This window comes from Clytia hemisphaerica, unplaced genomic scaffold (assembly GCF_902728285.1).
Source record: "Clytia hemisphaerica strain Z4C2 unplaced genomic scaffold, Clytia hemisphaerica genome assembly, whole genome shotgun sequence".
Taxonomy (NCBI): Eukaryota; Metazoa; Cnidaria; class Hydrozoa; order Leptothecata; family Clytiidae; genus Clytia; species Clytia hemisphaerica.
Window position 1 is genome coordinate 116,555 of NW_027104215.1, and position 72,089 is coordinate 188,643.

Below are 72,089 nucleotides of genomic sequence, written 5' to 3' on the forward strand. Positions count from 1 at the left end.
CATATATCTTTATTTAGGCAAACAAAACAGTACAAAACAGTTATCGAACAGCACTTTTCATATTCTACACCCTTTATACGCTTCCGAAAAGGTAGGGTTGGTCTAAAAAGCAGGGTAGCCAATTGGGCTAGGTTATGGGGTACCTCTTTTTGCCTAAACTTTTGAAATCTGAAACCTGTTTTCATGTGGAAATAACTATACAACATCTTGTTAATGATTCCATGTAATAAAATTTAAGATTCCTTTCAAACTTCAGCCACAATAGCCTTTTTTCCAAAGGTACTGAACTTTGTTACTTCTCAAGAGACCTGGCGCCATTTTGTCTTCCTTCTTGGCTTCGTTTGAAAATTTACAGACCCGAATAAAAAATATATACAAAACAGTTTTTAATATTTTAGATTTAGATTTTATTTATGTTTTTAATTGTTATTTCCGTGAAGCTGTAATTCGATGATAATAGCTTTGGAATCGCCTTTGGGCCATATGATCTCTAATCTTGTCATATCTTAACAATCCTTTGTTATTGAATCTATTGTTTAATTTATATCATGTTTAGATGTTTCAAACAATTAATTCCTTTCAAATTTTTTTAATATGGCAGCTTATAATAGGTACAAAAAGTCTTTTGAAATAGCTCTATTATAATGAAGCTCTATTTCTTACTCCTCGTACATTAACACGTGGTAATTCATCATATTTTTGTTTATCTTTGTAATCATACATGATCAATCTAAGTATCAATCAGATTCGTGCTCCCTGGTCAGTAAAATGTGATTCTATGCATTCATTTTCGGTATTTCTATTCTGGTCTGTAAAATATTTAGGTATCCCACAACCTAGCCCAATTGGCTACCCCGATTGGCTACCCTGCTTTTTAGACCAACCCGAAAAGGTATGAATGAACACCTCTTGGCAAGTGCTATTGGTGTTTAAAAATTACGGAAAATTTGGACAGGCCTTAAAATGCCTGAGTTTGAAGTATATGAGGTGTAGAAACGAATGTTGAAACGAGTGGTGAAACGGGTGGAAACGAATGAAAAACAACTGGATACACATGAAAACGAGTGGAAACGAGTGCTAGGGGGTAAAGATAATTTGGCATTCACGTTCTATTCAGGTTCTAATGGTGATTGGTGCCATATACTTGATGGACCTTTACGTTTTGGCGAAGATATATTGTATTAAGAAGTATAAAAATGATGTTTGGATAAACAAATTTTCGTTACTTTTTGCTCACCGAAAACCAATATTGCTCTCCCACTAAAAATCGTTAAAACCAATTTTATTCAGTCCCCTTAAAACAAAATTGAAAATTCCATCTTTTTTACCACCTTTTTTGTACACGAACAGGTCGAAATTTGAACAAAATATACTTGACACGTTTTCGCGAATTTTCGGCCTTTCGCAAAATCGTTTTGCATTGCTCTTTTACGAAATTAAATTACGCGAACAAATAATGAACATCAAAGAATTTAAAGATACAATTTTATATAAAGTGAAAAGCAATATAACAGCACACTCATGGGATTTTGATTTTATTAAAAAGAGTATTGTTGCATTAAACAGACTGTACCTTTATAATCATAAAGGTTGGCGAGTCCAGTCAAAACACAGATTTGATCTGCAGCGTCACGCTTCACCTTGCCTCAATAGTTAACTCAAATTGAAACAAACCATTGCCAAACAAACTCTGGTAGTTTTTTATTATTTCAGAGAAGTAAATGCTATATTATGGCACACAAATTGTTGTGTGTTTTTTCCCAAACGAATTCCAATTAGAGAAAAGCTTTATTTCGATTGGGATAAAAAATGTGATCTAAAATATTAAAAAAACTTACCGCTTACAAGACTTCATCTTTCCTGACAAACACCGTAAACAAGCCAAGATTGGTGGCTCTCGCTGCAAGTAAACAAACATGTAGTTAGTGTTATAGTTTGGAATGCAAAAAGCTAAAATCTTCCTTTTACAAACTCTCCTGGTGTTAATTTTCATTGTGGTGCGAAAATTATACCAGATCGATTGGAGGGCTTTTCCGAGGGCTTTATACAATGTAATGGTCCAGATACACAAAAGGACGCCCAGAAAAGGAAGGTTTATGTACACCCTTTGATAAAAATAAAAGGAAGGTTTTAAAAATTGGAAGCAAGCAACACAGTACAGACAGGTCTTATTAGGAAAAAACCTCCCCTTATATTAAAAAGACTTTTCAGTGATCATTCCATCCTAAGGAAATATCAAGAATATATGCTTTGCAGCAACAACCATGTTTCTTTGTCATAAAAAATCCAACCATAAAAAACATATAACATCAAAACACAAAAGTATCTGAAATACTGGATTTGGTTTCAAATGAAAAATAAGCTGCTTACTTACTACCAAAAAGAAAATCGCTTCCATTCTGTTATCAAAGCAGCGTTCTGTTTTTAACAATGTTTTAAGAGGCATTTGAAAAAAATTTATTAGTTTAATATGAACCCCTAGCACTCGTTTCCACTCGTTTTCATGTGTTTCCAGTTGTTTTTCATTCGTTTCCACCCGTTTCGCCACTCGTTTCCACTCGTTTCACCACTCGTTTCCACCCGTTTGCATTCGTTTCCACTAGTTTCCCACCCGTTTCGGGGTTTAGTATCTACGTTGAATTTGTCCACTTTCCATGCTCCAACCTGAAGAAAAAGATTAAAAATAACTTGGTTAGGTATTTGGAATTAGGGATAAGGGATTCGCAATTAGGGATTAGGGATTCAAACTTGGATTGAATTTTTCAAAAAATCTAATTAACTTGCGACTTTCAAATAAAAGGAATATGGTAGATAACATTCCCAAGTTTCATTTCCACCAAAAATGGTCGCTCTCCATCGCAGTGTTCGAGCTGTAAAAATCGCAGACTGACCAATTAGGGATTCGTGAAATCGTCACCGAGTGAACAACTCGGCTTTGTGAGGAGGAGAGCAGACTTCTGATGAACTTTTAAATATTAGAATACGTTTAGGACTATTATAAAGTCTCATTACCACCAAAAATAGGCGCTCTCCATCGCAGTGTTCCAGCTGTAAAAATCGCAGACTGACCAATTAGGGATTCGTGAAATCGTCACCGAGTGAACAACTCGGCTTTGTGAGGAGGAGAGCAGACTTCTGATGAACTTTTAAATATTAGAATACGTTTAGGACTATTATAAAGTCTCATTACCACCAAAAATAGGCGCTCTCCATCGCAGTGTTCCAGCTGTAAAAATCGCAGACTGACATATTAGGGATTTGCGAAATCGTCACCGAGTGAACAACTCGGACTTATGTGGAGGGAGAGCAGACTTCTGTTGAACTTTTAAATATTGGAATACGTTTAGGACTATTATAAGGTCTCATTTCCATCAAAAATGGTCACTCTCCATCGCAGTGTTCGAGCAGTAAAAATCGCAGACTGACAAATTAGGGATTCGCGAAATCGTCACCGAGTGAACAACTCGGCCTTGTGTGGAAGAGAGCAGACTTATGTTGAACTTTTAAATATTGAAATACGTTTAGGACTATTACTAGACGGTTCCCGTCGTCGCAAACGCCGGTTAACGGTTTTGCTTGCACAACAAAAGCCTTTAAAATACGATAATGTGGGTTAATTCCTGACATCGTTTTGGCTTAAAATGCCGAATACAATAAAAAAAAAATCATACGTCTAAACTTTTTACATTAGTCAACATTTTGTGTCTGTAAGCCTTGATTATATGTCTTTTTAAGGTAACGGAAGTTTGTGTTCAATGAAATGCCATAGTGACCCTGTCAAAATTATGGAGGGTACCCGTCGTTGCAGACGCCCAAATGTGTCTGAGGTGGTGAGAGGGTTGCTTCTAGGAAAGAAAAAGCCTTAGTTGTGAAGGAGAGGCTCGCGCTTTGCGGTTGAGCACTGAAGGTTTTCCCGTTTGTTGGCTTCACATGAGGACAGCTTAAGACCGGCGCATATGCAATGCAACCAACATTGAAACCTTTTTAAATAATGTTAGACGAAGTTTAATCATCAAACAACAATGTTGGATTTTGTTTCGTGTGTTGATATAAAATAATTCGAAATCGTGCAACAAAAATGCCACACCTTTTTATTTGAAACTTTGTGACGTCGCAGTACTTTTTTATGAAATTGACGTCAGAACTTTTTTCGTTTACAAATAGCAGTGTAGAGTCTTCTCTAATCCGAGTTTTCTACGCTTGTCAAACTTAGCGCGAGACTTTTTGTATCGAAGGTGGATAGGTTTTCCAGCCGCGGCGTTCAAATTTTAGAAACCTTAACATATGTTACTGGGCTAGCGTTACAGACATTTTTCATAAACTCATTTAGTATAGGCCATTTCACAGTCGCAAAGCGTAATGGGTAATCAGGACCACTGCGCGCTAATAACGACTTACTATTGGTCCAAAGTTTTGAAAAAAATTGAAGATTTTTGCGTCTAGCCAACGGGAAGCCGTAATGGAGGCGCAATCAGTCCTGATTACCCATGATCCATTTCGACCGTGAAATGGCCTATAGAAGATAAGGTCTCACTTCCACCAAAAATAGTCGCTCTCCATCGCAGTGTTCGAGCTGTAAAATTCACAGACTGACCAATTAGGGATTCGTGAAATCGTCATCGAGTGAACAACTCGGTCTTGTGTGGAGGAGAGCAGACTTCTGTTGAACTTTTAAATATTGGAATACGTTTAGGACTATTATAAGGTCTCATTTCCACCAAAAATGGTCACTCTACATCACAGTGTTTGAGCTTTAAAAATCGCAGACTGACGTATTAGGGATTCGAGAAATCGTCACCGAGTGAACAACTCGGACTTGTGTGGAGGAGAGCAGACTTCTGTTGATCTATTAAATATTGGAATACGGTTAGGACTATTATAAGGTCTCATTTAAAACCAAAAATGGTTGTTTTCCATCGCAGTGTTCGAGCTGTAACAATCGCAGACTGACGTGGGGATCATTGACCGTGTCAGACCGTGGAGGTATAAAGAAAAACAGGAGTTGAATGTGTCGGTAATTGGTCGTTAAAGTCTTTTGATTTCTTTTATAAAATGTATCAAAAGAAATTCTAAGCTCGCCTGATGAAATAAGACTTTTTAGTAGAACTCAAGTTTGCTCTGAACATTCTAATTATCAGTATTGAAGATTCTAGGCTCTTAAAACAACAAACAATTTTATGTTCCATTTCTTTATCCGTTCAATTTTGTTTTGAAAAGATATTTTCTCAAGCCAGAAAATGAAAAGTTCTTTATAAGCACCCACGATTTCATACTCAATTTGTAGACATAAAGTCGGTGGAGAATTTTGGAGGAAAGTATCAAGCAATAGGTTCACCTTAAAGAAAACATTGATCAAAAAATCTTATCATTTGACGAGAGATTGCCAAGTTTACAGGCCTTTTTTAAGTCTAAATATTTTCTTATACTGATGTCAGAGACAATGAATCTTGTCTCATCTAATTTCTAACGCTTAAATGAGCCAATAAGATTTCATCAAATAATACAATAATGACCGGTTAGTGAGAAATATTGCCCAAGGTCAAGTAACGACTGAGCTTGCGAGGTTGTTGCGTTGACCGAGGGCAATATTTTCAGTACAGCCCAAAAAAACCAGTCATTGTTGTATTTATATTTGTATTTGTATTTGTTAACCGTTTCCTTCAGCTTCGATTGATTTTCGACGTTTTATTCAGGAATAATAGTGGAAAAAAGTGAAAAAAACAAGCGAAAAGAGATAAAAAATGGTTATAATTTCTGACGTCAGAAATAAAAAATTTTTTTTTTTGTTATGAACGTTTATTTTATAATTATATCATTATAAACACTAAAAAAAAAAAAAAAAAAAAAAAAAAAAAAAAAAAAAATAAAAAATAAAATAAAAAATGAGAGAAATGATGTCAACCTCAACGCATTGTTCATTTTCCTTTGAAAGTGACGTCACAATGAATTTTCCTAACGTAACTCTGGACAGTGTAGGCCCGTCGTCATGCAAAAAGAACCAATTGCATTGCGCCAAAAGCCGTGTAGCCCACTTTGAATGGATAATGCACGATATATGAGATTATGAGCATGCATACATCGTAACTTTTTTAATCGTAGGGCTAGCTTGGTTACAATAGCATACTTCTCCTGTTTCTTTATGGGTTAAGAGAGGTCCAATTCTACTCAACTCTCGCACTCAGCGATAAGAGTAAAAAATTAAGTACATTTCCTTTGAAAGCTTTCCTTTTCGTTCTCTAAGAGCTCTTATATGATTATCCTTTGTTTCAGGGGGTACCCGATTCCGCAATTTCGCCATTTTTTTTCCAATTTCCGTCAAAAAAAGGCACCAAAATTCCGCAACCGAAAATTCCTTTGAAATTCAAGACTTTTGTCAAAAATTCCGCGAAGTTTTACCGCAATAAAAAAGGCTAATTTTCCGTCTCCGTCAGAGAACCCAATTTTCGTAATTCCGTCTAAATTCGCCAAATTCCGCCACTCCGTCCGAAAAAAGGGCCGATTCCGCTCCTCCGCCATCCATGAAACCCCTCCCCCTTTGTCTAATTGTCTTGGGTTTCCTTAATGATTCTAGGTAAAGTTGATAACTTAGTCTCACTGGTGTTGTGTTTATAAGAAACTCAACATGCTGAATGGACCTACCTGATGATAGCTCAAATTAATATCGACCTGTGACTTGAATTCGTAGATACTTGGGTGAATAAATATTTTAGCGGGATTTCCCTATTGATGACGATATAAAGGTGATTTTCCTCAAGTCCAAATTTGCCCAAAAAATGTATTAATTATTTTTTCAAAAATCGGGCTCCATCAGAAATTAAATATTACCATTTTTTATATCACTCACTATGCAAAAAATTAGAAAAAAATACCAAGCCAATTTCGAGAAATGCTCATTTCCCCAAATAAGAAAATCCGATTTTTACGGCCAAAGAAAATGCCGCCCGACTTTCGAACTTTGGACCCTTACCGGGACTAAAAGGAGAAAACAAAGGCAAATTTTGGGAATTTTACGACCCTTAGCGGGACAAATTTGACCAACTTTGACCAAATTTCGATCTTTCAGGGGGTAAAAAGTTGAAATTTTCCTATTTTTCCGACTCTTAGTGGGACTGAAATTTGATTTTCTGATTTTTCCGACCCTAAGCAGAACTTTGGAAGTCTAAAAAAGGTACCCTTAAGGGCGGCACATACCGTACCCTCATAACGTCATTTTTGTAACTAAATTCTTAATTATTCTTAAGGGATTTGATTAAAAAGCAACTTATAAAGGCAATTCTTTGTTGAAAGTGTTAAGAACCTAAAACATAACTTTTATGTTCAAATACTAAAATCAATTTTCCGACCATGGTCAGAGCCCTTAAGTTTTGTACTTTCCCTAATTTCTAAAAAAAAACACAAAATCATTTCTATAAACAGGCAGTTCTGAAATCTACATCTTAAGACGCTTCTTTTGTGCAAACTTATATCCTTTTGGACATGCCATAAGTTAAACGAGAAGTTAGGTAGTTTTGTGGGTAAACACTTGACTTTCCGTACCTTTAGAAACAAACTCTTTCCAATCACATGCCGGTTACTCCGGGAAAAATTGCGAAATGTCTCCGGAAAAGTGACAACAACCTCTTTGCGGAAATGGGAATCCTATACAGAATGACGGTAGATCATTGAAATATTCCCACCCCATATGAACGGATTTTTGGAAAAAGCCCAATATATGAAACTGAAATCCACACACTCGGTGTTATCTTAAAGCGATTGTGTAAAACTGTATTATACATTTTTCAATAAGTTCTCATATGAACACAAAAAAAACTCAGATAAAATTTTGTACTTTCCCCCAAAAAATAAATTTTAAAGGAAAGTAAAATAAGAAAAAAAAATTTAAAAATTGTTTTCAATAAACAGATAAAAAAATCTATATCGGTAAATACAAATAAAATTCATATTCAGTCTTATAAGATGAGAAAAAAGGTAAGAAAACATGAAAGTTCTTGGTTTCCCAGTTGGTTTTCTATACTACCGCATTATTTGTGTTCACAGCTCGCTGGAACATAGACATATGAATAGTAAGTTATCGAAAACCGCGAAAAAGAATGGGTTCTAGCAGTTTCGTCTCGGAACATATTGTTCTCGATAAACAATAGGAAACCATAGCAACCAGAGCTTCATTGTGAGTCTTTCTTACTATTCATATGTCTATGGCTGGAATGACCTTATCATGTGTTACTTTTTGTTTACCTACGCAAAAAGGAATGCTAAGGAAGTCCCCAAAGCATAACAAAATGCCTGGTTGTCTTTCAATCAAATATTTTGGTAGAAACATAAATCAAGTTCTAGAGTAGTTTCTGAAGTAAAAAAAAAAAGGTGTGAAAATGTATAAGTACTAAAAAAATCAAAATATCCTCTTGAAAAAATTTACACAAAAAAAGCAAAAAAAAAGCAAAAAAAAATTCTTTCAAAAAATTTTAAAATTTTCTTTTTAAAATTTAACTTCGGACATGACCAAAAAATAGTGACCATGAAATGCATTAAAACTGACAAAATATCAGCATGAGTGGTGGTCGCCGTAAGCGTGCGCTAGCGACCAAATATGTCATGTACAAAAATTGGTTCACTTCAACTTAACTTCAAATTGAACCATTGGAAATGATTTAAGTATTTTAATTACGACCAATAACGGACTAGTAGTAGCTTTGTTTGAAAAGCATAATGGCGGCTTGTGCTTGTTTATGGAGACCGGCGTTAATGCATCTGGTCACTACCATGTTTCGAGTGTATGAGTTATGCATAAAATTTTACAGGTGGATAAAAGAAAAGAGTCAGTCCAAAGAAAATAAAATTCGAATTCGGTGATTTTATCAAGGTGGTCGTCTGTTCATCATAATAATGCATCTGTTGTAATGAAAAATAAACATTCCTCTTTCGGTGAGTCGTATAACCCTTTTTACGATGAAAAAAAATCCAGAATTACCGCTTTCACGATGTCTATCATACGAAAAGACATATTGCACTTTTCCAGAAAAAAAATTGAATATGGGGGATGGAGGATATAACATTTTTGGAAATTTACCCCCGGACATCGTGACTTTTGACCCCCCGGACAAGCATCAGTTGATTCAAAATTACCTCCAAACAGAGCAAGTTTACCCCCAGCTTGTCTTTGTAGATTTTTCACGGACACTATATCCTCCATACCCCATGTAAGAACATTTTCTGGAAGAGCCCATTGTTGAACTTTGACAGAAAGGTTCCAATTCACTTTTTTTCGAGACATCATTATTTACAACCTAGTTTTTTGTGTTTTTTGTGTGACCTCCGAGTGTTGTCTGTTACTGATAACCAGCTCTCTCCAGTCGAAAACTTTCTTCTGCGCCTTGGTCAACAAGTTGTGAATTATCACCTGATAGAATTTGTACATCCCCGAAATCAAGTGGGTCAAGATCAACACGTACTGAATTTAGATCTGCTTCACTTAATTCACTATTAGCATTATCCTGTTGTCTTATCTTTTGCAATTCCGAGTCTAATTGTCTATCACACATTTGTTTTGATTCATCTCCATGGTTACTTCTAGAATTAAATTGCGCAGGACCAGAGTTTATCCTGTATAAACTTTGCTTTTGGAAGGGGTAGTTAAAGTTATTACTGGTTTCATTTTCGTTGATATACGGATAAGGCGGTGGGTTTCCCATTCCATTATTTACATTTTCACCACCGTGTATTTGAAATTGTGACATTTGTTGTTGTAATTCAGCCTGTGGGGAATTTTGTTGCTGTTGTTGTTGTATTAAATCACTTGTTGCCAATGGTGACATGGGCGTGGAATTCCAATAAAAAGGCGGTGGCGTGACAGGAGATAACGGCGCAGATTGATTAGCGGTACTAGTGTTTATTGAAATGTTATCTTGTTTATCATGGTTTGCGAAATTCAAATTTAATTTTTGCTCACGATGCAAACTTTCCAAAACATCAGGGTTAGATCCAATCTGACGAGGATAGATTTGTTTACCGACTGGCCTTCTACCAGGATTTCTATATGATGGGACATGAAACTGAGGCTGTTCGGGAGATACATGGTTGTTTTGGTTTGGTGAATTTGCAGCAGAATTTTCTTGTTCAGCATCTATTGGAGCATGAATTGGTGATGGGATCGACAAGTTTGACAAGTCGGGTAGAGAACTTGTATTGGCTTGCATTTGCATGTTTTTGGTGTTGTTTGTCGTATCATTTGCATAAGCCATTGAAACAGGTGGTGAGCTAAGAAGGATAAAATACACATACTCCAGATGTCATTTCAGAAGTTAGGAAAGTTTATTATGTCCAAAAGGTTGTCTACAGAATCTTTTTCTCCGCATTCCAAGTTTTCAAGGTTTTTTGGTCATGTAACAGGCATTTTTCAATGTTCTTCAACATTTATATCATTAAAAAAATAGGACTAACATCCTCCAGAATAGAGACTATTTATCTGCTTGCAAATCAGTAATAAGAAATTTTGTAGTTCAAACACAGTCCTATATACTGGAAAAATCGAATTAAAACGAATCAAAACAAACACATTCTTTTCAAGATTTTCAGCAAATTTTTAAAGGTCTTCAAGATGGGAGTTTGACTAAAAATGACTTAGGCAATAACTTATGATGTTGGCACAGTGTAGCATGGAAAAAGAGTGCCAATAAATATAATGAAGCGGCAGATATTGATATGTTTAAAATCAGAAGAAAACTTACCCAACGAACTGTGGACTTGCGAGAGATTCATTGCCTTCTATAGGGATAGGTGCAGTGTTTATGACCTAAAGATAATGATAAGATTTCTAGATTTACTAAAGTGAAAACACTTGGCGCAAACTTTTTAGATACCGGGTGCGCCACAAAAAAGTTTCTCTCTTTAAAACTAATTTTCTCGAAATCTAAAAGTTTTAAACGAACCATTCCTATTTCATTAGAAAGAAGAAAGATAAACTTAGATTTTGATGGGTCATTTATTAAATTAGATTCACCAGATCAAAAGTTATGCTCAATTGAATGAAAAAGTTATTTTCAGAAAGTGCTCGAAAACGTTGAAAATCGAGCTATCAAATTTCTATTTTAAAATTGGCAATCGCCATAGCCTTTACATGATTGAGAGCATTTTTCCGTAACTAAACACTTGTAGGGCTGGGTGTACCTCAAAACCCATATCTGATGTATTTTATGAATTTTTGCCAGATTTCATTGCCTTTTTCGACAAATTTTCTTCCATTTGTTATAATTCAACCTTCCTTTATATAACAAAAGGTCAATTAGACAGCTAATTATCATTTTTGATTACTGAAACGAAAATACTGATGCATCATGTAATTATGCTTCTGTTTAATTTGATAGGTCCATTTTTTACGTTTTTGAGCACTTTCAAAAACTAACTTTTTGATTTAATTGAGCATAACTTTTGATCTACTGAATCAAATTTAATAAATGACCCCTCAAAATTTAAGTCTATCTTTCTTCTTTCAGATGAAATAAAAATGGTTCTTTAAAAAATGTTATATTTCGAGAAAATTAGTTTTAAAGCACCCGGTATTTCATTTTTATCACGCATGTACAGTATGAACGAACTTATGTTGCCATAAGCAAGAAAGATTCTACTAATGAAATTAATTTTCCAGCTCTTTGGCAAGGATTCACTTTTGTTATCCCTTGAAGTGATGAGTGGACTAGATTTTGACTGAATGTATATTTTTCTGCAATTCAAATAATACTTTTTTGGATGGTTCTTCAGGAACCTTAAACCCATTTCTGAAAAAAATGTGTTTACTTGATATTTTCTTGTGTGCATAGTTTAATTTGAAACCCATGCATAATGGCATTTCATCAAGTTTCTAACAATTACCAAATAACCAAAATACATACCCTTGGTCCAGACGAATTGTTTTGAAGCGGCGAGCCTTAAAAATAAAATAAATCTATAATAAATGATTTAAGTAATTAAAAAGCTTCATGAAAAAGTTAAAGCAAAATGCAAGGAAAGGGAAATTATCTATAATTGATAGACTAACAAACAAAAAGTAAGGATACCTTCAATGTTTTTCTTTGGATGCTGCTGTAAGGTTTGGTGAATCGCAGAATCAGAAAATGTTCTAGAAATAAATTTGAAAAACTATTCAGCTCGGTATCAGGAGAGAGAAATTGAGGAAAAAAGGTCACCACAATTTATCTTGTAGCAGCTTGTAGACAAATGCTAGTCAAATGTTTTTGTAAATCTAAATAGATAATATCTTAAATAGCTTGAAATTAGTTTTTGGAGAAATTCTAAATCATAAATGAGAGGTGTGCAAAGACAGAAAAGAGGCAAAGAAAAAATTCCAGAAAAAAACGAATTATGAAAAAAAAAACCTTCTCCACATAGAACCAGAATCATTTCCTTGATCAGGGAGCAAATTGTTTGGAGAATGTGAGTGGTGAATGTTATTTTGATAAGGAGAACTTGCGTGGACTGTATCTAAAATACAAAATATTTTAAGATTTTAAGTAAGAATTGAGATTATGACTCAAACTAATTTTTAAATGGAGGGTTTTTTTTTCAGATCAAAACTTCTATCGTGTCTGGTTGGTTCTTAAACTTAAAAGAATCATATTCCCCTCTAACTTTCGTTTTCATTTCAAACTCACCCAAATGTTAACTGAACTTTCAAAAGTCTTCGAAATTCCGACAAATTTTGGCACATATACTTTGTAACAAATAAAATCAAATGTGAGAAAATATTTAACTAAGATAACTAAAAAGAAGTATTTCTTGAGGATCGAGTTGGGTCCATAATATAAGACTTACATGATCGTTTATTTTTACTTGGAAAGATTGGACCTGAAGGAGGCTCCATTCTTCTCATATGAGCTTGACCAACATTCATATACCGATGACCTTGTTGTGGCAAAGGACCATGACGATTTGTATAAATATCTGGCATCCCTGGAGGGTACATACCCTAAATGAAAGATCATGGATTTTTTAACCCAAAGTCTTATTTGTGATGTAACTTAGACAAGATAAGAAGTAAGTCATCGAGTTCAAAGCATGGGCTCCTAATGGCTCCATATTGTTACTCTTACAAGTTTATTTTTCCACTTTTGCACTTTTTGTGATTAACCTTGATATTTTGAAATAAAACAAACCTGCATAGCCATTGGATTCTGTGACATATTCACATTCGGTAAAGAGCCCCCTTTGAATCTTTGCTTCATATTCATTAGCTAAAAGTAAAAAAACAAATTTTTGGTAAATATTTTCATAAAAACATGATGTAAATTCCCAAAATTGTATCAAAAAGTCATATAGTCAAATGACCAGTAAGCAGTATTTTATGACTAGGATACTATTTTGACTCCATAAAAAATTAGGGACAAAAACATTACGCAATGACTCCAAAACATTACAACAAAATCTTAGAGACAGAATAATCTGATTCACAGATTTTGCAACCTGATGATTGCATTGCGTACTTTTAGGTATCCTGTGAGGACACTCTTTTTAAGAAACAGTAAGGTCAAAATTAATTTACTATATTCATGTTGTCATGCAGTCTTTTTACAGACAGACAGACATTACATAATAGACCTTTTGCTAGTTTAGGATGTCCTATGGAGTAACTAAAAACTCCAGCATTAAAACAACGACACATTAACACAAATAATTGCGCATTAATTTTTTCTTATCATTGTTTTGATGCTGGGGTTTTTAATTATTCAACAAGACATCCTAAATAGAAAAGGTTTTAATCACTCATTTGTGACTCCAAAAGCAACTTCAAGTACCTCAAAATTGGACCAGTCTATAGACAGCTATAATCAGTCGTTTAAATGCCGGCAATGACCAGAAAAAATTTCTAAAAAAAGGCCACTAAGTAGGGCTGCAAATTAGCGTCGGTCATCAGTCAATATCTGATTGAAAAAAAACTATTTGACTGACTGAAAACCTATTGTATTGGTCACGATGTCTGAATGAAAAGATGAATAAAACCATTAAAAAACTTAGTTTGAAAAAAAATCTTCAAAGGCATCCCGTCTTACTCTATTCTTATTCTAATTGCTTTTTCATAAATTTTGAGGGTGTCCCTAAGATCACTTTAATCTGCTTTAATATCAAATTGCTTTCTTCGTTACTTTTAAGAGTGTCTCTAAGATCACTTTTATCAAATCGCTTCTTTGTTAAATTTTTGGGGTCAATAATGTATTGTGACTAGTTAAAGGTCTATCCTTTAGGACTGTAGTTAGCCAGACAATGTCAATCAAATAACTTTGAACAAAAAGAGCAATCGAATCAATCGGAAATAATCAAATCCTGATCAAATAATTGCTACCGTGGGATTGGGTAACTTGCATAGCCATTAGTCTACACAATAGAAGCTCCAGGCTTTTAGGCCTTACTCTTGGTCTATAGGCACTGCTATAGGTGGCCACTAGTTACCCCACCGAGCAGCTTGGTAAATACCGTGTGTTTTGCTTTTGATACAAATATTCTTTTTACGCCCCCCTGACAGCTGAAAATTAGACTAGGCTAGACTTACCTCTTTTCTATTCCAACAATAAAATGCTTACATAATTGACACTCGTCGACCACATGACTAAAGTCATTTAACTTTATTTGTTTCAATCCTTGATTCTAAGGGATGAATTTTTTCTTATCTCTAATTCTCAAACAAAAGTGGGAATTTGATGCGAGCATTATTTTTTCAAAGAATCCTTTCTGATTGGATGAAAGTGCTTTACCTTCATTTTGATTGGATACTTCTTTTTAAACAATCGTACTGCAATATTGTGATTGGACAAAATAAAACAATTGATATTGCCGTGATTGGATAATAAAATATTTGGCACTTTCACAAGCGTTTGCGATTGAATAAAATAAAACAATCTAAATATTCTCCAGGTGAATTTTCAGTTTTTCTTCTATTTCTTCATGTTTGCCAATCCGGGGATTCTTCATATTTATACAACAGGAAAACTCATGAAACCCGCCAACTTTATCTTGAGTTTGGGAAATCCCCAAGATTGACAAACAATCATTTCCCACTTACAACTTTTCTCTTTCATCTTTTATGGTTTCTTTTGTTGATTTCTTGTGTCATCGATGACTTGCACGAAATTTCTTGAAATGGAAACACACAGATTTTACCAAGCTGCCAGGAATTGCTTATTAAATAGGTTTTGTAATGCAATGGCAGTTCACTATGTATTTTATTTATTAGAAAATCAAAAAAAAATTACTTTTCATTCTGTCCTTTTTTCAGTCTCTCCTTCTCAGTGTTTTTCAGGTTTTTGTCTTTTGTTTGTCACTCCTTTTTTCAGTCCCATGTGTCTTATCCTTTTGTTTCAACTAGTTTATCATATATTTAATTAGGCCAATTATCAATAATTATGTCTCATGACATCACTTTTTTATTACCTCTAGGGAATAGAAGTATTTTTTAATTAATTTCATATACTTTATAAAAAAAAATCATTTTTTCAAACACACCTCATGTGCAGTAGACATTATGCATTCAGACTGGAAGGATTAAACAACTTTTCAACTTTCAAACTTTTCAAATAATTTCAACAACTTTTTCAAATCAACTTCAAGTATCAACACACACACTTCACACAGCTTTCAACTTTGGCTCACCTGGTAGGTTCATGTTTGTTTTTGTGTGTGTCAGCCATTTTGTTTTGCTTTTTTAGGTGTGTCTTAGGTTAAGTTAGGACTTAGAATATTTCACTCATTTTTCTCATCATTTTTTTTTACTTAACTTTACTTTGGACTTAGATTCTCTTTCACAAATTTCATTTACTCAGACTTAAATTCTTTTCATGTATTTTACTTTCAATTAGCCTCAAATTCATTTGTCAATTAAGACTTTGTCATTTTTTCATTATTTTTTCAATTATTTAAACATAAGTTTTTTTTACCTTTTCAGTTTGAACTTTGAACAATATCACATCATCGTTACAAATTTGAGTCAATTTACTGTGTGTACTACATTCAAACAGAAGATCCTATCAATAATCCAATCAACCATCCTCGTCAATCGTGGATATCTCAGAACAACAGTTCAATCAACCGTCTTCGTCAATCGTGGACATCAGAACACCAGTTCAATCAACAGTCCTCATCAATCGTGGACTTAGTCAATAAATTAGTCAATGTCAAGACAACAAAGATTCCCTCGAATCGATTATCGCAAACTCAACTCAACGGGTGAACGTGTTCCCATCACTGAAGAGAACCTTTCATCCAGACTTCAAAACCTATCAATCAACGATACCTCATCAACAGAGTCAATTGAGATGGCCGACCCCAGCAAAGATGCCGTCGAGCTGGTCCTCATGTCTCAAGCTGTCACGGATATAACAAATGAAACTCCAATTCAAACCATGGAACCAGATCAGGTCACTGCTATCTTTGATAAAGTCGAAAAAATTCGTTTCGACATGAATCGATTACAACTCACCATCAAACTCAGAAAAGAAGTCTTACCAGACGAATTCAACGAGATAGTCACCACTGCAGTACAATCAATAAAGGACTTCAACACCAAAGTTTATGAGGTCCAAACTCAACATCACAAATCTATCAACCAAACCCAACAAGCCAGTGCAGCCACCGTAAAGGAGGAAACTGTTAACTTCCTTCTTGATTGTGTTAATGAATCCATCAAAGAAATTGAAACAATTTTCAATCGTGATGTTGAAACTGCTGATTCCAACATACTTCTCAACTGGCGAACCGAAACTCCATCAATCAACTCTACCTACGAAAAGATTCGGGACAACTACAGAAAATGTCTCGAAACTCCAATTTCAAGTGCAACACTTCGTGCATCCATGACGAAAACCAAAGCAAGCTATTCGAAACTTGACGAACTGAAACAAAAATACAACAACAGTTTGGTCAAAGAAATCAAAGATCGTGAACTCGACAAACTTACAGAATTCAACAAAGCATCACTCAACATCAAACTAGAAAAGTTTTCTGGTTACGACGGACCAATTGATTACTACACCTTCAAATTGAACTTTGACAAAATGTACAATGATAAAACACCATCTAACCTCTTACCAGATCTGCTTAAGAACAATTATTTGGCAGGTCAAGCACTCACCATGGTCAAATCACTCGAATCAATAACTGAAATCTGGCAACGCCTCAAAGATGCATTTGGCAATCCACGACTCATGTTATCAAAGAAAGTCCAAGAGATCGATTCACTCGAAACACACAAGAGAGATGCCAAGAAATTACCTTCCACCTTGAGCAAAATCATCAACATCATGAAGGAGGTATCAGCATTAGCCGAGAAGCACCAGATTGAGGAATACCTATACTATGGGGACACCTTTGGAAAGATCAATCAATTAATTGGTGAAGGGAGATCTACTCGTTTCATATCAAGCATCTGCAATGACACACTCACACCAAAGCAGACGTGGCATCAATTCATCGACTTTCTGACAAAAGAAAGGAAAGTCCTCGAACAGAAACAATTGCTATCAATCAAGAATGATCCAGCCAAGAAGGAAGACAACCGTCAAGGTGGTGGGAAGCGTGGCCCATCATCTCATCACTCGAACCTTCCAACTCCACCAACAGATCCTGTCTGCACCATCTGCAATGCACCTGAAGGATTTAACGAGCACGTATCAACATCTGGTCCGAAATCAACCAGAATCATGCAATACTACACCTGCAAAGAGTTTGCTACACAGTCTCCAGCCGAACGTCTGAAGATCCTGAACAACAAAGGCTTCTGTATCCAATGTCTCTTCCCAGGAGCCAGCTCAACGACAGGTAAACATCAAGATGGAAGATGCCAACATGATTTCATCTGTCCACATCCCACACATCATCAAGATCCAATCAAGAAGCACGTCCTACTCTGCGAAGATCACAAAGCCTTACCATCAAATCAACAACTGCTCAAGAGGTATGTAGATCGTTTCATCAAAAGCCCAAAACTACCAGCTTTTGCTCGTCAAATTCACCTCTACAAAGCTTCCAACAATGATTGCAATGAGAGAGGCATCTACCTTCTACAGAAAATTCGCGTCAATGGCAAAGACCTCGTCATATTCTTCGACAATGGATGTAGTGATTTTGTCGTTAGTCACGAAGCCATCAAACTACTTGGACCATTTGCAGAACAACTATCATCTGAACCAATCAGCATTGGTGGTGTCGGTCAAACACAAGCACAATCAACACTTGGCACCTATCGCGTCAAGATTCCACTCCACGATGGTACTGAAGTCTCACTCATTGGGGCTTGCCTTGAGAAAATCACTGAAACATTTCCGATGTATCCATTGGACCAAGTTGAACGAGATATCAATCATCAGTACAGCTTATCAAATCAATCTGGCAACCTTCCAAAGCTTGCACCATCCATCGGTGGAGATGTTCATCTAATGATCGGTGTCAAACATCTTTCACTTCATCCCATTATGAAATTTCAACTTGAATCTGGACTTGCCATCTACGAATCCAAATTTTTCAATTCTTCTGGTGGACGAGGACTCGTTGGTGGACCTCACCCAACCTTCACAGCCATTCATCAAAACTTCCTGTCATCATCAATGACAACCTTCTTCACAGATCAGTTCATCAGAATCCGCAGTCGACCAGATTCACCTCTTCTTGGATTCAAACCAACACATCCAGCTCAACCAATCAACACTGAAGTTCACCTGTCAACAGCAATGCGAGTGTTCGAAGAAGTAGAAGCAGCTGGCAGTGAAATATCCTACAGATGCCCCAAGTGCAGAGAATGCAAAGACTGCAAGCACGACTCAAACGAAACCATCAGCATCAGAGAAGAAGTCGAACAAACAATCATCAACAAGTCGGTAACAATCGACTTCGACAAAAGCATCACAACAGCTCATCTACCATTCACTGCTGACCCAACCAAACGTCTCTCCAACAACCGTGAGAAGGCAATGAAAGTGTACCAACAACAGATCAAAAAGCTCAACAATCCAAAGAACTTCCAAGACAAGCAAGACATCCTTGAATCAGAAGGAAAGCTACATCAATTAGGATGGACTGTCCAACCTGTTGCCATTGCTACTGACATCAAGAAGATGTACAATACAATCAGACTCCATGAAGATCACTGGACGTATCAACGCTATCTCTGGCATCCAACACTCGAACCAGGACAGGAACCAGAGGAGAAAGTCATCAAAACGTTAATTTATGGCATAAAATCATCTGGCAATCAAGCTGAGCATGCTCTTCGTCAGGTTGCAAAAGTTTCACAATCAGAATATCCAGAAGTGCACGACATCGTCCACAAGGAAGTCTATGTTGATGACTGCCTCACCGGAGAAGCTACTCGTCAACTGGCCCACACTCGATCAGATCAATTGGAAATCGTCCTCAATCGTGGTGGTTTTCAACTCAAAGGTGTTGCCTTCTCGGGGGAGGAACCGCCAAGCTCACTCAGCGAAGACAACAACACTATCTTTGTCGCTGGCATGAAATGGTTCGTCAAAGAAGACATGCTATCATTACACGTCAGTGAACTCAACTTTGCTAAGAAGAACCGGGGTAAGAAACCTTTAAATCTACAAAACATCATACCCTCTCGTCTCACTCGTCGTCACTGTGCTTCAAAAGTAGCAGAGATCTTTGATTTAGCTGGAAAGGTTGCACCACTGATCGCATCAATGAAGATAGATCTTCAACACCTACTACATCATCAACTGGACTGGGATGACCAAATTCCAGACAGCCTTCGACCTCTTTGGGAATCCAATTTCGAAATGATGAAAGAGATTGGTCAACTTAAATTCAAACGAGCCATCATTCCTGAAGACGCCGTCAACACAGATATCAATACAATCGACTTCGCTGACGCTAGTCAATCAATGGCCTGTGTTGCAATATACGCCAGATTCCTTCGACAAAATGGAGAATACTCATCCCAACTGATATTCGCTCGAACAAGAACGGTCAAAGATCTTACTCAACCAAGAGCCGAGCTGTATGCTGCCCTCATCAACTGTCACACCGGAGAGATAGTAAGACGTTCCATCTCCAAATGGCACCGCTCATCAATCAAGTTAACTGACAGCCAAATCGTCCTACACTGGATTGACAATGACGAAAAACCTCTGAAGAAATGGGTCAGAAGCAGAGTCGTCGAAATTAAACGTTTTACATCCAACGATCAATGGCATTACGTCGACACATCAAACATGTTAGCAGACATCGGAACTCGAAGAGGATCCAAACTCAACGAAGTCGACAAAGATTCCAAATGGATAAATGGCCACGACTGGATGCATCTCGACCAAAACTCATTTCCAATCAAATCAGCCAAGGAGCTCAAACTAACTGAACGTGAAATGGAAGAGGTGCAGAAAGAAGTCCAAATCAACATCCATCATGCAGAGTGCCCAACGAAAGAATTCGAAAAGAGGTATACGTTTTCAAATTACCTTCTAGATCCAAACTACAGAAGCTTCACCAAAGTCACCAGAATCATGGCTTACGTCATCCGCTACTTTAAAAATCTACGTTCAAAGAAGTACTCAACATCAACTCCAAACATCGTCATCAAAGAAGTGCCACAACTCACTGACGAGGAAATATCTGCTGCTGAACTATATTACTTCAAGAAGGCAGCCGATGAAGTACGACACTTTCTTCCTCCAAAGAAATTTGAGCCAATCACCACATCCAAGGATGGTATCCTACTCTACAATGGTCGAATTCTACCAAGCAACTCGATCACAATTGTTGGTCGATACACAGAAGCAATGTTGGACCTCATTTCATCAACATTCTGCGTTCCTGTCATCGACAAGAGTTCACCAGTCGCCTTTAGCATTGCATCAGATATCCACTGGAACCGCAAAGACGTGCAACATGCTGGGATCGAGACAACCTTACGTCACATCATGAAAAAGACTTACATCATTGAAGGACGCTCACTAGTCAAATTGATCAAAAAGTCATGCCAACGATGCAGATTTCTCAACAAACGAACAATTGAAGCTGCAATGGGACCTCTACCAGAAGCTTGCATCACAATCGCTCCTTCGTTCTACAATACGCAATTCGATCTCAGTGGACCATACAAAGCCTATTCTCCATTGCACAAGAGATCAACAATCAAAGTATGGCTTGTCGTCTACTGCTGCTGTGTTACCTCAGCAATATTCATCAACGTTATGGATGATTACTCAAGCACTGCTTTTATCCAATCCTTCACGCGATTTGCTTCAAGATATGGTTTTCCAAACCAAGTCTACTGTGATGAAGGAACTCAACTTGTTAAAGGATCCAAGGACATGAGATTCAATTTCAAGGACATCCAATCCAAACTTCACAAAGATCATCATGTCACCTTCCAAACGTGTCCTGTAGGCGCACATAACATGAATGGAAAAGTGGAACGAAAAATCAAGGAAGTCAACACATCTTTGGAAAAAACAATCCAAAACGAACGTTTATCAATCCTACAATGGGAGACAATCACTGCAATCATTTCAAACTCTATAAATGATTTACCCATTGCTATTGGAAATGTCATCGATGTGGAGAACATGGACCTTCTCACTCCAAATCGTCTCCTTCTAGGACGCAACAATGACCGAAGTCCAACAGGTGATTTCATAATCTCATCTAATCCAACGAAATTACTGGACCAAAACTCGAAAATCTATGATGCTTGGTTCGAATCATGGCTACTAAACCACGTTCCCAAGCTCATGTCACAATCAAAATGGTTCAACCACGAACGAAACCTCCAAATTGGTGATGTTGTTCTATTCAACAAGGTCGAATCGAAACTATCCAAATCGTACACGTATGGTATCATATCAAATGTTGAAGTTGGTGATGATGACAAAGTTCGTTGTGTCATTGTCAAATATCGAAACGAAAACGAAAAAGTTTCACGAGAAACAAGGAGATCAGTACGTAACCTGATTTTAATTCGCTCTGTGGATGATTGTGATATCATGAAAGAATTGGGAGATATTGCTAAAAATGTCGATATGAAATTCAAATTGAATAATTGAATTTAAATGAATCTTTCAAATGAGAAAGCAATTTTTGTTGATTTTGGCTGGGAATGTAATGCAATGGCAGTTCACTATGTATTTTATTTATTAGAAAATCAAAAAAAAATTACTTTTCATTCTGTGCTTTTTTCAGTCTCTCCTTCTCAGTGTTTTTCAGGTTTTTGTCTTTTGTTTGTCACTCCTTTTTTCAGTCCCATGTGTCTTATCCTTTTGTTTCAACTAGTTTATCATATATTTAATTAGGCCAATTATCAATAATTATGTCTCATGACATCACTTTTTTATTACCTCTAGGGAATAGAAGTATTTTTTAATTAATTTCATATACTTTATAAAAAAAAATCATTTTTTCAAACACACCTCATGTGCAGTAGACATTATGCATTCAGACTGGAAGGATTAAACAACTTTTCAACTTTCAAACTTTTCAAATAATTTCAACAACTTTTTCAAATCAACTTCAAGTATCAACACACACACTTCACACAGCTTTCAACTTTGGCTCACCTGGTAGGTTCATGTTTGTTTTTGTGTGTGTCAGCCATTTTGTTTTGCTTTTTTAGGTGTGTCTTAGGTTAAGTTAGGACTTAGAATATTTCACTCATTTTTCTCATCATTTTTTTTTACTTAACTTTACTTTGGACTTAGATTCTCTTTCACAAATTTCATTTACTCAGACTTAAATTCTTTTCATGTATTTTACTTTCAATTAGCCTCAAATTCATTTGTCAATTAAGACTTTGTCATTTTTTCATTATTTTTTCAATTATTTAAACATAAGTTTTTTTTACCTTTTCAGTTTGAACTTTGAACAATATCACATCATCGTTACAAATTTGAGTCAATTTACTGTGTGTACTACAGGTTTAAACATAAGACAACTTTCACAACAGATTGGCTTAGGTTTCGAAGCTCTCTATTGTTTCATTAAAACATCAGTGTGCATGCAATTTATCTGGAGAAATTCAATATTCAAAACAAGAGCAGTGCTCATATCCCGAAGAGTAGGAGTTTTAAGCTTGAAACGAAGGAAGATATGGCGTTGCCTACATAGCCATCAAATCCCTGACCAAACAAAGCAGCAAAATTTCAAAACAAATGTTTCCACTCGCAGCTCTACTATACCATTTTTGAATCTACTCGGCAACAGAATTGCGCGCAAATAAAACAGCATGGTTGGATAATAAAATATTGTGCGATCATAAATTTCTCGATGGCTGGAATTCAGACGTTTCTGATGGCTGCTGGACGTGTAACCTCAAATTTAATAATGATATTAAACATAATTATTATGCAGACATCACTTATTATTAAAGAGATATACATTTTATAACACTCAAATTTTGTAAATCAGGTCTGCTTTGATTTAACTTCGTATTTTGATGACCAGCCAGGTCATTCATTTGAGGGCTATGCATGTTAGCCTCCACTGATGCAAGTTACCTGATCTCACTGTTTTCGATTGTCAAACGAACAGACGATTCCTGGGTAAATATTTGATTGCGTTTGAATAAATTTAGACTGGTTCTTTCGACAACTGAACCTGACTGAACCACAATTATTCCATCCTATTCAATCATTTCAATGGATTTGGTGCTTGATTAATTCAATTGACACAGCCTGGATGTAGGATGCAGCCAGAGTTTCTCTACACTACGTGCTTTTTGCTAGCGCAAGACCTACCGTGAAGTCGGGAAACTTGCATCAGTGGAGGGAAACTTGCATAGCCATCAAATGACTGACCAATCAAAGCAGCAAGATTTCAAAACAAAATAAATTCGCAGCTCCGCTTGCAGCTCTACTTTACAATTTTTGTTTTGATTTAACTTTGCATTTTAATGACCAGCCAGGTCATTCATTTGAGGGCTATGCAAGTTTCCCTCCACTGATGCAAGTTACCTTGACGGTAGCAAGCTGCTGATGTTGACAAAATCAATAAACAGACCTCACAAGTAAGGCGGCAATCACAAATATCTTCGTTTTGCGTCGCCCGACCGACTCTCGAAAATTGAGTAGAATTGAGTCGATGAGTCGGTAAATTTGTCGGACTTTTTCTGTCGATGATGTTTCCTTCGTTCAAAAATTTTGTTATTGACAATTTTTTGCGAGCGATTTCTAGCGCATTCGCGGCATTTTGACTATGTTTATCATTACATGCGCCATTTGGGTCAAAGGTCACAGTGTTCAAAGGTCATAATTTGAAACCACCCATCACACGCAGTTGTTTTGGCTGCCTGCTGGCTGGCAGTTTCCTTCAAGAATACACTCCAAAAAATGGATGATGGAGGTCTTACTATAATGGAAAATCTTTCTGACCGACTGACCGACTGACTCACTGTTCAGACCCAACGAGGATGCGAAATGAAGATATTTGTGATTGACGCCTAATGCTAACCCTTATGATCACCCTTTTCCTTCAACAAAGTAGATAAATGGGAATCATCAGTCAGTTACATCAATATGCCAAAAATATTTTGTTCAACCACCTTCACTTCAAGATAGGCCACCATAGAATGAACTTCCTTTTATAGGATGAACCATATTCATGTGGCTTTCAGCCTTGCACTCCATCACAGAGCCTATTTGAGATATTTTACTAACTAGCCCAGAGAAAAATTTTAAACCTTTATTATTTGAATGCATGCCTTTTTAATAAAATTAAAAAATTTTAACTTGGTCATTAGTCAAAAAAGTCATTAAAATTGATTAGCCTCTGCGATGGAGTGCAAGGCTGAAAGCCACATGAATATGGTTCATCCTATAAAAGGAAGTTCATTCTATGGTGGCCTATCTTGAAGTGAAGGTGGTTGAACAAAATGTTTTTGGCATCTTGATGTAACTGTCAGTATGGAAGGGCACACACAGTTGACTGGTGGGTGTGGGATATTTATTCTATTCTCTCACTGGACCATTCTCAGTTCAGTCTCAAAAAGAGAGAACATCTTAGGCGGTAATCACAAATATCTTCATTTCGCGTCGCCCGACCGACTCCTGAAAATTGAGTAAAATTGAGTCGGAGAGTCTGTAAATTCTTCGGACTTTTGGTTTTGATGACGTTTCCTTTGCTCAAAAATTTTATTATTGCCGATTTTTGTGAGCGATTTCTAGCGCATTCACAGCATTTTAACTTTGTTTATCATTACGTACGTGCCATTGGGCTATTCCATTTGTAAAACATACAGGGGTATTGACGAACTTTTCCAGGGGGGACTGAGCCTTGATTTTCCAAGGGGCTTTTGGTCATTTTCAGATTTTCCAAGGGGGTTATTAAAGGTTTCCAGGGGGTTGTCTCCTCCTAAACTGGCATCAATAGTCACTTTCCAGGCCCTTTTTCACAAAATTTCACTTTCCAGGGGTGTCGACTCCTAATTTCCACGGGATAGTTTGTTATCCAAAATTTCCAGGGGGGTTAGTGAAAAAAGTTCGTCAATACCCCTGTACAATTTTTTTTTTGAATAGAGTACCCTGCCCAGTTGGCGACCGAAATTTTTTGATTCAAATTTTTCACTTACTTTTTACTTTTTTGAAAATCCTTTTCGACCAACGGTTAGACAACTTTTAACATGCTCTTCGTGTTTGTTTTGATTTTTTATTTGAAGCGATCTTCTTAGAATAAAAATCTTTCGAAGCGAGCGGTACTAAAGTCTGTCCAGATATAATTGGCAGTGGAAACAAGAATGCCTGTAACTTTTGATAGTCAAATATAATTATGGAAATTTTTTTTGCTTGTTTTAGAGAATTAAAAGCGCTATATTTGAATGTATTTTTGGTTGAAAAATTCGCGATTTTTAGCGGTTAAATTTGCGATTGTAAAAATTGAGCTTTTTTTCTACTTATGCTATAACGTTCATTTTTACACCAGTGGTAGTTCAACCTTAGGTTAAGAAGTTTATTAAATTTCAAGGCGAACAAAAAAGTCCTTCGGAAGATATGAGACCCGAAATACCCCTTGGTAGCACTTTTCTGTGAAATATCAAATCTCCAACTTATTACTAAAAACGGGGGTAGTGATATGATAAAACAGTTTTTCGATCATAACACATTTTACTATCTCTTTAATGACCTCATAGCCAAACTGTGTTTAGTGTTTTGGGAATTAGCAAAGTTCTTTTAATGACTTAAAAATAACAAAGGCAATATAAGTTCATGCTTATCTTTTCAATAAAAACAAATATACTGTGATTTCACTTCGTTTCGAAATAATCAATGATACCAATAATACCAATGCACCAATACTTAAAACACTTTCCAACTTTTAATTGCACTGTTCAAAAAAGATAACATAACCCCCGTTTTTAGTAATAAGTTGGAGATTTGATATTTCACAGAAAAGTGCTACCAAGGGGTATTTCGGGTCCCATATCTTCCGAAGGACTTTTCTGTTCGCCTTGAAATTTAACAAACTTCTTAACTTAAGGTTGAACTACCACTGGTGTAAAAATGAACATTATAGCATAAGTAGAAAAAAAGCTCAATTTTTACAATCGCAAATTTAACCGCTAAAAATCGCGAATTTTTCAACCAAAAATACATTCAAATATAGCGCTTTTGATTCTCTAAAACAAACAAAAAAAATTTCCATAATTATATTTGACTATCAAAAGTTACAAGCATTTTTGTTTCCACTGCCAATTATATCTGGACAGACTTTAGTGCCTAGTTCCCAACCGACGTACCAGTCTGCGACTGATCGCAAGAAAGAGAAAATCAGTGCTCTACTTGCAGGTAAGGTCATATTAATTGATCAGGCAGTTACATCAAAATGCCTCGAAAATGTTGATATGAAAATTGCGTAATCAGAGAACGTATGTCTCGCTCATTATAAAAAGGCCGAGACAAACTTTCAATAATTGGATTGTAACATCGAGTTAAGTCTCTTTTGTTAAGTCACCAGGGGGTAAATAAAACAGACCTTGATACATTTATCGTTCGTTTCAACTTGACCATTCGTTTAAAACTCAGCGTCCCAAATATTTGGGGTAGGTAAAATATGTACAAAGAAATTCATACTTTTCCAACTTGGCAAATCTTTAAAAAAGAAGCGAACAATAAAATATAATTACCCTTTCCAAATAAACCTCTTCGGTGGCGAGCGTAGTCTACTCTGACGTAATTGTAAAATTTATGTGATGGGAGTTTGACATAGTAATGTAATGTTGTTTGGGGAATTATGAAGTTCTCTGGAATTTCGATTGCATTTATTCAGGTTGATTTTTTATGACTTCTAATGGTACTTTTTCTAACGAGTTTGATTACTCTGTTCTCACACTTATGTCTTTTTTTTCGCGTCCTTTTCCGTGATTACTTTTATTTATATTTTTAAAGACAGGTAAGAAGGCATATTGATGTAACTGTCAGGATAATAAAAAAACTCATAAGCTTTCCCGTATTAAATTTATTTACACTCGTTCTTTTGTTTTAAAATAGCTCACTTACATTTCCCTTCGGCATGTTTTTTTCAGAATTTTTCTTCAAGTCGCCATTTTTTTCTAAAGTTTGTTTTTGTTTTGTTTTGAAAGTGGCAGTCTATGGAGAGTCTTCATTTGATAAAAACTCGGGAATTTTTTATGTCTACCCGGAGATTCAATATACCGGTTTCCCTTGTTATTTCAATCCGGAGCTAGAAACTTCGCATTGGAGCTGTCAAGTTAAAGACCGCGGACATGCCCCTTGAATGTTTTGATCGCAATGTAAAGTCTTCTTTTTTTCTCTTCGCGTCTGGAATGTTTTGATCGCAATGTAGAGATTCTTTTTCATTTTTTGAGTTTGGTCGGTCGCAGACTGGACGTCAAATTTCGAAGCTGATTGCACAACTTTTTTATCAATATTTCACACGAAGGAAACTGTATCGAGCTGATTTTTACAGAAATGCTTTCTAACATACTCATCGTTTTTTGGAGTGGGAGTTGAAGCGTTTTTTCTTACGAACCTTTTTTGTCCACAGGTAGCCATTTTTTATTTTCTTCGAAAAAACCGGGTTTTTCGTGTGCTTCCGTGCAAAGTTGAATCTTTCGGATTCTACTCGCTCTTAGTTTCTAGAACTTTTTTTACACATTACGGGAAATAGGTCAAGGCAGATAACTACCAAAAGAAATTCTCCAGAGGTTTATTTTTGTATAACTTTTCTGGGTTTAAAGACGTTCGGTTGCCAACTAGACCGGTCGCCAACTGGGCAGGGGACTCTACTAGCCCATTATGTGTCAAAGGTCAATGTTTAAACTTCATAATCTGAAACCACGCAAAAAATACACGCGATTGGGCCTCCTGCCGCCTCAGTTACCCCCCTTTTACCTTTTACCGCCTCACAGACCAATTTTAAGAAAACCCGAAAATTTTTACTACCGACCGAGCGACAGACTCACTTTTTAGATCCAACAACGAGGACGCAAAATGAAGATATTTGTGATTGCCGCCTTACTGTATGTGTTAAATTTATCAAAATAATTGATGATGATACCTCAGGGCTTCTTCCCCATGTTGCTGGAGGGGGCATGTGTCCAGTTTGACCAGGGGTTTTAGTTCTGGCATCAGAAACTTCTCTCATAATTTTGACAAAAGCTGCATTTGCCTCTTCTTCTTTTCTTCGAATTATCTCCAGCTTATCGGAAAACTTACGTGGATTAGCCATGGCTGATTTGTTTATTCTAATCCTGCAGTTTCCAAAAGTATATAAAATGTTTAATTACATAAAAATCACATTTTTCACAACATTCGATGGATAGATTTCTTTGTCTTTTCGTACAAACACTTTTCAAGTTTTCTTGTTGATCTCGGTCGGGTCGCATACACAAAATGGCGGCCAAAATTATAAGGGGACTCGGCCCGAGTATATATAACAGCAAAGAGAGACTCACGGCGATTTTTTTTTTTCGCCCATGATATCGCTTCTCGATTAATTTAAAAGCCGCCAATTATTTTCCTCCTCTTCCTCCAGGGACGTTCTCAAAAATGCCCGATTATTGCAAATTCAAAGTGCACAAAAATCGGTAAGAAATTCTCTAAGCACTTGAAAAATACCAGAGCTAACATAAAAAGTTTATCGGTTTATCCAATGCAGGTTTAATCTATATAATACTAAAATCTGTTTCATAGAATTTCGACGGGACCGCTAGTCGGATGGCGTGATTATTTGTAATAAACATAGTGAATAGGTAATAAATGGATGTGATTATTACGTCATTATTCATTGACCTTTTTCTTTTGTTCACATTACCAATGAATTAATTTAAATTACAAAAAAAGAAATAAACTACTAATGTTTGTTGACAATTTGTTTAAAGGAAGCAACCAATATCAAAATAGCGCTTTTTGTAAGAATTTCATCTTGAAAGCTGTCATTTGTAATTGATGCCATGGACAATCAATGAATCAATCAGAGGTCTATTACTATAGTACTACAGTAGTAGGGTTAGTAAAAAGTCCTAAGAAGAGACGGAAAAAGGTCATCCCTCGGTAACATGAAAAATCGACTTTTCATTGATAGTCTAAAAATCACAAAAAGAATCTCTATTAAATGACCCATGCGATTAAAATGGAAATTCCGAAAACTTTAAAACATTAGTATCAAATTCCATTCCTCATCATCGAAACGTATCATGAAACAGATAAGCTTTATAATATTGTTGCGGATTAACTTTCGAAAACAAAATGTCAACAATACACTTTTTATCAATACGAAATACTCGAAAAAAAAATACCTTCTAACCTAGCAACCATACTTAAAATGTAATATAAGGTAAAGAGACAAGTTGTATAAAAAATAATAAAAACTGAAAAAAAGTGAACGGAAAATCAAGGCTAAAATCCTTCATTTTGTTTTAAAAAATACGTGGAGAATGGGCTCAAATAATGTATCGAGTATGAATTATGCAAGAACATCTTAGGTTAGCCATTGGTAGGATACGGTTTCATCATATGTTATACCCATCAAAACAATGTAATACAAAAAACTAACCCAAACTTCTCAGAAAATGTTCTAAGGAGCAACCGCCGATAGACCTTATAGGAGTTTTTGATTTTTCAAAAAAAGCGATGCATTGTGGGATTGTTTCGGGAGTATTACAATAAAAACTCTTAGGAGGGAATTTTTATTGTAAAACTCCCGAAACAATCCCACAATGCATCTAAGATCTAAGATCTTCGCTTTTTTAGAAAAATCAAAAACTACAATAAGATCTATTACAATACATTGCACTCTTATACACGGTAGAGTGGCTAAACTTTCACTCTCCTGGGAAACATTCCTTATTGCCACTTCGTAAACAACGGAAAATGATAAACACTCTGGGTAGGTACAAAAAACTTTAACTTGCTAGGCGCCGTTAATTACCAGGCCATTGCGTGTTGTCTACGCATTTGTACGCATCTTAAAAAATTGTTTTTTGCCGGTATACCCAGAAAAAGCAGCGGAAAGATCTTGGAAATGCAACAGGAATGTTTTGCCGGGAATGAGAAAGGTTAGACATCCTACGGTAACAGTACAAAGATACCACAAAAGTAAATCCCTAGAGAAAAGTTTTGAGAAAGAAATTATGCTAACAATCTACTTTTAAAAATAAATATTAAGACAAAAAAATGCCGCCACCGCGATGACAGCACAATTTACTCCTTACAAATTACCAGCATGCATATTGAATGGTGCACCATTGAATGGTAATATCCACATATATGGTGGAGCAAAAAATGTTATGTTTTTTGGTATAGTTGAATATTCTAATTGAAAAAATTTTATGAGCGTTGTTAAAAAATAATGCTAAGAATTTGCAATACAAGCTTTTCTAGTAAAGCATCCCTAAAGTTTTCGTCGAGCAAAGCTGAAGTACTTATTGAAGGAAAATGAACATCAAAGTGACTCGACTGCAAAGCACTTTGAACAATCTTCTGATGGATTTCTACTTCTGATGGATTTCTAGCTTGTTTTAAAAAATAACTTTCATATTTTGAGAGTGAGTAAAATTATCATAAATTAATTCAACTAATAATTGCCACCGCTTTGTTGCTGAGAGTTAATACCGGCTTTAACAGCTTCTGCCGCAGCAGCTTGTACATTCCTGTTGCTTGCGACACCGGTGGCAAATTCACTTTGTGCTTTCTGTAAGGAAGCTCCACTGGATCGGTAGAAATGATGGATCTGAGAAAAAAGAGCAATAATATTTCATTATTTGGAAAGAATGTAATGTATGTATGGAAAAATCGTTAACTCGTGTGAAAACGGATTTTCTAGGGTGAGATTCAGTTCGTTTTTCACACAGGTGTGAAAGGGTAATTAAACACCCTGTGTGTTTACACCTTGTTGAATCAATTATCAAACTAAAAGCTCAATCTGCAATCGCAATCTGACTTAATTCTTCTTAAATTTGAGGTGTTTTAGTCTGATACTCAATTCAATATGGTGTAAACACTAAGGGTGTTATTTACGATTTCACACCCGTGTGAAAAACGAACCGAATCCCACCATGGGAAATCAGTTTTCACATGAGTGTTATAATATGTTATAGTCTGAGACGAGTTTCCTTTGAAAGGAACAAATGTGCTAAGACGGGAGTTTTTCCTACAGTTGTGAACGACTCCAACGCTACTTTTTCTCACCTCTCTCTGTACATAGAACTAATGATTGGCCCGCTCAGCTTGAAAGTCGTATAAAACACTCCCCATAATTCGAATCCCTTTCTTATCCGAAGAAGATCGAATTAGAGAGAACCAACTGCAGTTTCTTCTTTTTCTTTTTCTCTGTTGAGGTTTTGTTCGTAAAGAAAAGAATTGATAACGAAATCGTCCTCCTTAGATTCGTCCAATTTCCTTGTTTCCTACATACACGACCCCAGCCGGGTCATACCAAAGATTCTCAAAATGTTACTTGATGCCTTTCTGCTTGATGCTCAGCAGTTAAAATAAGGATCAAGGGTAAGTGGAGCAATCCAGGGAGAAAGAGTGGCGCCCTCCCCTACCTTCGGGTAAATGGCTATCGAAAGTCGGGTCGTCTCCGACTGCGAACGCAGACTTACTTACTTTTATGAAAAACTATATAAGAACACAATGTTTTGATGACCAAAAAATCAAGAACAATTTAAATTTAAGGATATTTTAAGGCTTTGAAGACTCTATAACACTCTTAGGCAATTGCACAAAATTACTCACAAAACGATGAAATTAAGCACATTTTAAGAACATTTCATAGAATCAAAAAGCTAAGAACATACTTAGGCTTAAAAGTTTTTGATTTCTATTATACAGTGGTCAAAGCAGTTTTTTTCTGTGAGGCGGAAAATTCCTTGATAGAGATATTTTGAACAGTGACACCCGCAGGCCCCACCATCGTTGGAGCCGAGGGCCAGAAAATTTTCAGATTTTTTACCCTCTAGATTGGCTGGAGAGGCACTAAAATTTGTTAATTAAAACAACTCCGAATGTTCTTAAAATGCCTATCATACAGCGAAAATATATATCTATCTCAAATAGATTGAAAAATAAAAATATATGAACGTCATACTACACAATAAATTGAAGTTGAGATAAGAATTGTTTGATACTTAAAGTTTCACGCAACTTTTCGTCACGATCTTCAGTCAAAAATTCTATACAAAAAATTCGTTTCAAGTTTACAAAAATATACTGTGCACTGTAAAGTCTTCGTCAAAGCAATTGACGTCATTTCAGTCTTTTGTGTCGTGGAGTTTGAGGGTGAACTTATTCACATGCCGACATTTCGAGATCAGTTCATTCCTTGAATTTAACAGTTTCTCGGGTTGGTCGAATGTGGCAATTTCTAATTTTTCGCTAAGGCAGAGTGAACATTTCAGCGAAGCACGATTGAACGGTGGACATTTACGGACTGTCTTCCAAGTAATCTTTGGGGCACGATTCTTTCGTTTCAACCTCCAAATCTCCTTGGAAAGTTCAGTTTCTTTTTCGTACTTTTCGTTGGCGAAGGATGACTTGTGGTTGGCGTATCGTTTCTTGAACTTAGGTTCGGCTAACCCAATGTAGAACTTTTCACCGTAATCTGGTTCGTCATCGCAGGTGACCGTTGCTTGATAAACTGAACGCTCCACCAAACATGAGCCGTTAAGGGCCTTAGCGAAAAATTAGAAATTGCCACATTCGACCAACCCGAGAAACTGTTAAATTCAAGGAATGAACTGATCTCGAAATGTCGGCATGTGAATAAGTTCACCCTCAAACTCCACGACACAAAAGACTGAAATGACGTCAATTGCTTTGACGAAGACTTTACAGTGCACTGTATATTTTTGTAAACTTGAAACGAATTTTTTGTATAGAATTTTTGACTGAAGATCGTGACGAAAAGTTGCGTGAAACTATCAGCCAATTCGATTGACTTCAAAATATGCCAATTTTGCCCTGTTTGCCAATTATTTTGCATTCGATTGACAAAAATTTGGCAAATGTGGCAAAATTTGAGTGCCATAAATGCCAAATAAAAAAGATGTGGTGAATCTGGCATTCTTGGCATTTTTGGAACTTACCTCCATACGTCTCCATACAAAACACTGTTCCCACGAGACCTGTGTTCTTTTCGGCTCCAATTTTGCCACTTTTGCCAAAGTTTTTGAAAAATAGAAGACCTTCCAATGCTAAAGCAAAACAATGCCGATCGGCAATTTGATTGGTTAAAAAATCGTTCGCTTTACAAACGCCGACAGAAAACTGCTGACTAAGCATCACAAAACGGAAATCATAATGGCAGAGTAGCGATGTACAAATTTGCCATGAAGCTGTGATCTTTTGACATTGAAATTGTGGATTTGGCAAAGTTGGTGAGTATGGCAAATTTGGAAGTCAATCGAAAGGGCTGTTTGAGTATCAAACAATTCTTATCTCAACTTCAATTTATTGTGTAAAATGCTTCCTCCGGGTCAAGCACTCTCTTGCTGAAGAAGATATAAGCAACTCAAGAAGATTGAACGTCATACTATGTATACAAGGCCATCAGCCATAAACACAGTTTTAATACGAGATTGCTTTCTGATGGAATCATTCTAGAGAATAAAGTCACTATTTCTTGCTAAAAATAACCATTTCTAACTGAGACGGAAAACTTTGACAAATATTTCTGTGAGACGAAAGAACTTTGATCACTGATTATATAAAAAAATGTGTAAAATAAAAATTACCTTTCTGAGGAGAATAACTTTCAAGATGAATAAGAGAGTGAATAGTGCGGCGCAGGCGAACATCATAGCAGCAACTGCAGCATGACCATCATCGGCAAATGAAGCTCCATTAATCCATCCACTGTAATAGGGAAAGAGAAGATGTTTTATAAATAGTACATTTAAATACGGTATGGAATTTTTCGAAATAAAAAGTTCGAAAGAGTTTCAAAAAAATTACCCAAAATCTGCTATTAAGTTTCCGCTAAACTCTTTCCGCAAAATCCCAAATTGCATTCCCGCTCAATGGAATTTCTTCATGTTTTTTTCCAAGTTTGTGCTATTTAAGGGCTTAAAAACAGGTTTTGTTTATTCCATGACGATTACACGCTTTTTCTTTTATAAGAATAACTTCTATAAGAATATCAGGGTGAGATTTCGGGTTTAAAACAATAGGCCTATTGTTTAGAACAATAGAAAAATAAGAATAATGCTCACACCCTCAACTAAAGTACGCTATTCTTATAAAAGAAAAAGCGTGTATTGACCAAAAGTTCCTTCCACCCGCCTCATTTGATTTCTGCAAAATTGAGTTTAAATTCCCACCAAAATTTTTACCTTTGAGGTAAAGTCCGTCTTAAGATAATCCAAAGACTGAAATGGTTATAGACTTTTTGAGACAAACTTTAGTTTCGACTTCCGTGAAAAGTCAGGTGCAAGGTATCATAAAATATCATAGTTGGGGTTTTTGGTTTGTTATCTTATCAGGAGAAAAGTTGAACGTAAAAACAAACACCCACGCGAGGGGACCGACTATGCTTCCTTTTTTTATCAGAACAACGGATCAGAAGTATATTTTTTGTAAACAATTCCGTTTAAAGGTCGGTCTCCACTTGCACGCGCTCTGGTCGCACTCTTTTGAGCAACGCTTTTACACTATTGGTCAAAAGAAAAATGAAGCAACTCCATTAGCGCGATCTGACGTAAAGGCCGGTGTCCACTTTGAAGGAAGTTCAACTTTTTTCAACATCAATTTTGACCAACGGAATTGCTTCTTTTTTTAATCAACCAATGACGTTACAAATAACGTGAAAAGTTTCGCGCGCTTCACGCGAAAGTGGACACCGGCCTTAACGGTTGAAACAAGTTGAATGTGTTCAACTTTTTCGAGCGCGCGCTACATTTTTTTATGACGTAATCTTTTTTCCAAGCAAAAAGGATTGAACCCAAAAAGTGCGATTGCAGCGCGCGCAAGTGGAGACCGGCCTTAGCACACACTATTCTAATAAGATACAACCTAAGGCTAAATGTTCCATTTAAGGTTCCAAAGTTTATATTCGAACCATTGAATCATGATGCAGCACCAAAATAGTGTCCCTCAGTTTAAGTAAGCTATTAGCAAATAAGATAGGCGATGGCTAAAGGTTCCATTTAATATCCATGCATGACGAACCATTCATACCGAAAAAAGTTTTTGTGTGGATTTCCCCTGTAAAAATGGCGAAGCTAGCTTAAAACCCTTGGAGAACAACCTTGAATTTGAATTTGGTCTCTGGATTTAAAAAACTTTCTTCGAATCCTTAGAATATAAACGACTGAATATAAATGGAATGGCCCATTGAATCAGCGCTTTCTTTATTTTTGCGTGACACTCTTTCCAAAATCTGGCAGTCTACATTACTTTTAATCTAGCGCAAATTTGTGACGCGTGGATGCTGATTTAAGCAAAATTTGAATACCTTATCGGGGAAAACTTCGTCGGGGAAAAGTGACGAAATTTTGGCCAAGTGACGAATATTTTTCCCCGGCCTTAATGCGTTTACCAACTACCAGCAAGTGACGAATATTTTTCCCCGACGAAAAAATTTCCCCGACGCAAATTTTCCCCGACGAAGTTTTCCCCGGTAAGGTATACAAAAAGTCTATTTCACATACAGAAATAAATGTCTTAACTTGTTTTAACACCTTGGGAATGGATGAAAAAGTTTAATTTTGGCGGTAATTTAATTTTGCGGATGGCAGAAGAAATATTTTGGCGAGAATTCAATTTTGTGGATGACAGAAAAATCCACAAAATCTTTATCCAATAACTATTTATTCCTTCAAGGTATTAAAGTCTGCCTTGTCAAAATAAACAAAAACATAAAGATTACATTTAAACTTTCGATAAACGGGTGAATTAAACTTACACAGTTCCAAGTCCAGGGATACCAATGGCGTAGAGAGCATTGAATAAAATTTGAAAGAAGAAGATGAAGAAGAACAAGAAATAGTTGAACGAGCTGTCGTTTCTAAAATGAAAAGAAAAATCAACGTCAGCTGTAAGTTATATATATACAGCACGTGTGAAGTTGTTTGTTTTGGGTGGGGTGTTACAGTTAGATTGAGTGTGGGCGTTAGAGACATATCGAGTGCCTTTGCCCAGTTTTGGGTGGGCGTTACAGGCAGATTGAGTGCCTTTGCCCAGTTTTGGGTGGGCGTTAGAGACATATTGAGTGCCTTTGCCCAGTTTTGGGTGGGCGTTACAGGCAGATTGAGCGTCCTTGCCCATTGCAATACATACATACTGATTGAAAAATACAAATCTTCAGTTGTCAAAATGTAACCAAGTCTATTAATAATGTTCTGTCTCTTTCTATGGGCCTGGCTTAGATCTCATTATAGAGAAAAGGCTAAGCCATATAAATTACAAATATACAATATGTTCATTTCTAATCTACTTTTCATCATAATCCAGAGATCAGCTTAATGGTTGGCCTGTTATACGGAGGCTATCTGGTTTCATTAGCCAAATTATTAGATCAGGTTCAAACAAACTCATCACCAGGCTAAAGGTTTTGTTTTTAAATAAGAGTGATATCGTTTGCTTACTCATCAATTTTAATTCACAAACTTTTTCACATTGGATTGACACGTATGTGGAGCAAGATTTGTCAGAAGGAGGAAAAGAAAAACATTTTTTCGCTTATATCAGCATAATATAACAAAAGGCAGACACTGCCCTGATATGAAATATGTGTCTGATATGAAACGGGAACACTTATGTAAAAATAAAACCTTTAATATTAGATAAGGATTTTGGTGTAGGAATGCTCATCATAAAATAATCATTGCTAATGGAATCAGCTAATCTTCATACAAAAGCTAATTACATACTTGAGTGCTTTGTATAGTGGTCTATACCAACATAAGAATGACATGGGCGGGAAGAGGACCAAGTACAAGATGGATACACCGAAGAGGACACCGCCTCCTGTGCCACCTTGGACGAGGTAAGCCATTGCACAGATGAAGTTAAAGAGAAGCGTCAAGCAGTACACTGAAATGAACAAAAAAGTATCATTTGGTCGTCGGTTTATTTCCCTAAATCACGAATTCTTATAGAGATAAAAAGCATCGATTTTACCTCTTTCGAAATAGTGTAGAAAATGGAAATAGCGTAGAGAGCATAATATTTTTTGTAGACAGAAAGTAGATGTACCAAAAAAATTATGCTCTCTACGGTATTTCCATTTTCCACATCTTTTTATCTCCATAAGAGTCCGTGATTTTGGACATACCCTCAACCTATTATTTTAATAATGACATTTGAAATTTGGGATGAATACTACGAGTATCATTTTGAAATACTTAGACCATGTATGCAGGTAACGGTTCCATTACATTATCAATATCAGCCAAACAAAGGTTTTGCCAACAGAAAAGCACGAATAGAAAAAATATACTCGGCTTTCTTTACGATATCTGGATTTTCGTCACCAAAGTGATTTATCCTCGACTTGACTTAGCTTTAGGTTAATTTCTAAAGAGATTCTAGATTCGATCAGTAACTTAATCTAATTTGGTTGTATTCGAAAATCTTATTCAAATTATATCTACCGAAAGAAGTTTCACTCATGCGACAAACGAAATCTGGCAACAGACAATCGACAATAACAGATGTAGATACTTACACTGCCATACATAGAAGACCATTTTAGCAGTCTTTTGTGATTGGATTGGAATATCGGCACTGATGTCATGATAAAAGCAAGGATTGCAAGGGAAAAATTTTGGAAATGGTGGAAAGTTGTTGGCCTTTGGTACTGTAAAAAAAAAGATTAAATTAAATCAAATTAAAGTCTGTCTCAATTATTGTGCTTGTTGAAAAGATATTGCGAAGTGGAATATCATCAAAAAAGAAAACTTATGCGAACAACAAAATTAACAGCTTAAAACTTTGCCCTGGTTGACTTAAAAAAGGGCTATTTTTTTGTTGTCTTTTGTTGGTTTTTAAAGTCAATCAGTGATAAACTTTGGGTTATATCTTTCGATTGTATGAATCTTTTTGAAAGTTTTTTTCAAATTGATGATGTTCTAAGATCAAAGAATCACTCGTGTGAAATTGAAAATGAAAATGATAGCATAATTATTGAATAAGGTTGATTTTCTTCTTTTTCTCTTCTTCTTCATTCTCTGATTCTTTGAGTTATTTCTTTTTGATAATATTCCACTCCTGTTTGTCTTTTCAACAAGCACATAACCGCCATCTAATTCGAATTTTATTTACAGCCTTGTTTGTCTCCGCTGTAGATTATATTGGGACAGACTTTACCTGACTTTACTACAAAAATCTGGAGAGCATTATTTTCACATCGATCTTTTCTTGATTAATGTAACATTCAATTTGAATTTGAAAAGTTATTGAACTATGTATATTGAATTTCATAATACCAGTATAAATTTGAAAAATTGAAAGTAATTCACTAAGCCTTACAATTTGTTTGAACTTGTTTGAGCTCTTGTTCTTTCTTATCAAGTTCGGCTGCTTTTCGTTCCAGCTCCTAAAAAGAAGTGAATATGGTTTCAAAATTTCTTGTCAGGGAATAGAAAATGAACTTTTATCTGTAAATAAAGTCTGTTAGTAGACGTGCACCAATGCTTAATTTTTAAACACGTTAAATACCTTTGAAAAGATAATCCAAGAGCATTATAGTTTTTGAAAAAGTTTTAAAAATGAAGACTAAAAATGAAGAATTTGTTGAAAAATGGCAAGAAAAACAAGTATTAGTGTACACTTAAAGCGAGTGGCCTTTAGTTCTTTGAATGATGGAAACATCTTGAAGTGAATCCCTCCACACTCCCAATGAAATATATACATGTGAGATAGACAAAAACTATACCTCCTGTCTCTGGCGCATGGTATTGTCTTGAGCTACAACTGAACCCTGAAGAAGAAAGAAAAATAAATTCTAAAATCTAAAATCACGCTGAAGACCCTTAAATAGGTAGGAAGATTTAGTACTTAGGAAGTTTGGTACTTGCTGTGCTTTGACACAACTTGAAGACGTTGCATTGCATCTCCAATGTTGCCTTGGTTATGTGGAGCAACGGGTCTTTTCAAGTTCGAGCACCTGAGCAAACAATAGATGATGTGGGGACAAAAGTTTCTTCACCTTTCAGCATACCCTGATTTTGAGGGTTATTTCAGAGTACACCTATTCAAAATTGAAATCCTAATCTGATCTGATCCTTGACCTTATTTACAGGGCATCATCACCTATAGCTGCCTATATAAGTGGCAGTGAAGTCTGCTAGCACATGAAAAAGTAAGAATATTTCAGATGAATTCTTTGCCTAGCTACCCTCATGACGTCATCTGGCAGGTGGCCAGGGGATGTAATTTGATGGTAAGGCTTAAAAATAAGTTTTGGAACCCATAAGGGCATCTGTGCCAAATTCCATGCTTTTATCACCATTGATATTGAAGTATTTTATTTGTTAACACAACCTCACCTATGTCGGTCCTAACTGTAAATTCATACTTACACCAAATGGTTTGCTTTGATATGTTGGAGCAGTCTGTGGGTCAATGGTAGCAGGTGCTGTGTTTCCATATGATACAGGAGGGTTGTTGTATGTTGGTTGTTGAGGTGGAGGCTGCTGTTGGGCCTGTAAAGTTAATGTTGAATTTAATTGTAATGTTGTATGCAGCAACAGACGAGGAAAACGTTACCTCAAAGGAACTATTTTCGCAGTTGACCTCCACTTTTTGCTGAAATTATTTTTCATTTTCCTAGATATTTTTACAAACTTTAAAAAAAATGTACTTTGCAGTGCTACTTTTTGCAAACACCAAATACCAGAAAGATTAGCTCCCACAAGGTAAATTTTCTAAGGGTAATGCCACAGACGGTGTTTGTTGCCGTGTGATGAAATGACCTCGAAGAATCATCCTTAAATTTCAAGCTTTTTTTGACTTTCCAGTGCATTTCGTTGCTCAGTATTATTGTGCGTATATCAACCATAGCACCACACCACAAAAGTACTAAGTTTAAGTTTATCAGGGACAAATTACGTCATATGTGTACATCTGTAAACGTATCAATGCAATGATATCAGACATCTGGCATCTTTTAACCCTAGTAATTTCTGACCCAAAACCCTTTAAAGTTTTGGTGCAATGGTTTGTAGTTGAATGCAAAACAAAAATTTAAATTGAAGGGACGAACCATTTTCCCATCAAAGGGGTTGTATTCTTGTTGTGCAGGTGGTGCTGTCTGTGCTTGTACAGATGGGTCCTGTCGTTTCAATATCATAATAAATGAAAGAAAAACATGAGAATCCAGAACTTTCTTTAGAACGAGAAACTCAAATAGTTTGTTGTCTATTCAAGTTCCTAACCAATGGTTTCAGAAAGTTTTGACAAAAAAATATATAAAAGTATGGTAAAATCAAAATTGTAAATTATTAATTAACATAAAAAACAGAAAGACGTAGATATCATATTGATTGAGTGATGTGTTTACATGGTCAAATATCTAGAAAAGGGTAAGCAGAATTGAACAGAACACAGAAAAGAAAACAACTACAAGTTATAGGATAATAATTTATTTGGAAAATCATTTACAACCACGTTTAAGAAGACGTGCAATTTAGGAGCTCCTTTTTCATTTATCATTCTTCCCTTGTTTACAGTCTTTATATGACACTGACAGCCGATATAAGTAGATATCAGCAGTGTTCTATTGTGAAAATGGTCAAGAACTTTCAGAAAAGGAGCTCAAAACATGTAAGATTAATATTAATATTACTATAAATTGGTCTGAATACAAAAAACCTAATAATTAAAAACGAAGAAGAACTATAACGAAAGTTTAAGAACTCTCTTTGTAAACAATTTTATTCTAAAATACTATGTTTGTCATAAAATAGACTTTTAAACTGTTCAATTCAAAACAAGGAGGACTAATGTCAAAATGTTAAACAAATGAAGTCCCAACCAATTAAATCAAACATGAATTCAGCTAGAGCACAATACTACCTCAAGTGGATTAAATTTTGTGCAGAATAATTTTCTCAATTAGTCCTTCAAAAAATTTAAAATTCTAAATTTGATAATTTCAATGAAGTTATAGAGCTCAATAGGCAGACGCTAAATACATTTCCAACATAATCAACTTTTAAATTATATTTTAAAAGTGTAACTTGATAAGAATTATTGAATCTCTGTAGACACATGCCCTTTTGAAACAGAAGAGATTGCACTTTTAAAATGAATAGACACTATTTCTAATAAGCATTTTCAAGGTTGTGAAGCTATTCCTGCTGCAACTGTATCAACAGCTGCCTTCTGCACAGTTTTATTTGATGCCATGCCTTCTGCAAATTCCTTTTGAGCTTTTTGCATCGTCGCACCACTTGATCTAAAGATTTGATGAACCTGAAAAAGAGAGGGTAAATTATAAGTACATTCATATCCAAGATCAATAAATTGAACAAAAAATAGTCTCGATATCAAAAATCAAATCAATGAAGTTCTATATCATATCTATCAAGACTTACAGACAAAACAAAATAAAAGAGAACATTCTTCTTACCCTTCTTAACAAGTAAGCATATACAAAAACTAAGAGTGTGAAGAGAGCAGCTGTAATGAAAAACATGATTGAAACACCATGGTTTCCTCCAGAAGCAATCTTCGATGCATTTATCCAGCCACTAAAAAAAGATAAATAAAGAGAATACTAAAAAAGGTTCAAGATTGAGAACTTTTTTTATGAATAAATGATGGTAAGAAAATGTGAGAACAAAATAATTGTGTTTGAGTGACATGAGATTTTCATTATATTGATACTGATATTGGTTATCTTTTTATTAGGTGATAACTTGTCTATTAATAGAGCAAGTTGTTCATTTTGTATTAGGTAAAATTTGAAAACTATCACACGTTTCAAAGCCAGATATTATGGCAAAAGCTAGTCCCTCAAGACCAGTACACGCTTTTTTATAAGAACATCCAAAATTTTTGAAGCCTTCAGATGTTATTAACTTTTAGAGAGAAGGAAAGAGTGCATTCCTAGAATATTCATTTTTGAAACGACTTGACAGATCAAAATTTTTAGTGTCACTACTAACGAGTTAATGTCCACAAAACATTCGAATTGAAAAAGCCCCCCTCTAAAAAAGATATTTTTGGGGGAAACCCATAGGACCCATGACATCTTTTATGCAATGCAACCAAAACTTGGTCCATTTCAAAGAATGAAGTATTTAAAGAGTTTTCACTAGAGGGGTTTTCTGCTAAGTTCTAGGAAAATTATTCAGGACTCAGAAACTGACATCACAGGCAAACGCCCCTTGAACCACAAAATTTGACAAAATCCAAAAGCCAATAAAACCTGAAACCACCTTATACCAATCAAAAGCTCTCAAAAACAATATATAGGACTTTTAAATGTATAATAGTTGATTTCCTAATGTAATTAAAATGAATTGTCTGGAAATGACATCAAAACACAACTTTGATGTTAATTTTCTCAAGATAGGTTGGGAAATAGACTATATCCACTTAAAAGTCTATATTATTTTTTACTCCCTACTATTTGAAAAACCAAAACTGAAGAAACAAGATGGTTGTTTTAAATACAAGGGTCTGAAGATATTCAAAAGTTTATAAAGAATGCCACAAAATGTTTTCCAGAGGTTACCCACCTTGCTTGAAGTATGAAAAGATTGCTTACCATGTACCCATTGAATTGATACCCAAGGCATAAACAAACATCAGCACAGTTTGACAAAAGAATACAAAGAAAAACATGAAGAAGTTGAATGAACTGTTGCTCCTGAAGATAAAGAGAAAATACAAAATATATTAAAAAGGTTTGAAAAGACAAAAGGCATTATTAGAAATTTTGGTAAATTAAAACAAGATTTTAAAAGTTCAACCACTACTGTAATGGTCGTCATAGTAATCATGGATCGATTCTCCCTGGAATTCCTCAAAGTTGCTTTTAGTTGAAAATTAAAATATCAAACTTGTAAGACCAAAAAGCATGTTAGTACTCAAATCAAAAACTTACCTTAAAGCTTTGTAAACAGGTCTATACCAACAAACAAAAGACATAATTGGAAATAAGACAAAGTAAAGCAATGCAATGCCGAACAGCATAGGTGTATCATCATAACCTTCAATCACACCAGCCAGTGCGCTGAGAACATTCATGAATAAAGCCAAAACATACACTGCAAAAAAGTATGAAATAAGGAATTGAAGGATAAGAAATAATTAAATTTTTTTAAATATGTTATGGTGGCCTAAAAAAAACTTTACATGAACTTAATTGTTTATAAATTGACGTTGCTTTGTGATGTGTGTTTGAAACTTTACACAAGCAAAAAGAATTCTATTTCACATGTAATGTCAAAATTTTAGGCCAAAATATTCAATTAATCTCGTTTTATAAGGGTATACTCTCCCACAGGTAGGTTTCAAAACCCCCAGAAATTGACGTCAAAAGTTGCTACAGTTTTTTTTGTCTTTCGACATCTTCAAAGTCTTGATCCAGTTTCTTGGGTGTAATTGTTTATGATATAAAGACTGTTGTTTGTACCAAGCTAGTATCATACATACTGAAGACTTATGTAGTTTATTAGCGGACTAAAAGTATTGCCAGAGCCTTATTTCGAGAACCAATGAAAACCCGGCGTTTTTTGCTAGAAAAGCTAGACTTTCCTTTTTTGACGTTTTACTGACGGTAGCTTCGTAAGCGAAGGGAAAAGATCAGAATTAGCTTCAATGTGAATGCAAAAGTCTTCAAATGATTTTCCAGAGGTTAGAAGAACCATAAAAATCATTTGGAGGATAAACAAATGATTTTAGAGCAAATTTAAAGCTTGGTTTTGAAAAATTCACAAAGTAACCAAAAGTTGACAAATTGAGAAGTGGTCGTTTTTCTAAGAAAAAGTAATGTTTAAAAGTTTTTCTCGATAAAAACCTGGTTAGGATTCATCCTTCTTTGTTAATTGTGCCTAATTTCCCTTTCCTCTTCCTCTGTAACTGTAACGAAGAACATGGATGAATTTCGGCTGCCCGTGATTTAACTTCAAATTGAAAAACCATAAATCGACGTAAATTTTTTATTTTTCTGTAGGTTTGGTTTTAGGCCTTATGTCACTCTTTTTATCATAAAACTTGACGAGGACGGCAAATGATTCTGAAATTTGGCACAAAATACCGAATTGGAAAATTGTTTTAACAAGGATACGTCAAAATAATGGCATTCAAAATCATGTAAAGTTTTTTTCAGGCCACCCGATATATGCAGGACAAAGTCTGTTGTAGAAAAGCACTTTTTTGTTGGTAGGAAAAAGTTGCTTTTATCTTGGTTTCATAATGAAATCTAGAAGCCACTTGCTCAGCAAGGCAACAACTTGGATATTTTTAATAACTACAAGCTTACATTGCCATGAAATGAAGAGCATTCTACATGTCCTCTGGTACTCCACGGGAATGTCCATATTGATATCATGATAAAAACAGGGGCCAACACAGCAGCACTTTGGTAGTGGAGGGAAATTGTTGCGCCCATCTCCTATAAAATTTAAGACACAAGTTTTACAAAAGAATAATACTGCATCACGATAAGCTGAAATGGAACTCATAAATTATTATGATTTAATATCACTGTTTGAAAGGAAGCATTTTGTACATAAAGATACAAAGTGCTCAAAATACTAGTTTCAAAATGTTGGATTAAAACTTTGGAGTGATAAACACAATTCTTATAAAGAACTCTTTAAATCAGGGAAAATCCTATTTTTGTGAAATGTAAACTATGAATTTATAAAGCATCAAAATCCCTAATTTTGAAAGGGAATATTGCCAGGGTCACTATATCAGAGTTACTGACCATCAGCTTGACGTTTCCTTAATTCTGCTTCTTTTCTGTCGAGTTCTTCAGCTTTACGATCTAGTTCCTGAAAATTAAAAAAATTATTTTTTCAGTAAGGAAAGACATGGCTCCGACTGGGGTTCTAGGCTCCCCCACCAAATTTAGGTCCCCCCAGTCTGATAAAGTTTTAGGTCCCAGTATAATAGGGGAAACATTTTTGAATTCACAAAGCTCTATTTACATGTGTGCACTTTTAGAGAATGCAATAGAATGTCTTCATTTTTGCATTCTAAGGATAAGATCACACTTCACATGAAAACATAAAGGTTTAGAGAAATTAAAAACCAACAGTTAAGAAAAATATTTAGGAAGTGTTATTTCCCCCCAGAGATACATAAAATTATGCAGGTCCCCCCCAAGATAGAGCCCCCGCCTGTCAGGAAAAACAAACAGCTCCCCCCGCGCGGGGGGGGGGGGGGGGGGGTGAGCCATGAAACACGAAAAGCATCATTTGATGTGGTAAAGAAAAAAAAGCAATACACTTTCACATGGCTTTCACTGATTTAAGCAGACTAAACACAGTGAATACTACATAAGATCATAAAGCAATCAAAGCAATCCTTAGAAAAAGATAAATAAACAATAATATGTTGCTATGGAGTTTCTGTTTAATTGCTAAGAGCTATCTGACAAGCCCATATTACAATGGACAAAACATTACTAGATAACAAATCATTATTACTTCCTGCTTTTGCTGCATGTCATCTGTTGTCGAACCCTGCAAATAAAACAAAATTTTTGTTTAAAACTGAAAAGTCAATAAAAGATTGTTATAATTTCACAAACATTTTTCCAACACAAACTAAGCATGGCCATTTAAAAAAACTTCTAAATAAGAGACTTATCAAAGCTTTGCTAATCCCAAAGTCAAGATGAAATTCAAAGACTTTTGAAGAAAAATGCTTCAGTTTTTTTTATACAAATATTCAAACACTTACATAGCCTCTAAAGGAGGAGCTTTGCTGCTGTGGTTGTTGTTGTTTGACTACAGGACTTGGGTTCATCCAAGCTGGCTCAATGGTGGCTGGACTTGAAACAGGTTTTGGTGTTGATTGGGCTTGGTATACCTTGAGAAAAAACAAATTCAAGAAAAACGTTTCTTTGAGACGTTATTTTATTACAAACAGTGTTGGATATAGTGATAATGATAACTATTTCATGAAAGATTTCAAAAAAATTCTTACTGGTGCTGGTGAATCTGAAAATGTTGGCGATTTTGGTTTGTTTGCAGGTGAAGTTGGTGTTGCTTGTGGTGGTGGCTCATTCTGAACTGCAAAAGGATTGAATTCATTTGTCATGTCAACTTTGGAATCCGTATTGGGTGAATCTGCACCCTGAAAAAATAAAAAAAACTCCGGATGATGATAGTATTTTCATCCGGTTAATCAAAAATGGAATAGAATGATAAGAGGGGTTAATTGGCAAAATATATTTTAGTCCTTTTTGGAACTTGATAATTATAATGTAGTTATTAAATATAAGATTATAAACCGATTCCAAAATAATATACATTACCATCTTTTTCAGCATTCAGAAGAGCGGGTTAGAAGCCCAGTGTGTGCCTAACTGTAAAAACTCTATAATATTGAGGGTCAAGTGGAAAGTTGGAACTGTAGGATTGAGCCCACAGCCCTTCACTTCATACCACCTGAATGGTCTATATATGTTTATGCCACAGATAAGTTGCTTCTCAATTAATTGAATTGAATTCAATGAATTAGATATCAATCATTTAGTACAAAAAGAATATGTCACATTATGTATGGTGCGTTACAAAATTCAGTCACATTACATTTTTGGGATTTTTCAAAAGATCAAAGCATCATCTGTTTTCTTCTTGACAGTGTTCCATCAATGAGGATTTTTTTCAAAATTGAAATAAAATAAAACAATTTAAAAGCAGATTTTTCTATTCAAAAGCTGATCTTTATCATATTTTATAAACACCTATGGCATCTACCTAAAAGAGATTTGAATTTTCTGTGGATTCATCAGAATTTCATTGCCTTTAAAATAATGTGTTTTCAGCAAAAATGCTGAAAAATGGCAGAAATTGTTGTTCAACAAGAATCCCTCACATGATCTTTTGCTGATCAAAGGCTGAGGGGATATATATGAAGTAATGTATCAACCTATTTTGCTGAACTGTCCCAAACAATATTCAGCATAAATTCCTGCATTCATATTTCTTGTACCTGTTGCCCTACACAAGCAGACACAAGTGTAAGGATAGTCTAGTTATGTATTTGCATAAGACAATTAAGCCTAATCTTGCAAATTCTGAGAAAAACCTTTTTTTAGTTACATTCTTAGTCTAGTGACTTAATTTCCGTAACTTTTAGATACACAGATATGCAATTACAAGGCTTTCAAAAACTGTAGAGCTTTTAAGGGTGCAATACTTATCCCTCATTGAAATTGACTTAGCGCTGAGCGTTTAATTTCATGTTTGACTACCCTTATCCTTTTGAAAACTATAATTTGCTTCATCGCTTCATTGAATTTTAAAGAAGAAAATTTTTCTTAGAGAGATTACTGACCCTAATTGAGACATAGTTGCCAAGTATGCCGAATATATTGGGAGTGAGGCAGTAATTACTTTTGGCGTATTGGCGTAAGGAGCGGATATGAAGTATATAATATATTGGCATAAAATAAGTCGAAGCTTTTCAAGGCGTGAGAAGCACTGCCATTCTAACACCAGATTTCATGACGTCAAGTTTAAGCGCATCCACCTAGCTCGCCGCCTCTCCCTAGCTCGCCGCCTCTCCCTCTACCGCCATATAACAACGTAGATATGCTCATTTGAGCAACTTTTATGGGTGAATAAATCAAATATCCCAGGGCTTCGCCCCCTGAACTTACAGGGCCCCCAAACTTACCCTGCAATTTCGCTGTTCCACAAGTTGAATTTTTTTTAGCGTAGACCTCAGTTTTAACAAATAACAATTCAGTGTGGACTTTGCATCATTTCCACACTGGACACAAATCGACCTTCCTTTTGTCTTGCTATACACCCGTATCCCCAGTTTCCAATATTCAAAGTCAGTTAGGGAAACCATCCAGGATCCTGCCATTCTATAAGCCAGCAAAAACTAAATGCCACTTGTAAACTTAAGTTTCTTATTATTTTCCATCAATAACAACCAAAAACATTGCTACTTCCCAAAGCTGGAGACCAAAACAAATTATCTTCCAAGATTATGGCGCCCTTTTGGATCTATTGTTATGGCCATCTAAAATGGTGGAAAGAGTTGCGGAAAGACAGGGGCGCCCGCTAGCTTCGAGGGTGGTAACGCCAAAACGCCCAATATGATCTTCCAACAAAAAGCAAGTTAGTTACTGCGCGAGTTACGTCATACACTCCACCGCAGCGCACAACGAACGGTGTTTTAGTGAACATCAATAATTATAAGAATATCTTATGTGCTTAAATTCAGTAAACTTTGAGTGCTTCATTGAATATTAAGAAGATAAGAAGATAAAAAATGCGCTGGATAATTTCCATTGTAACAGTTTGGTCAATCATTGCTGAAAGTTTGAAAAAAAATTTCCGATGCAAAAAAAAACTTCAGCCAATTAAAAGCACAGTGTGCTTATATTTACTATGTTTGCTACATCGTCTAGGCTAAAAAAAGTGCGAAAAGACACGAACGTCATTTTCTAATGAGTGTTGTTATGATTTTTTAGATCGCGGTCGCGTACAGGAACTCGCCAAATGTTCCTAACTGAAAGTAACGCAAAAATGACAAAATACAACCAAAAAATGAGGAAGATCACTGATAAATGGTAAAAAAAGTAAAATATTAGACATATGTTTTTGTAATTTTCCCACCAAATCAACATTAAAAATATTTCTTAATGGGCTGCCACACAACTCAATATTGTGGTCACTTCACTCATTCACATTTTGTCCCGAATTCAATATTTTGAGACTTGGAATGTCGAGAGAACCTTCATTTGAAATCTCAAACTCAATTTTACGCTCGCCTACGCTAACATCTTGTCCCACATCATTCAGAATTTGGCAACTAATATTGCGGCCTCTTCAAATAGTTTAGCAATTTGATCTATAGTATTACCACAAGAACAACTGATTTGACCATGTAAACACTCATTAAATATCAATTCATTAATAATCCAGGCAAAGTTAGAGAATAGAAATGAAAAGAAAGGGAAAGGAAAAGAGCTTACAGCAAACGGGTTGACATCTTCTGGACTTGCAAATGGATTGATATCTTGTCCACTCATTTTAAATTCTATATCCCTGTCAATGAGAAAAACAAAACTCTTACTCTTGAATCTACGTAGTACGACAACAAACTGGATTAGTTAGTAAAAAGTAAAATGACAAGTAAGGTTGATAACACAATCACTGACCAGTCGTGTGATGACTGAATCTCGTCGGGTGAAATACGCTTACGCCTGCTATGGCAGAGGGAAGGAGAGCGGCCCGAATCATGACGTCATAGTTACAGAAGAGACAAAGTTCACTTTTCCTACACAAAATACTAAAACTTAATTGAAAATCAGTTTAAAAATCAGTTTAAATTTAAAAATTTCTTTTTAGTAAGAAATATGCCAAAAATATGTTAATTTGAATTTGAAAATCTTGATAAAATTCTGAAACACCATCCACGCCTGTTTTGATACAGTTGATGGGAACGACTGCATATAAGGAACAAATAGGCGACCTATATTATCCTGTTATCAATATTACATATATCAATATTACAGTGATATGATTGATATTACGATATATCGTATTGTCTACTACAACATATAGTTATAAAATAGTCATATATTACACATGTTATAATATATAGTTCTTCCCTTTTCAACTTCGTCAATCTATCTTATGCTTTTTCCCTTGTCCCTTTCTCCCTTCTTTCCTTTTCACCTTCGTCAATCCTATGCTTTTTCCCTTGTCCCTTTGTCCCTTCTTCCCTTTTCACCTTCGCCAATCCTATGCTTTTTCCCTTGTCTCTTTCTCCCTTCTTCCCTTTTCACCTTCGTCAATCCTATGCTTTTTCCCTTGTCTCTTTCTCCCTTCTTCCCTTTTCACCTTCGTCAGTCCTATGCTTTTTCCCTTGTCTCTTTCTCCCTTCTTCTCTTTTCACCTTCGTCAATTCTATGCTTTTTCCCTTGTCTCTTTCTCCCTTCTTCCCTTTTCACCTTCGTCAATCCTATGCTTTTTCCCTTGTCTCTTGTTCCCTTCTTCTCTTTTCAACTTCGTCAATCCTATGCTTTTTCCCTTGTCTCTTTCTCCCTTCTTCCCTTTTCACCTTCGTCAATCCTATGCTTTTTCTCTTGTCCCTTTCGCCCTTCTTCCCTTTTCACCTTCGTCAATTCTATGCTTTTTCCCCTTGTCTCTTTCTCCCTTCTTCCCTTTTCACCTTCGTCGTCATCCTATGCTTTTCTCTTGTCCCTTTCGCCCTTCTTCCCTTTTCACCTTCGTCAATTCTATGCTTTTTCCCCTTGTCTCTTTCTCCCTTCTTCTCTTTTCAACTTCGTCAATCCTATGCTTTTTCTCTTGTCCCTTTCGCCCTTCTTCCCTTTTCACCTTCGTCAATCCTATGCTTTTTCCCTTGTCTCTTTCTCCCTTCTTCCCTTTTCACCTTCGTCAATCCTATGCTTTTTCCCTTGTCCCTTTCTCCCTTCTTCCCTTTTCAACTTCGTCAATCTTATCCTTTTTCCCTCGTCCCTTTCTCCCTTCTTCCCTTTTATCTCATCAATTTTACGCTTTTTCCCTTGTCCCTTTGTCCCTTTTTCCCTTTTCAACTTCGTCAATCTTAAGCCCTTTCCCTTATCCCTTTCTCCCTTCTTCTCTTTTCAACTTCGTCAATGTTATGATTTTTCCCTCGTCCCTTTTTCCCTTCTTCCCTTTTATCTCCTCAATTTTACGCTTTTTCCCTTGTCCCTTTCTCCCTTTTTCCCTATTCAACTTTGTTAACACCATACTTTTTTCCTTGGTCCCTTTCTCCCTTCTCTTTTCAACTTCGTCAATCTTTTGTTTTTCCTTTGTCCTCTTTCTTCCCTTTGTGAAGGAAATATGCCCCCGCTGCCAGACTTTCGACCCTCGGACCCTTCTTAGCGGTACTAAATGAGGAAAAAAGGAAAATGTATTGTGAATTTCACGATCCTTACTAGACTATGTTATAGTCTAAGACGAATCACTATCTAAGAAAAAAGCCGAAGAAAATTCGCAAACGGGTTTTGTTGCCGAAAAGAGTTAACAGTCGGTAGAGTTGCCAGTCTTCGAAACTCTCCCGCCGACTTTTTTCCGTATACCGCCATAACGCCATACCGCCATTTTTCCCGCCTTTACTATCACTGTAACGGACGATAACATCGTCTAGATCCTTACTAAAGTGGGGGGGGCGTACGGGCCTTCGTAATACCGATATACCGATCACTTTTTCTCGCAATTACCGATATACCGATAAATTTTCCGTCCAAATACCGATACCGATCAATTTTTCCCAATTTTTCAGGTACTTATCTCCCGGAGGGGGTACTTAGGCAAATATGGGTGCTGGGTATGTGTGGACGATAAAGGTTGGGTTTGTCACCATCCAAAGTCTCTATGACGATTACCAAAGAGTATCGTGGTGGGTAGATCAAGGATGGGCAGGCAAAAGAATTTTGGCTTAAGGCGCCTTGTATGCTTAATCTGGCGCCCATTTTTTGGTTGCATTCGTATACCAAAAATTGAAGTTAAAATTCAGGTAATTTTAGAAACATTTAGTAAATGCGAGCGAAGCGAGCAAGAAAAAATTGCGACATTGCTCATCGAGATAGATTGAGTAAAGCCAATTACAGTATAATGACATTGAACAAAATTTTCGACAAAAAAAGAACAAAAAACACAACCATGGTCATGCTTCTCTATATTATAGTCAGTGGAAAAAGTTAACTCTGTTTGACGCGAGCCAAATTTTTTTCCAAAACAGAGCTTAAATTGACCAAAAGTTTAGCAAGATGCTAAAAATTAAATAAGAGAACGGAGAACCATCAAGGAGCCTCGAACTTTCATCGAAAATGGGAGCTTATATCGAGTGATAGAATGTCAAATAGTCGAAAGTAACGGATAAAGATATAAATTTAATACCATCTCTAGATCAAAATTGAAGGAAGCTAGTGCGTGCGAATGTAGCAAGAAAAAAATTGTGAGTTTTTGTTTTGAATATTGTTTTCACCAAATTTGGTCGTGGGGCGCAGTTAGATCTCCCTTCAAAAATCGTTTTATAACTTAATTGCGAGCGAATTTTAAATATATTAAGCGCTATTAAGGGCTCTGAGCATAGTGAATTTTTGATATTTGCAACGTACAAAATATAAATTTTTACTTGATGTAGCCCACAAAGCCGTGGCATGTCATACATCTTCGGCCAATTATCCTTGAGTCTCAAAATTTTTAACTTTGAAGAGCTTATTTTCGGCGAAGAAATAACATTTTGAAGAATTTTTTGCGTTAGATGGTGTAACTTTTACAGAACTAAAATAAATTTCGGAAAATTTTTCTAAAAGCTTATTTGTCTCATAATTATATGGCTGATTACCTGATTACATTTAGCATTATCTGATATTCCGATGGCGGATTAGCGGCCGCCAACGCTAAGCTCTAAAGGGAGCGGGCCAATTTCCCATCGGAGAAGAATGATAGTCGGCCTTTGATGTGCCGCATCCTCAGTCGGGTTCAACAGCCCTTGCCCGTAAATCTAAAAATATTTCGGTTGGACCCGCTGGGTTACCAGACCTCCCGCTGCAAAATTCATGACGCGGTCTCGCAAAATTCCGTAATGTAAACCTTACAGATGTTGAACATTTTCCCGACCTTCAGAGCTTTAGTGTGTCGGATGAAAATTTCACTATCTGGGTGACAGATAACATTTAGCATAGAAATGTAAGGGAGGAGCGGGGTGATTAATCCGTAATAGCCCTGCTGTATAATCACCCCGCGAAATAAGAAAAAGAAAATCTTCGAAGAAAAGCCTTACGAATTTTTTCAAAAACTAATCGATTTCATAGTTTTGTCTATTAATTGACATAAATAAAAAGGAATTTTAGAAAAAATGTAGCTATGTAGAGCCCTTAAATATTTCACCATAGTCGGCTTTCTTATACATAAAAGATTTTTTTATAAGAATACACTTTATAAGAATGTCCATGATGAAATGGATTTACACCCTTCTTATGAAAAAAAAGCATGTACTATGATTTCACTGAAGTTTTAAATATGGAGTAAAACAATGAATAATTTTCGTCTTCGAATCATACCTAAAATCCTTTAAATTGAGAAATAATGATTAAAGATTAATGCCGCTTTTCGGTTAAAATTGCAAAATCTTGGCCCTTTTTACGTCGGCCCTTATTACGCCACCAGCCCAAAAATAACGCCGATAAGGGCCGGTGTAAAAAGGGCCGATAAGGTATTCGAAAACTTTGCTCTGCTTGCATTTAATTTAGAAAGATTCTACTACGAAATATGACATCAACAAAAAAATAATTATGCTCAACGGTTTTCGACTAGAGACGTATATAAATGAAACAAATTAGAAAATTGGAAAACAAAACTGAACGTCAGCAAAAAATCAAAACAACTTACATTTAAAATGCTTTTAATCTTTAATTTGAATCTCTGGTAAAAATTTGAGCTCGAAATCTTTTTTCTACCTGAACTTATTCAAGTTTTTCTGTCAATGACGTCATCAAAATGGCGGATTTTCAGGAATTTTCCCATTTTTTCCAAGCTTGGTGCATTATGGGACATCTGACAGGACACAACCATGACGGCTAAATTAAGCTTCTCCAAAAAAGCCCAAAAATAGGTATGTTTATGAGGTGGAAGTACATGCAGTTTTGAAAAAACCGAAAATGGCCCCTTACGACCGTTGAGTGATAAAAGCTCTTCCGGTTTTTTAGATATTTCAATTTTCAAGGTTTTCAAGGTTTTCAAAGTATCCCATGGAAACGAAATAGAAACGAAGCCCAGGAGGATAAACTATCTTTTAAGAGAGGTTTGACCGTGAAAAAAAAGGAATTAAAACGGTCAAAACAAAAGAGAGCTAAGAAGCTTTTGATCTCAAATTTTCAGGATGACTTTGTAGCTTCAAAAGTATCAATGTTCTCGTTTCAAATAAAGCTCGAAAAATATCGATAAAATTTGGAAAGGTGTTTTATCCGCCGAATTGTTTCTCAGGTGTTCAGTGAAATAAATTGGTGAAATCGCCATTATTTTGAATTCTGAAATAATAACTAAATACGTAGTATACCCAAACCAAATTCTAATAATGTACACCTTAAATAAACAAAACAAACAAACATAAAAATATTTTATAAGGTACAAATATTTGTTTCTTTGATTTCGGGAACTTTTATTTTCGCGATTGTAAAATACCCAAACATTTCGTGTGGATTAATTTTCGCGAATCAAGGTGTCTTCAAAATTTTCGCGTCGATTAAATTTTGCGAAAATGGCCGAAATTCCCGAAAAGTGCGAAAATTAATCCCCACGAAAATTCATCCATTTAGGGTATTCCATGAATTCGGTATGTTATCGCTGTTTCTAAATTGTTTCCGAATGCTCTTTGTGAATTTTTCAACTTTCGCAAGAAATATTTTTTCAGTAACAGTAACATGTAACATGTAACGTTTAATTAAACTGTTTGTCATCTGATTATTCTTTATTTATTTGCCAATGGATTTTCGAATAGATGTCTCTTGTCAGCTCTGATTATAACAGAACACAAAATTCAGTCCAAAAAAACATCTTGGACTTTTTTCGTCGTGTCATTAACACAAAGTTCTTTTTATAACTGATTGTCTTTGTTCATGAATCCAGTAAAACATTGTTCATATAATACGTGATGTTTGATTCTCCTGCAATCTGTCTAGTTTTGGTGATGTATTTTCGTTTTGATGCGTTTAGTCATTTTGCTTTGGCGTTGTTAACATGACGTTCCCTGATAACCAATTGTACGAGTCTGTCCAGATTGGAACATAAAAAGAAAAAAATAATCAATAGAAGCTTTAATTGTGTAGCGTTCCACCGTTATGTTTGTGGAAATTATTTTCTTAACCTTCTAAAATCTTGTCAAAGAGACAATGAAAATTGAAAACACAATGAAACAACAACCGAAATCTCGATTTCGAGACAGATTTAATGTATTCTAGTAGTAGTAGGAGCCGTACCAAATCCTGAGTCGTTTTTGTATCTAAAAGCATCTTATAAAATATGAAAAATCAGGGGCCACGAGAGTTTTTGTGATTTAAACCCTCTAAATTGGCTAAAATGGACAAAGAATTACGATTTAAGTAATAAATATAATTTTCACGATCACGCTGAACTGAAAATTTCACGCCATCACGCCTAAAAAAACTCGATTTTACCATCACGCCGACACTTCATTTTCACGCCATCACGCCATTTCTTTTCAAAATTTCACGCCATCACACCACGCAAAACCCTCCATCACGCCAACCACTGGGGGGGGGGGGGGCTCAGACTGTTAGACTAATGAACCTTCGTTTATAACTTGATATTTAGCGAAATTTAGCGCAATTCCGTCTTATATCAATTATTAATTAACTTTAAACTCGACTTTGAAGCCATTTCACCATTTGATCATTGGTAGCTTTATCAAAACGCTTTGCTTAACAAAAGTGCAACTATAAGCACGAAGAAAAAAATCATACACAAAGTTTTCTATACAAAGGTATGACTACTTTAATGGGATAAACTTTCCCGGGGATTAAATTTCGCGGTTGGGCCTATTGGGTGTCAATATTTTCACGATTTTTGACTTTCACTGTCAAATCATACATGTTGGTTGTTGAAATACACATTATTTACGCCTCTTTGATGCAAGTAACCATTCCAAAAGTATTTATTTGACATATTTTGAGTTTTGTTTAGAAATATTTCGCGGATCAGGTCCTTCCAAATTTCCATTGAGACTTTAAATTTCGCGAATTTTCGCGGATGACACCCAAATCCGCGAAATCCGCGAAATTTAATCCCCGCGAAAGTTTATCCCATTAGAGTATACAACAATGAGATTAATTCACTTGAGTGAATTCTCTCTCTCAAGAAAAGTGAAACTTCACTCCGCGTGCATTAACCTTTCGAGCATATTGAGGGGGGGGGGTCATGTGTAATAAACTTTAGTCAGTCTGTCGTCACAGGCTTACTTTCAGAGAAAGACAAACTGTTACTCTCATACTCTCGCGGATGAAAATTTCCTGTTCCTGTCGACTGGAAGAAATGTTTTATAAGCTTCAAATTATCTTCTTTATAGGAATTTTTCTACGTACCTAACGATGGAAACTATGTCATCGCAGACAAAGATTATCTCCTCCCTGAAGAGAGGAAAATTCATTTGGCATCTCACTAAAATTGATTGGTTACCTCAGTATTTGAAGATATTAGCGGACAAATACGACGAAAGTGACGATGCGGTGGTATTGAGTCCAATTACAGTAAGTTTTTACCATTTAATTTATTATCATTAGCCCCCAGTGATTTGCGTAATTTGGGCTTTTTTCATAAACGAATTTTTAGCGTAACTTTGAATAATAAATACAGAGTGGAATTTCATCAGATAGAACAATATCAAAAAACATTAATTAAATGAAAGAAGAAGAAAATAAAATTTCACTGGGCTTGAATATGAGATATCAAAAACTCGCTGGATGAGGGGTGACTTTTTACTCTATTTTCACCGGGGTTAGCGAGTCTGGCTTTCCTGGAGCAAACCGGTCCACCGGTCCAACCGGTCCAACACTTCACCCAACATGCCATTTATTTTTGAAATGTTGGACCGGATTTTGCCAATATACGAAAGCAGCCGGCGACGCGACCTATTTTCAGATGTGTTCTGAGAGCATATTTTCAACTAGAAAATTTGATCTATTCTGACCAGATTTTCGAAATAAATCAGCCAGAAAAAATGATGTGTTCTGACGAGACAGGAGTATAATCAAGGTCATCTAAATGTGTTCTTGTTGTCTAGGTAAGTAACCCTAGAAAGCTTCAGAACACATCTTTTAAGAAGACAGGGGTATAATCAAGAGAAAATTGACGTAATCTTGTTGCCTAGTAACTCTAGAAATTTTCAGAACACATCTTTCGTGGAGAAAAACAAATATCTTACAAGTTTATCTTGGCAAACTGTTTTTCCTAGATTTCAGAAGAGATAAGAACGCATATTTCTAAAAAATCTCTCCGCCGGTTGCTTCTTAATGTAAAGAAGGAAAATAAGACGTGTTCGATGAACACGTCCAACATTTGCCTCAACATCAAAGAGTTTATTTAGATTTTCATTTAAAGTTTTTAGTTTTTCATCCAACATTTCATATTAGTCTCGTTTTACAGACCATTATATAAGGGTAACTCTGCAACAAAGCCGAAAAAGAGTAAGTCTACCATAAAAAACTGTAACATAACTGATTCTTCCTTTTTCTCTAGGGCGCGTCTCTTTAGTTTCAAATAATTCTAGTAGCATTTTAGTATAAAGTTTAGATTAATATTTCATCCATCATTGGCTTGCCCTGACCTTAATTGATACGATTTTTGACCGGGGTATTAAGACCATAAATATTGAGACAGACAAAAGCTTTTTTCATGTATGATTTTATAGCCCAAAAAATCTAAGAAACTATATTTTCTATATTTTAGAAGTATGGTGTGCAAAAACACACAGACGGACGTTTGTTGTGGGTCCTTCCCTCTGAAACGGGAGTTAGATTTTTCAAAGAGAGCGACGAAGGAATCGAAGAGAAAACATGTGTTGAGTTTGGGTATTGGATGGATTGTAATGCCGTGACAACATCATTGCGTATACCAGGTATAATTATATCCTTACTACTTAAAATATTTTATTTTTACGTAAGTGTTCCCGTTTCTTATCAGGAAGGTGTCACCCTATTGTTATATTGTGCTGAATAAAACCTTTAACGGAGTGGTCAGAAAGTATGGAGGATATTTCAAAAAATAAAAGTAAAATTTTGCCTACACTTTAACTGACTGGTAAATAAGGTGAGGGTTATACTTTTGGATAAGGGCGACTTGTCACATATAAATTGGGTTTAACCCTTTAAGTACCAATGACGAGTATACTAGACATGCGCTATATAGGAGGGCGAAACCCTCCTGCAATGCCCAGTTTGAAAATCGTCATTTTTGGTCTAACTCGTAGGAATTGGATTGGGTTTCATGGTCACGCAAAAAGAAATTCAAAAGTGAATCTTTCCAGCGAGATTTTAAGGCACAAAGTCAAAAAAATGCAAAAATTTGACAAAATAAATATGTGAACTCATCCAAATTAAGTATAGCTTGTAAGAATCACCTAAAATATTAGGGAAATAACTAGGGGACCCCTAGATGTTAGAGGAGAGATACTAACTTAAACTCGTGTCTCATGATCAATCCACGAGGAGAATTGGTAACGTATTTAAACCTTAAACTTCTTGTCACAATTAAACTCATAGTAATCCAAAACATTTGTCAAATTTACGAGAAAAAAAATCAAAATTTCAAATTTTCTCGACAACTATCTTATTCTTCCTTAATTTCTATTTTGACAGAAAACCTGACATACGAAGTCAAGCCATTGTCAGAGGTCATCCTGTTTCTCAAGACCAAATTTCCAGAAAATTTGAGTTCCGCCTGCGTTACAATCGCGGCCTCCATCCTGCTGTGGAGCTACCCGAAACTCAAGGAAACCACCCCAAACAAGTTGGCAGTGCCACTTTTATATGGGCTACCAGGTACTCGAAAGAGTACCGTAGCTGAGTTGGCACTGGCAATGGTTGGTGTGAAGTCAAAAACCCAAGGTTTGTTTATTAATTATTAATTGGTTATCGTAGTTAAAAATATTTAAGATTAGAATATCATGTCACAATTTGAGGCAGAAGACTTTTAAAAGACTTTTAAATATTCAATTTTCTGAGTCTTTGAATTTTTAGATCAAAACTTTTTTGAAATTTTGAAACTTTGTTTCTAATGCTGAGAAAGGTGTGAAAAACCTAAACGCACATTAATCGATAGCTATATTTATTACAATATTGATTTAGATGGAACTTTTATGGGCGTCCACAACCAGGTTTTGGAGGATGAATTCTAACACACACCCCCCTTATTAATTGTTGTGAAAATATTTTTGAAAGTTTCATCTTTTGCTCTAATTTTGCTATATTAGCCTTCTTTTCAAAAAACTTTCCAGCCAGGACATTTTGTCGGGAAACGTAGAACCAAATCCACAAAAAAGAACAATAAAAAAAGAATGACATAGAAATAGTAATACGTACCAGCCACCGACTGCTTATTGTTGAGGAGAGGTTCTCTATTATTTCCAAAATTTTCGCTTTATAACTAGCCTGACCTGTGATTCTTCGGAGGTCTAACTTCCTCTCTATCTCGAGCGAAACTAATTTGTGCCCATATAGTTTTCATGATTTTTTTTTTTCCATAATTCATTGGCGCCAATATGTTGCACTTAGACTTAGCAACATCACGTTTTGTGATAAAAATAGATCACAAGACGATTCGAATGTTTATCAAATTCATTCTTTCGAGATTCGAATGTTAAGAATAATGATTCGAACGAGGTCAGGGAAAACCCCGAGTTCTTTATGGGCTTACCCGAGGGGCAAATCACTAAAATAAATCTCGTACACAATTTTATAAATCAAAAATAAATCAAAAATAAATCATAAATCAAAAATAAATCATAAATAAATCATAAATCAAAAATAAATCAGAAATAAATCAGTAATCAAAAATAAATCAGAAATAAATCAATAAATAAAAAATAAATCAGAAATAAATCAATAAATCAAAAATAAATCAGAAATAAAACAGAAATAAATCAATAAATCAAAAATAAATATTGAATAAATAAAAATAAATAAAAAATCTTTCGAAATAAAATTGTCTTTTCAACTTTTTTTATTTTTTTGACAATGATTTTGAGTATCAGTTCGTTATAATTTGAAAAGTTTTTTCCATAAAATTACTCCTATTCATAAATTAGAAATAAATCAAAAATAAATCATAAATCAATCAAAAATAAATCATAAATAAATCAAAAATAAATCATAAATAAATCAATAAATAAAAAATAAATCAGAAATAAATCAATAAATCAAAAATAAATCAGAAATAAAACAGAAATAAATCAATAAATCAAAAATAAATATTGAATAAATAAAAATAAATAAAAAATCTTTCGAAATAAAATTGACTTTTCAACTTTTTTTATTTTTTTGACAATGATTTTGAGTATCAGTTCGTTATAATTTGAAAAGTTTTTTCCATAAAATTACTCCTATTCATAAATTAGAAATAAATCAAAAATAAATCATAAATCAATCAAAAATAAATCATAAATAAATCAAAAATAAATCATAAATAAATCATAAATCAAAAATAACTCAAAAATAAATCATGAATCAAAAATAAATCAGAAATAAATCAAAAATAAATCATAAATCAAAAATAACTCAAAAATAAATCATGAATCAAAAATAAATCAGAAATAAATCAAAAATCAAAAATAAATCATAAATCTCGTACACCATTTTTCGAGTGATTTGCCCCTCGGGCTTACCACCATCGATCAAAATGTCTAGAGACTTCTAAACATTTTTGATATTCTTATAAGAAAGTCTAGAAACTTAAAACGATAATTTTGTCACCTGTGATTTTGTATGACCAATTTTATTTTAACTGGTTTTTGCCACCGCAAGGAGCCTAAAGCGACCGAGGATGGCATTCATAGCTTCACGCCTAAGGATAGTTGGATAAATAGATAAATATTGGTAAAATAACATATGAAAGCAGTATCCATAGATACACGGTATTTATAGAAAACCAATAATAAGTTATGACTCTGACTGGACTGCTCTGAATTTTTTGAGTTTTTCAGACTTAATAAACGTTCTTGTCATATTAATTAAAATGCAAAAATGTACTCCTTTAATTTATTCTTAGGTTTTGGCCGAATATCGGCATTGTATTATTATAAAATTGTTCTTATAAAAAAGCGTGTAAGGCAAGGCACGGATGTCACTCTAAGTAGAGACGCCAAAACGGGCATTAATTTCGAAACTATACCTGTAAGTCACTCCCTTGACACATTTGTTGGCATTTGAAGACTGAATAGACGATATCAGCTTAACGAAATTCTCCCCGAATGATTACCCACGATGCATTGCGCGAAAAAAATCAGTAAGTCAATATAGTCCGTGAAATTTTTTGCGCAATGCATCATGGGTAATCATTCAGGAAGAATTCGTTAAGCCGATATCGTCTATTTTCACAGATCAGATGAAAAGTAAAAAATTACTGTATGGCTAATACCATTTTGAAAGTAAGTTCAACCCTGTATTCGTTTTGCCGCGGTGGCACCGAGTGGCACTTTAATGAAAGTTATGGCTAGTCTCTACTCTAGCTAAAATTTTGTAGAATTATAATATAGACCACGGTTTTTGTAAAGTAAAACCACTTTCGATATTATTAATCATTTTCCTTGGAAAATACAGACAATCGTGTACATTATTCTCATAAAATAAAATATACTTTAATTTCTCAAAAATGACAGTGAGTGAAGAAGGCTTAATTATCATGGTAAAGAGTAATATCGCGGACGACGCTGGGATGGCTAGTTCCATACGTAATGTTTTCATCGCTAATTCCCTAATTCGGGCCCGCGGGAGTACTGCTACTTACTAGGGTTACGAGCTAACAGGGGCGTGCCGCCCAACTTGATTTTCCCGACTCTTAGCAAGAATTCGGAAATCCTAGAGGTACATACCGTATTCTCGAAATTATTGTTTTATAGTTACTATTTATACGTTTTATACTATTTATAGTTTTTCAACGATGAAATGCTGAGTCAGTAGAAAAGTAAAAAAAAACTGAATAAATTAAAAACGAGTGGTAAAGTATAAAAAAATGTGATATTTCTTTACTTTTTGAATTTTCATTGAACTTTTTGACTTTTGAATTTTCACCCAAAAAGTTGAAATAACGCCCACCACCCAGGAACATTCCTCCGCCCATCCTCTAATTGAAGAGACTTTTTGACTTTTTGACAAGGGAAAAAGCATAAATTGATGAAGTTGAAAAGGGGAGAAGAGAGAAAGCATAAGTTGACGAGATTGAAAAGGGAAGAAGGGACAAAGTGACAAGGGAAAAAGCATATAAGATTGACGAAGTTGAAAAGGGAAGAAAGGAGAAAGGGACAAGGGAAAAAGTAAAAGATTGACGAAGTTGAAAAGGGAAGAAGGGAGAAAAGGGACAAGGGAAAAAGCATAAAATTGATGAAGTTGAAAAGGGAAGAAGGGAGAAAGGGATAAGGGAAAAAGCATAAGATTGGTGACATTGAAAAGGTAAGAAGGGAGAAAGGGAGAAGGGAAAAAGCATAAGATTGGTGATATTGAAAAGGGAAGAAGGGAGAAAGGGAGAAGGGAAAAAGCATAAGATTGGTGACATTGAAAAGGGAAGAAGGGAGAAAGGGACAAGGGAAAAAGCATAAGATTGACGAGATTGAAAAGGGAAGAAGGGACAAAGGGACAAGGGAAAAAGCGTAAGATTGGTGACATTGAAAAGGGAAGAAGGGAGAAAGGGACAAGGGAAAAAGCATAAGATTGACGAGATTGAAAAGGGAAAAAGGGACAAAGGGACAAGGGGAAAAGCATAAGATTGACGAAGCTGAAAAGGGAAGAAGGGAGAAAGAGACAAGGGAAAAAGCAAGGTGAAAAAGGTGAAAAGGGAAGAAGAAAGGGACAGGGAAAAAGCATAGGATTGACGAAGTGAAAAGGAAGAAGGGAAAAGACAAGAAAAGCAGGAAGACGAGTGAAGGAAAAGGAGAGGGAAAAAAGCATAGGATTGACGAAGGTGTAAAAAGGGAAGAAGGGAGAAAGAGACAGGGGAAAAGGCATAGAATTGACGAAGGTGAAAAGGGAAGAAGGGCGAAAGGGACAAGGGAAAAAGCATAGGATTGACGAAGTTGAAAAGAGAAGAAGGGAGAAAGAGACAAGGGAAAAAGCATAGGATTGACGAAGGCGAAAAGGGAAGAAGGGAGAAAGAGACAAGGGAAAAGCATAGGATTGACGAAGATGAAAAGGGAAGAAGGGAGAAAGAGACAAGGGAAAAAGCATAGGATTGACGAAGGTGAAAAGGGAAGAAGGGCGAAAGAGACAAGGGAAAAAGCATAGGATTGACGAAGGTGAAAAGGGAAGAAGGGCGAAAGAGACAAGGGAAAAAGCATAGGATTGACGAAGTTGAAAAGAGAAGAAGGGAAAAAGCATAGGATTGACGAAGGTGAAAAGGGAAGAAGGGCGAAAGGGACAAGGGAAAAAGCATAGGATTGACGAAGGTGAAAAAGGAAGAAGGGGATTGGCGGGGGACGACTGCATATAACAAGAAACAAATAGGCGACCTATGTTATCCTGTTATCTACTTGAGCCATTTGTAATATAGCTGTAACATATAACATATGTAATATAGGTCGCCTAAATGTAGCCTTATATGGAGACCTTGCCCAGTTGATATCAACTATGACCTCGTGGTAGTACACTCCTCCTCAGAGGTTTTACGAATGAAAACATTGGGATTGAGATCGCAAGCTTTGAAAATCGAAACCGACCTGAAGATCTTGACTTTTGTATTTTCAGTTTTCCTGGCACTTCCTATAACAGTGTAAAGCTTCCTGTGGTAGTCTAGGTATTGAATATTCTTCATTGTATACAATTCAATTTTTGTTTTGGGATATCCATTTGAAATGTTGGACATTTAGGTTTTCCAAAGTTCTCACCCCTGCAATCCTTTAGAAACTTTTTCGCACCTATTGATTCCTGTTATCATTATTATTGGTTTAATATCACTAGACACCTAAATCAAGGTTGCCTTTAGATTCATGAGTTATTGTCAATCAATTCATCCAATCGGCATAACTTTTTATAAGATGAGTTTCAATATTTTTGTTTATTTTTTGGGTGTGTCCTACTACTGTACCGTTATGAAGACATATCCCCCAGTCTGGAAAGAAGAGAATATTTACGGCAGAAATTTCTTGGCGTAGCCTTTGTGTAAGCTTATGAAATCCAAAGTTTGCGCCGGAGATATCCGGCGTACATGCCTTACTTTCCAGATTGGCATATCCCTCATATACCTTCTTTGTTCCCTAGATTTGGGAATAATAGACCTTTTGTAGGATGAGAGGTCATGTTAAATTTAATACAGACTGTGAGAAATCCCCTTTCGAATTGTGTTCGATAATATAGGATCGCAATATTCAATCCCGTTTGATTACGCTTTCAATTATTTCAATAAGCGTTTTTTTTAACTTGTTCGATTGACACCGCCTCTAGTCTTGTTTTCCAAAAATACAGGTGACAATAAAGATCTCACCGGCTGCAAATTTTTTTTAAACATATATTTTTGATTTGAAAGTAATGTTCTTCACAAAAAACCCAAGGGTAGAACGCACGCCTCCCTCTTAATAGGGTTTTGATAACTTATAATTGCTTCATGAATTTCTTCCTAGTACCGTCAACTGCTCTAACTTGGGACAATTGGTAGACTAGTAAACTAGTCCTTGAAAACAGACCCATATACTAAAAATCAAGCTCCAAATAAAAAGAATTGAAGGGGTGAAGTTGCGTCTCTTTTCTGAATTTCAAGGTTATTTTCCTTTTCTCTCACGCGCGCTGAATATTTAATTAGTGTTTACATTATTTGATTGACACTTTTATTATAAGGTTATAAGTAATAACCGACTAGTTTACTAGTCTAGACAATTGGTCTAAACATGGGACTGGTCTGCTGGTTGATATTTGGCCTGTATTTTCACTTACTTTTAAATCTCTTTGACAACAAATTTGTTTTGATAACTCCACCAAGTTTATCAATCATACTTCTTCGTTCATCTTAGAGTCACAGACATTCGCGTGTGTTCCACTACGGATTTTTTTCATATTTCGATTTAAAAGCTTACTTGGTGCGAAAGAGGAATCGTGTTTTTTTAAATACGACATTCATTAACTCGAATCAAATGACTTTGGAGGTTCGGTGAAATGGTGGCTGAATTGCCGTCCCATGTTTTGTCAGATAGTCCCAAGTTAGAGCATTGACAGTACCTTTGTAGCTTTTACTTTTATTTCACTGTTTTTTACTTTGCTTGTTTCTTTGTATAAATTTTTCAATTTCTTGTTCAATTAACTTTCAGCTTTATTCAAATTTAATTCTTACAAATAACTAGTGTGTAAAATATATTGTAGTGGAAATACAATATTATTATTTTTTGATTTTAGCAAAAATAGGGTCGGTCGGGCCTGTAGAACAACATATTAAATTGGTATCGCCTTATGCACTTTATTGACAATCTAACTCTCACATCAAATTCCTGCTTTCTTCAGTAAATTGAAGATGAGAAAAAACTTAAGCCTTAGAATCACAGATTGAAACAAATATATGAAGGGTGGGATTTTACAGCTGCCCGCCATGCAAGGCACTGAGAGGCCAGTGTGCCAAAAAGAAGGGCTGTTTGGAATACGGCAACCTCATTGATAGAAATTTGATAAGCAGCTCAGGGTTCGAATTATAGCTTTGCGCTTTGCAAAATGCGAAGTGAATTTTAGACTTAGCGACCCAAAAAGATTTCGTAACTCGAAAATGCGAAGTTAAAAAATTATAAGAAAACACCTATTTTGCTACTTCTTTCATTTATTTATTATCTATTGTCTTCGCTACTTTATTCATTCGTTTATCTAGATTGCTTTATCAACTCACTCCTTGCTACTTTCTTCACTCATTTATCTATTGCTTTATCAACTTACCACTTGGCAACTTTATTCACTTGTTTATCTATTGCTTTATCTACTCGCCACTACACTACTTTATTTATTCGTTTATCTATTGCTTTATCAACTCACTACTTTGCTACTTTATTCATTCGTTTATCTTTTGCTTTATCAACTCACTACTTTGCTACTTTATTCATTTGTTTATCTATTGCTTTATCGACTCGCTACTTTGCTACTTTATTCATTCGTTTATCTATTGCTTTATCAACTCGCTACTTTGCAACTTTATTCATTCGTTTATCTATTGCTTTATTTACTCCCCACTTCGCTACTTTATTCATTTGTTTATCTATTGCTTTTTTATCAACTCGCTACTTCGCAACTTTATTCATTCATTTATCTATTGCTTTATCAACTCGCTTATTTATTGATTTATAAACTTACAACACTTTACTCACTCGTTTATCTATTGCTTTACTCGCTACTTCAAAACTTCACTATTCTTTGCTTTGTCTATAATTTCTTACTTCAAGTCTTACTTCACTTTTCTCAAGAAATGCATTGAAGATACTTTTGCATTTTCTTCTAAACAACATCGCAAAATAATGAAAATGCTTCGCAAACAGTGAAAAAAATTCGCCTGTGGCGCTACTTAATTTTTACCTCGCTTCGCTCGAAAAAATAGCAAAGCTCCTAACATTTATAATTCGAACCCTGCAGCTGCAAAGGAGCGCCAGGAAGATATCAGTAGAAGAGACCACTTTCGTTTTTATTGTAGATTTCGATTTAAACCTCTCTCTGAGATTACTTGTCAATGTGTTGTGTCAACTTGTCAGCATTGTATTGTTGAAAAGGGAAAGATAAAAGAGGTAAGACTAGCCTAGTTTCTAATCCTGATATAGGAGTTTAAGCTAAGACTGTTGGACAGATTAGTAGGATTCAGTTTTTTCAATTTCGAGTTATTATTTTTATTGTATTATTATTATTAATTTATTTGTCAACACAGGTCAGGTTCTATATACAAAACTATATATACAAACTATATACAATTTCATATATATTGGCAGTAAAAACTGATGTGGACCTGCAGGCTAAGAAACAAAAAAGTAAAACCGCTGCGAAGGCAAAATGTTTTTTATGCAGACTAAGGAGTTACGCTAGGTTAAAAGTGTATATATCTGAGAAATTAAGGAAGAGGATTTAGAATATGTAAATCTTATGTGTTATAAGTAAACAATTTAAAATATGTAAATGTTATGTTTTTTAACAGAGGGTAATATGCCTTGAAAATATATTGTTGATAAGGTAGGGTATGACATGTTTCTCATTTGATAAAGTTTCTTCAGTTTAATACTAAAAGATTTGGTAATTTTTCGAACATGCTCCTCCCATTCCAACTTGTCATCAATACAGTAGTAATTCCCAGACATTTGGTGGAGCTAACAATCTCAACACTTGCTCCACATAGTGTAATGTTTTTGTATGGACCAGTGGAACGATTTCTTGATATGACCAAGATTTTGCATTTATCAGGGTGAATTGTTAAGGAGTTTCGTTTGGCATAACTCTCTAATTGACAAGCACTGTTTTGGAGGCTGTCCAGAACAGCATCAGCAGTTGGTCCAGTGGTATAGGTTGTTGAATCATCTGCAAGCTGGTCTAAATCACTTTCAATACAATCACTTGTATCGTTTACGTTGATGGAAAAACGTGGTGGTCCAATTAGAGATCCTTGTGGAACACCATATTCGACTCTTTCAAGGTTGGACTCGACTCCATTTAGTGATGTGAATTGCTTTCTGTTACTAAGGTAGCTCGTTAGGTATGACAGAAAATCTCCAGATATTCCAGAAGCACTCATTTTCTTTAATAGAATTGGGTGCGACACACTATCGAACGCCTTGCGAAAGTCGATAAACAGGACTGCGACTACCTCATTTTTGTTGATAGATTTCCTCCACTTTTCCGTCATATAAAGAAGTATATCTTCTATATAAAGAAGTATATCTTCTGTGGAGCGTTGGGGGCGAAATCCCCATGATGTTCTGTCTGTAGGTTTTGTTTTTGGAGGTGTGAGTTTAGCTGTGAGCAGACCAGGTGTTCAACAACTTTGCTAGGGATTGACAATAGCGATATATATATATTGGTCTATAGTTTGAGCAGTCTGATTTGACACCTTTTTTATATACTGGTGTTACTTAAGATGTTTTCCACTTTGCTGGGAAAGTACCTGTGTTTAAGCTTTGCTTGATGACGTGATGCAAACCATTGATTGATCCATCCGTATGAAGACACAGATCTTTGGCTGATATTTGGTCTGGTCTACAGGATTTACCAATTTTCACAGCAGATTTAAACGATTTTGTTAAAAGTTCTTTTGAATAGTCAATTTTGTCAATTGTTGAGGTTATGCGATAAACATACGAATTGGTGGTCCCATTTTGAATCGATCTCTGGGGGAGTAGATAACTTTTTGTTTGCTTTTTCATTTTCGTCTGTAATAGTCTTTTTATTACTCTTGAGTGGTCCAATATGAGAGTCCTTTGACTTTCCTTTAAACTCTTTGACTAGTGACCAGAACGATTTCGAAGAGTCACTTTGGATGAATTTGTTCTCCCAGTATTTTGCTTTTTCTAATCGAATTAAACTGGTACATTCCTTGCTTTCCTGTACCCCTTCCACTCTTTTGAATGTTTTGGGGTAGTTCTTGCAATGTTCAAGAGATTAAACCTTGGGTTTAGCTGTTTCCTCACTTCACCATTCATCCATGGCTGATTTTTTGTTCTTACTTTAACCTTCCTTGAAGGTACGCGATCAGCTATGATGCCTTTGAAAAGATACGTTCCCAGCACCATAATCTGTCATCAACATCATCAAATAGAGACATATCCCATGGACAAGTATCAAGGTCCTCCTTCAATTTTATGATGTCAACGTTTCTGTAGTTTTTAAAAAAGATCATTTTTGGAAGTTTTCTCTTCCAACGTAGACCGATAACAATGTATATTAGATCATGATCTGATATCCTGGGAGCATAAGTTCCGCTCTTGGGGATTTTGTCTGGATTAGCAGTGATTGCAAGATCAATTAGTGTCTTTGATGTTGCTGTAATTCTGGTAAATTTCATGATGACGTTCGTGAGACTATTTGTAGCAAGGATGAATTTAAAATCTCTTGTTAATTTAGCATTGTCTTCCGATAAGTCCATATTGAAATCTCTGAGAAGAAAAATGTTGGATCGATGGTTTATACCTTCCAGGACTTTGCTGATATCTTGGAGGAATTTCTTGAACTTTGGTGGACGATAGATACATCCAAAGAAATATTTTTGTGAATTAACAATGATATCAAACCATATTGATTCAATTTCAGTTTTAATATCAATCTCATCAATGTCTAGGTCTTTTCGTTAATATACAAGAGCTCCCCAGGTTTTCTTCTTTCAATCATTACGTAGGAAAAAGTAGTTATCAATTTTCAGATCATCATCATCGTGCTTTTCTTCAAGGTGAGTTTCAGTTATAGCAAATATATCAAGTTTTGTTTCAGATAGGATAATTTCAACATCCTCAAGTTCGGCAAAAAGTCTATTAATGTTGAGGTGAGCACATTTGAGTCCAGGAGCAGGTGATATCAACTTTAGCATGATGTTAAAAAATTCTAAGTGTAGTATATATGTAGTATATATTATGTGTGTAAAAGTTGACGTCAAATACAAAACTGGACGGTTGTCGTCTGAAAAATGCACAAAGATGGCGGAAAAAATTCAAGAAAATAATCAAAAATCACCATCAATAAACGACTTTTGCAGCCCGTCAAAGTGCATCATAAATGAAGAAAACGCATTATCTTAGTCCATTATCTTTGTACAGAACTGCCACTTTACCAGATCCAGATATGCTTGTCATACAAATCAAGAAGTTTCCAGTGTCAAAACTGTACCAAAATTGCACCACAGGTAATGGAAAGGTATAATTCAAATGAAACATCAAAAATTGAAGGATTCAAAAACGAAATCAAGCTTGTGAGAAAATGAAAAAAAGAGAAGAGAAATAAACCATTTGAAAGCACAAAACGTCATGGTCAACGAAATGAAAGAAACTATCGACACCAGAATAACCACGCTTGAAAAGAAGATTGAAAGCATCATCGAAAAGAAAGAAGAGAAGAGACCACCAATGAGCTACGCTAAAATCACATCCAAACACATCGAGAAAAACATTGGAGATGTGATTTGAAAAGAAAAATAGGAGGAGCAGTGATTCGATCTACAGCCGCAACCTAATTTTTCATGGGATTGATTGAATGACAATGAAACTGAAGAAGAGAAACAAAAAATCGAGGATGAAGAATTTATCCATGACAAAATTATTGGTCAGCGCTCATCTGAGGAATATAAAGATTACCGAGACGCAGCGGATCGGGAAATTTACGAAAGAAAGAGAAGATAAAGCAAGATACCGACCAATTAAAGTCACATTTACGAACGAAGAGGACAAGAACACAGTGTTGCAAGCAATAACAAAAGAAAAAGGCTTTCCTTACCGAGTGACAGAGGATTTGACCAAAAATGAAAGACAGATAATTAAAGAATGGTGTAAGGAAGCCGAAAAAATGAATGCTAAAATCAAGGAAGACAACACAAAATGGAAAGTCCGGGGGAGCCCGCGAAAAAAACTCTATTTCAAAAAGATCATTGTAAAAAGTACGAGCGGTTTATAGAGGCCCTTGTGTCTTCACGGTGGCCTGCAAACCTGTAAAGCTTTATTATTATTATTATTATTAGTATAGAGTGGATGTATTCTGATGACCGTATTATGTAATACTCCTTTTAGGTGAACTGACAGTCTCTTCCATAACTAATTACTCCACACTTCAGTGGATGGAAGTAAAACAAGCAGAAAATTAGATATTATTTACCTACAAAATAAGTTCTGTTCAAATTGGCATGCTAACATTCTCCTGAATTAGCACACAATAACGCTGTGAATCTTCCCACGTGACACCCTTTAAAGTATTAGCTTGAGTATTAGGGTTTTATTTCTACGGAGCAGATAATTTCAGGCCCGAATGGCTGGAGAAATTTAATGTGCAAAACTGAGTCAATAGGTCGTCGCGTTTTCTCAAATGACTACCGTGAGATCGGGTAACTTGCATCAGTAGAGGCTAACATGCATGCCCTCAAATAAATGACCTGGCTGGTCATTAAAAAGTTAAATCAAAACAAAATAGTAGAGTAGAGCTGCGAGTGGAGCTGCGTAGTTCTTTTGATTTGAAATTTTGCTGCTTTGATTGGTCAGTCATTTGATGGTAGGGTAGATCGTCAACTACCATTTTTAGCATGATGTCAAAAAATTCAAAGTGTAGTATTTTTTTGTGAAAATCTAATCTATTGTAAGACATTTTGCGCAATTTTTAATCTCCTAGGTAAAAAATCCAGCATTCCCCAGGGGGTCTTTGATTCACACTAAAGCAAAAAATGAATAAAAATGGCATTTTTTTCACATTTTAAGGCTATGCAAGGCCAGGAAAGGGTTTCTAAATGGTGCCTTGTACTAATATTCAACATAAAAAGACAAAATAACCCCCAGCGAGATCGCTCAATGTTTCAATTTCAGGCTAAAAAGGCTGATTTTATCCATTCTGGGTAGCAAAATGCATGAAAGCAGCATTTTTGAGTGTACCCCAAGCAAGTTTCCCTCCACTGATGCAAGTTACCCAACTTCATGGTATGTGAAAGTCTATTGAATAACACAATACCATTTTAACTCTATAAATTTGCAGCAAAATCATTATGCAACGACACTCCAAAAGAATTGCACAGTAACCTGATAGTATATTTATAGATCAACTTCCCATAGTTTCTAGAAGAGGGGTCAAGACCCCCCTTAAGTTAAAGGTTTTGTTTTGAT

General features: G+C 35.5%; 2 protein-coding genes across 4 annotated transcripts; both read right to left on the reverse strand.

Annotated features, from left to right (window-relative positions):
- Positions 1-7,712: 7,712 nt before the first annotated feature.
- On the reverse strand, positions 7,713-28,853 carry LOC136815699 (CREB-regulated transcription coactivator 3-like). The gene is made up of 8 exons (XM_067072139.1): positions 28,498-28,853; positions 13,146-13,223; positions 12,805-12,958; positions 12,369-12,474; positions 12,051-12,112; positions 11,886-11,920; positions 10,725-10,789; positions 7,713-10,254 (listed from the first exon to the last, which is right to left on the reverse strand). The coding sequence occupies exons 1-8, from the start codon at positions 28,666-28,668 to the stop codon at positions 9,327-9,329; spliced, it is 1,599 nt and encodes a 532-aa protein (XP_066928240.1). The 5' UTR covers positions 28,669-28,853; the 3' UTR covers positions 7,713-9,326.
- A 1,883-nt stretch (positions 28,854-30,736) lies between these two features.
- Positions 30,737-49,678, reverse strand: LOC136815700 (secretory carrier-associated membrane protein 2-like). 3 transcript variants are annotated; one of them, XM_067072140.1, is made up of 10 exons: positions 49,561-49,670; positions 40,645-40,713; positions 39,962-40,084; positions 39,316-39,360; positions 38,910-38,976; positions 38,107-38,238; positions 37,310-37,472; positions 36,343-36,444; positions 34,175-34,295; positions 30,737-31,170 (listed from the first exon to the last, which is right to left on the reverse strand). In XM_067072140.1, the coding sequence occupies exons 1-10, from the start codon at positions 49,615-49,617 to the stop codon at positions 31,015-31,017; spliced, it is 1,035 nt and encodes a 344-aa protein (XP_066928241.1). In that variant the 5' UTR covers positions 49,618-49,670; the 3' UTR covers positions 30,737-31,014. The 3 variants fall into 3 exon arrangements, with proteins under 3 accessions (XP_066928241.1, XP_066928242.1, XP_066928243.1); XM_067072142.1 differs by lacking the exons at positions 30,737-31,170; positions 34,175-34,295; positions 36,343-36,444; ... (4 more) ...; positions 39,962-40,084; positions 40,645-40,713 and adding exons at positions 41,008-41,855; positions 42,013-42,133; positions 43,156-43,257; ... (4 more) ...; positions 46,305-46,433; positions 46,551-46,700 and having other exon boundaries at positions 49,561-49,678; XM_067072141.1 differs by lacking the exon at positions 40,645-40,713 and having other exon boundaries at positions 30,930-31,170; positions 49,561-49,663.
- Positions 49,679-72,089: the final 22,411 nt, after the last annotated feature.

Bases quoted from the DNA above. Each gene is read 5' to 3' on its own strand.
- LOC136815699 (XM_067072139.1), bottom strand. From the start codon at position 28,668: ATGGCTAATCCACGTAAGTTTTCCGATAAGCTGGAGATAATTCGAAGA. The intron at 12,475-12,804 runs GTAAGTCTTATA...TTTGTATTTTAG, and splicing joins AAGTAAAAATAAACGATCAT to ATACAGTCCACGCAAGTTCT. The intron at 11,921-12,050 runs GTATCCTTACTT...TTTATTTTTAAG, and splicing joins TCCAAAGAAAAACATTGAAG to GCTCGCCGCTTCAAAACAAT.
- LOC136815700 (XM_067072142.1), bottom strand. From the start codon at position 49,617: ATGAGTGGACAAGATATCAATCCATTTGCAAGTCCAGAAGATGTCAAC. The intron at 43,658-44,874 runs GTAAGCTTGTAG...ACTTTTTTGCAG, and splicing joins GCTCTTCATTTCATGGCAAT to TGTATGTTTTGGCTTTATTC. The intron at 42,134-43,155 runs GTAAGCAATCTT...ATCTTTTTTTAG, and splicing joins ATCAATTCAATGGGTACATG to TGGCTGGATAAATGCATCGA.